The 72,089-nt window shown below is 45.1% G+C and overlaps 1 protein-coding gene across 1 annotated transcript; it reads left to right on the top strand.

Moving 5' to 3' along the window:
- Positions 1–44,875: 44,875 nt before the first annotated feature.
- Positions 44,876–50,632, top strand: LOC132827179 (cytochrome c oxidase subunit 6A, mitochondrial-like). Its single transcript, XM_060843741.1, has 3 exons — positions 44,876–44,990; positions 46,348–46,490; positions 50,398–50,632. Exons 1-3 carry the CDS (start codon positions 44,900–44,902, stop codon positions 50,488–50,490), a joined length of 327 nt encoding a protein of 108 aa, XP_060699724.1. The 5' UTR covers positions 44,876–44,899; the 3' UTR covers positions 50,491–50,632.
- Positions 50,633–72,089: the final 21,457 nt, after the last annotated feature.

Raw genomic sequence — 72,089 nt, 5'->3', positions numbered from 1 at the left:
CTTTTCTTACCAAAGAGGCCGCGTCTATAGCTGAGTCCCTGGCTGTACAGCCCACCAGCTCTATGAAGGAAGCTGCCATAATTAATGCTACTATGCAGTATGGCTAACACACACAGGACTCGGTCAGTGGATAAAGGATTTTAATATGAATCGTCGATGAATGAGAACTTATGCTCGAAACTTTGATTTTCCTGCCCCTCGGATGTTGCCTGACCAGCTGTGCTTTTCCAGCATCACACTCTTCGACTCTGATCTCCAATATCTGCAGTCCTCACTTTCTCCCACCAATTGTACATTGTTCATACAACTGAGGGGAATCTGAACAGAGACTACAGGAACCTTCACTCATTGAGATACAATTGCCCACTACCTTTGACTGGGACAATACGTTTGTTCAATATACCATCTTAGTTGCATATCACTGTAATCTTTTGCTATAAATTCTGCGTCTCATGATCCCGTTCCACAGCTACCTGATGGAGGAGCAGTGCTCTGAAAGTTAGTGCTTCCAAATAAACCTGTTGGATTATTAGCCGGTGTTGTGTGATGTTTAACTTACTCCACTCATGAACCACTCTCTGCGTAAAAACACTTGCCCCTGGTGTCCTTTCTCCATTCACCTTAAAGATATGCCCCCAGGCTTGAAATCTCCTATCCGAGGGAAGACACACACACACATACACACCCAGACTCACACACACACCCATACACATTCACACCCAGACTCATTCACACCCAGACTCATACACACCCAGACGTACACACACGCAGACACACACAGATACATACAAACACACATGCAGACACACACACACCCAGACTCATACACACCCAGACGTACACACATGCAGACACACACAGACACGTGCAAACACAGATGCAGACACACACACACCCAGACACACACACACGCCCAGACACACACATGCAGACACACACATACCCAGACACACACGCACACACACACACACCCAGATACACACACATACCCAGACACACACATAGCCAGATACACACACACACACGCAGACACACTCACTTCCAGACACACCCAGACACAAACCCAGATGCACACACAGACAGACACACACCCCTCATGATTTTATAAATCTTGAATAGGTCACCCCCTCAAACTCCTACCCCCCCAGTAGAAAAGGTCCCAGCCTATCGAGCCCCTCCTTATAACTCTATGACTCTATCTTCATGCCTGTATAAACATTAACTGTTGAGGAATAAAAGCTTTGGGAGAGATGTTAACAAAGGTAATGGTCCTGAAAGAGTTAATTTTGAGATTTAAATCTTTTCACCCAATATGACACAGTCTCTGGATGCAGAAGCAGCTAGTCATTCACAGCATCCCAATGGAGATGCTCACATGTGACATATCCAGGCCCCTGATGCTTGTAATTCTGCCTCATGAGTTTCTGTTAAGTGTCCCATATTGGTATCAAAGTGCAGCCAGAAAGGACAGGTCCACGTCCCACTGTCCTGGAACTGGGTATTAACATCTCTCCTCAACTAGGAAGAGGACTGGCATCAGCAAAGTGCCCCAACCAGAGACTGGGTAATCACAGCTCAATGCAACACAGACTGTTTATAACCGCGGTGTGAAAAATGAGCTGCTTACCACATTATCACTAACAGCAACTATTTCCACGACCATAACAATAACACACCCTCCCACGACAGTTCTGCTGCTGTTGCTGAAACTCTCACCTGTGCTGTTTGTTTTTAAATTCCTAATTTTGTCCCAAATTCCTCTCGTCTCGATACCCTCTGCAAATGAGGTCATCAGTTGCCCAGGTTTGAAATCCCTTTAATCCCACTTCACTTGTAGCCCTGCGCTCACTATTCTACACTGGCTCAGTTTTACAGCTCTCCTCCTTGTGTTCACACCTCACTATTTTAGTCTGTCATATCCTTTAACGTTGTAAAGCCCCACAGTACCCTGACGATTGGGAGCACCTCTGCTTTAAACTTCTCCACCATGGGAAGCCACAGCTTCCTGTTTCCAATGCTCCAAACTCCGGAATTCCCTGACTGAAGATCCCTTCCCTCATCACCTCCTTTCCAACAGCTCCTTAAGTCAACAATCTCTTTGACCAAACTTGTGACCGTCTGTCCCAATATAGCCTGCTGTGGCTCAGTGCCATGTTTGGTTTCAGAATGTGGCTGCAAAACGCCGTGGGGCATTTGGACGCTATATCAATACAAACTGTTGTTGTTTATGTTAGGGGAGGGTGGCAAGTCTGTGTTCACACATCACCCATCAAGAGGTGCAAAAAAAACAGGCTTGATGCACAGCAGCAAGGGGGAGAAGGTACCACACATACACACCCACAACACACACACACACCCAGACACACACACACACACACACACAGACATATATATACACACACACACACACACTCAAGACACTTACACATAGACACACACACACACCCAGACACACTCAGACACACACACACACCCAAACACACAGACACACTCAGACACATACACACAGACACACACACACAGACACCCAGACACACACACACAGACACACTCAGACACACACACAGACACAGACACACACACACCCAAACACACACACAGACACATACACACACACCCATACACACACAGACACCCAGACACACACACACACACTCAGACACACACACAGACACACTCAGACACACACACACCCAAACACATACACACAGACACATACACACACACACCCATACACACACACAGACACACACACAGACACCCATACACACACACATACTCAGACACATACACACCCAGACACACACACACCCAGACACACCCACACACACACCCAGACACACACACCCAGACAGACACACATTGATACACACACACACACACACACAGAGCCACCCTGCACACTCAGCTCAGTCAATGATTATAACATTTAGAATAGGAGCAAATTGCTGCAGATGCTGGAATCTGAACTGAAAACAACAAATGCTGAGATTACAGCAGGTCAGGCAGCATCCATGGAGAGAGAGCAAGTTAACATTTTGAGTCCAGATGACTCTTGAACATCATGCCCAGTGTGCTAGACTACCACATGGCCCAGATCTTCAGTCTCCACAGTGCACTGCCATGTGGTACTTTCAAAGGGAATAGCTCCACCATGTGGCCACACTGAGAACTGACAAAGCTCCAGTCTGGAACAGAAACTTTGCACCAGTCATGTTTCTTATTTTTCCGCTGATGACAGTGATCTCAGATTAATCGCTGTCAAAGGGAATGAGCTGGTACTAACTAACAGCAGCTGTTGCCAGAAACAAGAGTAGAGGCAGATTAAATAAACATTGGAGCTATTGCAGGAACCGGTGGAACAGGTTATCGGTGTTAATGCACCTTAGCTCACTCCAGCCACTGTATAACAAGAACCCCCAGATACCTTTACAGAGGCAGATTAGACATTCAACAAAGATCTGGGGCAGAGGTGCGCTTGGTATAAAGCAAAAATGAAGGCTTCCATTTATGTAGCACCTTTCACAACCTCAGGACATCTCTCGACACTGTAGAATATGGGAGCCATGACAGTCAGTTCCAACAGCAGTAATGACGAGGGAATCTGTATTTACAGCTGTGGCCAAGACACAAGCACAAACCGCAGCCCCCCCCCGATCCTCTCTGAATATTGGCATCGGGATATTGATGCCCCATGGGAGGATTCTCAGTTTAAGGTCCGGACTGAACCGGACACTGGCTCCCACCCCCCGATAGTGCAGCACACCCTCAGTACTGCACTCGATTTTCTACACATCTCTGTCAGGGATACAGGCGAGACTGCCACAATGTGCAATCCATAGACTCCTCTCCGATGGCTCCCAAACCTTGGAGGGTGCTTAGAGTCATAGAGATGTACAGCACGGAAACAGACTCTTTGGTCCAACCCATCCATGCCGCCCAGATATCCCAAACCAATCTAGTCCCACCTGCCAGCACCCGGCCCATATCCCTCCAAACCCTTCCTATTCATATACCCATCCAAACGCCTCTTCAATGTTGCAATCGTACCAGCCTCCACCACATCCTCTGGCAGCTCATTCCATACACGCACCACCTTCTGCGTGAAAAAGTTGCCCCTTAGGTCCCTTTTATATCTTTCCCCTCTCACCCTAAACCTATGCCCTCTAGTTCTGAATTCCCCCACCCCAGGGAAAAGACTGTGTCTATTTATCCTATCTATACCCCGCATAATTTTGTAAAACTCTATATGGTCACCCCTCAGCCTCCAATGCTCCAGGGACAACAGTCCCAGCCTGTTCAGCCTCTTTTCTGAACCCTTTCAAGTTTCACAACATCTTTCCGATAGGAAGGAGACCGGAATTGCACACAATATTCCAACAGTGGCCTAACCAATGTCCTGTACAGCCACAACATGACATCCCAACTCCTGTACTCAATACTCTGACCTATAAAGGAAAGCATACCAAATGCCTTCTTCACTATCCTATCTACCTGCGACTCCACTTTCAAGGAGCTATGAACCTGCACTCCAAGGTCTCTTTGTTCAGCAACACTCCATAGGACCTTACCATTAAGTGTATAAGTCCTGCTAAGATTTGCTTTCCCAAAATGCAGCACCTCGGATTTATCTGAATTAAACTCCATCTGACACTTCTCAGCCCATTGGCCCATCTGGTCAAGATCCTGTTGTAATCTGAGGTAACCCTCTTCGCTGTCCACTATACCTCCAATTTTGGTGTCATCTCCAACTTACTAACTGTACCTCTTATAATTTCATCCAAATTATTTATGTGAATGACAAAAAGTAGTGGACCCAGCACCAATCCTTGTGGCACTCCATTCGTCACAGGCCTCCAGTCTGAAAAACAACCCTCGACCGCTACCCTCTGTCTTCTACCTTTGAGCCAGTTCTGTATTCAAATGGCTAGTTCTCCCTGTATTCTGTGAGATCTAATCTTGCTAATCAGTCTCCCATGGGGAACCTTTTCGAATGCCTTACTGAAATCCATATAGATCACATCTACTGCTCCGCCCTCATCAATCCTCTTTGTTACTTCTTCAAAAATTCAATCAAGTTTGTGAGACATAATTTCCCACACACAAAGCCATGTTGATTATCCCTAATCAGAGCTGAAAATGTGTTGCTGGAAAAGCGCAGCAGGTCAGGCAGCATCCAAGGAACAGGAGATTCGATGTTTCGGGCATAAGCCCTTCTTCAGGAATGAGGAAAGTGTGTCCAGCAGGCTAAGATAAAAGGTAGGGAGGAGGGACTTGGGGGAGGGGCGATGGAGATGCGATTGTCCTTGCCTTTCCAAATACATGTACATCCTGTCCCTCAGAATTCCCTCCAACAACTTGCCCACCACCGACGTCAGGCTCACCGGACTATAGTTCCCAGGCTTGTCCTTACCACCTTTCTTAAACACCTATTCTTTTTCATCGCTATTTTAAATCTAATAGAATTATAGTCACTGGCCCCAAAGTGCTCCTCCACTGACACCTCAGTCCTGTCTTATGTCCCAAGAGTAGGTCACGTTTTGCACCTTCTCTAGTAGGTACATCCACATACTGAATCAGAAAGTTTTCTCGTACACACTTAATAAATTCCTCTCTATCTAAACCCTTAACACTATGACAGTCCCACTCTATGTTTGAAAAGTTAAAATCCCCTACCATAACCACCCTATTATTCTTACAGATAGCTGAGATCTCCTTACAAGTTTGTTTCTCAATTTCCCTCTGACTATTAGGGGGTCTATAATACAATCCCAATAAGGTGATCATCCCTTTCTTATTTCTCAGTTCCACCCAAATATCTTCCCAGGATGAATGTCCCGGAATATCCTCCCTCAGCACAGCTGTAATGTTATTCCTTATCAAAAATGCCACTCCCCCTCCTCTCTTGCCTCCCTTTCTATCCTTCCTGTAGCAATTGTATCCTGGAACATTAAGCTGCCAGTCCTGTGGTTCTTGCTATATCCCTGTGCTGAATCCAATAAAAACCATTCCTGTTCGAGACCATGAGATTCTGGGACAGTGCAGGCCATTTCTAACTCAGGGTCTGTACCAACGGGGTCCTACTCACTCTGAGAGAATCATAGAATCCCTCTAGAGTGGAAGCAGGCCTTCCAAAGAACAACCCAGCCAGACACACCCTGTGCCTGTAACCCTGCATTTCCTGATGAATAGCTTCTGCTTGAAGCATTGACTCTCCTGCTCCTTGGATGCTGCCTGACTGGCTGTGCTTTTCCAGCATCACATGTTTTGACTCTGCCTTTACGTGGCCAATCTACCCAGACTGTACGTCTTTGGACAATGGGAGGAAACCGGAGCACCAGGAGGAAACCCATGCAGACATGGGGAGGATGTGCAGACTCTACACAGAAAACCAGCTGAGGGTGAATCAAACCTGGGACTCTGGTGCTACGAGGCAGCTATGCTGACCACTGAGCCACTGTGCCACCCCAAGTTATGTCCCCTCATGCTAGCCATCATCATTAGATTACATTACTAGATTAGATTACTTACAGTGTGGAAACAGGCCCTTCGGCCCAACAAGTCCACACTGACCCGCCGAAGCGCAACCCACCCATACCCTACATTTACCCCTCATCCGAGGAAAAAGGCTCTCACTGCCCACCCTATCTAACCCTCTGATTATCCTATATGTCTCAATCAAGTCACCTCTCAACCTTCTTCTCTCTAACGAAAACAGCCTCAAGTCCCTCAGCCTTTCCTTATAAGACCTTCCCTCCATACTAGGCAGTATCCTAGTAAATCTCCTCTGCACCCTTTCCAAAGCTCCCACATCCTTCCTAGAATGCAGTGACCAGAACTGTACGCAATATTCCAAGTGTGGCCGCACCAGAGTTTTGTACAGCTGCAGCATGTGGCTCCGAAACTCAATCCCTCTACTAATAAAAGCCAACACACCATATGCCTTCTTAACAACCCTATCAACCTGGGTGGCAACTTTCAGGGATCTCTGTACATTGACACTAAGGTCTCTCTGCTCTTCTATACTACTAAGAATCTTACTATTAGCCCAGTTCTCTTTATTCTTGTTGCACCTTCCAAAGTGAATCACCTCACACTTTTCCGTATTAAACTCCATTTGCCACCTCTCATCCCAGCTCTGCATGTCCCTCTCTACCCTGCAACATCTTTCAGCACTACCCACAACTCCATCGACATTAGTGTCATCCGCAAATTTACCAACCCATCCTTCTACGCCCTCATCTAGACCATTTATAAAAATGGCGAACAGCAGTAGCCCCAAAACAGATCCTTACAGTGCACCGCTAGTGATTGAGCTCCAAGATGAACATTTCCCATCAACCACCAACCTCTGTCTTCTTTCAGCTAGCCAATTTTTGATCCAAACTGCTAAATCACTCTCAATACCATGCCACTGCATTTTCTACAATAGCCTACCGTGGGGAACCTTATTAAACGCCTTACAGAAATCCATATACACCATATTTACCCTTATTCACCTGTTTGGTCACCTTCTCAAAGAAATCAATAAGGTTTGTGAGGCACAACCTACTCTTCACAAAACCATGTTGATTATACTTATTTCTCTCTAGATGATTATAAATCCTATTTCTTATCATCTTTTCCTACACCTTACCCACAGCCGAAGTAACGCTCACTGGTCTATAATTACCAGGGTTGTCTCTACTCACCGTCTTGAACAAGGGGACAATATTTGCTATCCTCCAGTCTTCTGGCACTATTCCTTTAGACAATGATGACATAAAGATCAAAGCCAAAGATTCTACAATCTCCACTCTGGCTGCCCAGAGAATCTAAGAATAAATCTCATCTGGCCCAGGTACTTATCTATTTTCACACTTTCCTAAATCGCTAACACCTCCTCCTTGTGAACCTCAATCCCATCTAGTCCTAGTAGCCTGTATCTCAGTATTCTCCTCGACAACATTGTCTTTTTCCAGTGTGAATATTGACTAAAAATATTCACTTAGTGCTTCCCCTATCTCCTCTGACTCCACACACAACTGCCCATTACTATCCTTGATTGGCCTTAACCTTTCTCTCATCATTCTTTTATTCCTGATACATCTATGGAACGCTTTAGGGTTTTCTTTGATCCTATCCACCAATGACTTCTCATGTTCCTCTCCTGGCTCTTCTTAGCTCTCTCTTTAGGTCTCTCCTGGCAAACTTATAACTCTCAAGTGCCCTAACTGAGCCATCACAGCTCATCCTAACATAAACTTCTTCTTCCTCTTGACAAGAGATTCAACTTCTTTTGTAAATCAAATTTCTCCTCATCCTAAAAGGTTTACCCTTTATCCTTAATCTCTGAACCCGATTCTGAACTCCTCTACATTCAGGAACATCCTCCCTGTATCTAACTGATCAAATCCTGTTGGAAATGGATAGGTGTCGATGAGATCCCCTTTCCTTCCATAATAAGATCAAATAATAAAACTTCAGAATTAGGCCATGCAGTCCATTGGATCAGCTCTGTCATTCGATCATGGCTGATGTGTTTCTCAATCCTATTCTCCTGCCTTTTCCACATAACCCTTGATTCCCCTGACCAATTAAGAGCCTGTCTATCTCTGTCTTAAATACACTTAATGACTTGGTCTCCACATCTCTCTGCAGCGATGAGTTCCATAGATTCACCACCCTCTGGCTGAAAATATCCCTCCTCATCTCAGTTGTAAAGAGTCATCCCTTCACTCTGAGGCTGTGCCCTTGGGCCCTAGTCATTCCTACTAGGGAAGCAGCTTCTCCATGTCTACTCTATCCAGGCCACTCAGTATTCTGTATTCAGATTCCCCCTCATCCTTCTAAACTGCAGTGAGTACAAACCCAGAGTCCTCAACCGCTCCCCAAATGACAAACCCTTCATCCCCAGGATCATTCTCTGGACCCCCTCCAATACCAGCACATCCTTCCTTAGATATGGCACCCAGGATTGCTCACAATATTCCAACTGCGGTCTGACCAGAGTCTTATACACCTCAGCACTACATCTCTGCTCTTGGATTATAGCCCTCTTGAAATGAATGCTAACGTTACACTTGCCTTCCTAACTGCCAATTGAATCTGCATGATAACTTACAGAGAATTCTGAACTAGGACTCCCAAATCCCTTTGCACTTCACATTTCCAAAGCCTTTTCTTACTCAGAAAATAGTCTACACCTCTATTCTTTCTAGCAAAGCACCTAACCTCACACTTTCCCACATTGTATTCCATGTGTCCCTTCTTTGCCAACATTCCCACTCTGTCCAAATCCTACTGCAGCCTCTCTGGCTCCTCAAAACTACCTGTCCCTCCACCTATCTTTGCGTCATCTCCAAACTTAGCCACAATGCCCTCAGATCCTTCTTCCAGATTGTTAATGCATAGTGTGAATAGTTGTGGTCCTAATACAGTCCCCCGCAGAACTCCACTCGTCACTAGCTGTCATCCTGAAAACCCCCCTTTACCCCTACTCTCTGCTTTCTGCCAGTCAGCCAATCCCTTATCCATGTCAGTACCTTGCCCCTCACACCATGGGCTCTTTTCTTATTCTGCAGCCTCCTGTGCAGCACCTGGTCAAGGGCCTTCTGGAAATCCAAATAGATCACATCCACTGGCTCTCCTTTATCTAACTTACTCATTACCTCCTCAGAGAATTCTAACAGGTTTGTGAAGCCATCTTGACTCAGACCCATTTTACCGTGTACTTCCAAGTACTTCACAATCTCATCCTGCATAATAGACTGTAAAATCTTACCAACGATTGATGTCAGGCTAAACAGCCTGAAGTTTCCTGTCTTAAACAGGGTTGTTATACTGGCAATTTTTCAGACCTCTAGGACCCGCCCTGACTCCCATGATTCCTGAAATATCACCATCAATGCCTTTACAATCTCCTCAGCTTCAGAACTCTCGGGTGTAGTCCATCTGGTCTGGGTGATAGATCCACCTTCAGACCTCTCAGCTTCCCCAGCACCTTCTCCTTAGCGATGGCCACTACACTCCCCTCTGTCCTCTGACTCTCTTGAAGTTGTGGTATGCTTCTGGTGCCTTCCACTGAAAACTGATGCAAAGTACCTACTCAGTTCCTCCGCCACGTCTTTGTTCCCCATCACTGCTTCTCCAGCCTCATTTTCCAAAGAGCGAATGCCTACTTTTGCCTCTCCCTCTCTTACCTTTCATTTATCAAAAACAAACCTTGTTGTATTCTTTTATATTACAAACTAGCTAACCCTCAGGCTTCATCTTCTCCCCCCATATTGCTTTTTTACTTGTCCTCTGCTGGTGTTTAAACAATTCCCAATCCTCTAGCTTCCCACTAATCTTCACCACATTGTACGCTTTCTCTTTTGCATTTATCCTGCCCCTGACTTCCCTTGGCAGCCATGGTTGCCTCATCCTCTCCTTACTACGTTTCTCCTTCCTTTGGGTGAATCTCTGCTGTGCCTCCTGAATTATCCCTAGAAACCCCTGGCATTGCTGTTCCACCACCTTCCCTGCTCGGCCTTCGATCCAATCAACCCTGACCAGCTCGTCCCTCATGTCTGTGTAGTTAATTTTACTCAATTGCAATGCCATTACATCTGATTCCAGATTCTCCCTCTCAAACTGTAGAGTGAATCCAATCATATTATGGTCATTGCAACCTAGGACTACCTCCCGAATCAAGTCTGCACAACACCAAATCCACAATGGGCTGTTCCCTCGTGGGCTCTACCACAAGCTGCTCCAACACTTTAAGCGCTGTTTCTGGAGTGAGATTTTTCTATAACACAAATAACTTCCTTAAGTAATCTGCGTTGTAAATGATCAGACCCTAGGGAGTTATCAGCCTTTAATCCTATCAATTTCTCCATCACCATTTCTCTACTTATACAAATTTGTTTCAGCTCCTCCCTCTCATTAAACCCTGTGTTCCTCATACTATCTGGTATGTTATCTGGTAATATCTGGTATGTTATCCATTCATGAAGACAGAAGCAAAGTGTGAATTTAATTAATCAGCCACTTCTTTGTTCCCCAATTATAAATTCCCCCATTTCTGACTGTTAGAAACCTACATTCGTTTTCACCAATCTTTTTTGTGTTTACACACCTATGGAGACTTTAACAGCAGTTCTTACGTTCCTTACAAACTTACTCTCCCACTCTATTTTCTTCTTTTTAATAAATCCATTGGTCCTCCATTGCTGAATTCTAAACTGTTCCCAATCCTCACATCTATTCCATCTTCCTGCCCTTTTTCTGGCATCTAATACCATCCCGAACTTCCCCGACAGGCCATAGTTTGGTCACTGTTCTCTTTACATTCTTACACCAGATAGGAACAAACCATTTTTGTCGTTCACCAACTCCCTCTTTGAATGTTTGCCATTACCTATCGACTGTCATTGCTTTCAGTGTCACTTCCCAAACCATCACAGCCAACTCCCACCTTGTACCATCATGGTTTCTCTTATTAAGATTCAGAACCCTGGTGTCAGAATTAACTACCTCGCTGTCCATCTTGATAAAGAATTCTATCATATTGTGATCACTCATCCCCAAGGGATCTCTCACAATTACATGAGCAATTATTCCTTTCTCATTGCATAGTACCCAGTCTAAGATGGCCGGTTCTCCAGTGGGTTCCACAATGTATTCATCTAGTAACGCTCCTCCTCTACCATACTGTGACTAATTTGGTTCACCCAATCTATTTGCAGATTTAAGTCACCCATAATTACAAGTGTTCCTTCACCACTTCATCCCTGATTTCCCATTTAATGTCATTCCCAACGTCACCAGTACACTTTGGTTGTCTATATACCACTCCCACAATGTTTTTTGCCTGCTGATATTTCTCAATTCTACATTGTCTTTCCTCAATATTATGTTTATATCATCTTTAACCATACTGCAACTCCACTACCTTTTCCTTTGAGTCTGTCCCTTGTAAGTACTGAATACCCCTGGCTGTTCAGTTCCCATCCTTGGTCACCATGCAGCCAGGTCTCCGCAATCCCATTCATACCCATCCCCTTCAGGGGGATTTGGGGGTTTCACTGTAAAGGTGGTGGTTAGGGCTGTCTTCAACTGGAATGACAGAAGGGGAGGGACTAAGCGAGGTGGAAGTGGGTGACATGGCTGTACCTGGTGCTGGTGCAGGTGGGTGAAAGGTGGGGAGATATTTTGAGAGAGTGAGGAAGTGGTAAGAAGGGCACGTGGGATTGGTGGTGCGGATGGTTGTGGGAGGTGAGAGCAAGTGAGGAAAGATATATTAGCCAATAGTGACAATAAAAGAGCATGAGGCTTAGACCATAAGAAACAGGAGCAGAAATTAGGCCATTGAGTCTTTAAGGTCACCCCTCAGCCTCCAACACTCCAGGGAAAACAGCCCCAGTCTGTTCAGCCTCTCCCTGCAGCTCAAATCCTCCAACCCTGGCAACATCCTTGTAAATCTTTTCTGAACCCTTTCAATCTTCACAACATCTTTCCGATAGGAAGAAGACTCGATTGCACACAATATTCCAACAGTGGCCTAACCAATGTCCTGTACAGCTGCAACATGACCTCCAAACTCCTGTACTTAATACTCTGACCAATAAAGGAAAGCATACCAAACGCCTTCTTCACTATCCTATCTATCTTTCAAGGAGCTATGAACCTACACTCCAAGGCCTCTTTGTTCAGCAACACTCCCTAGGTCCTTACCATTAAGTGTATAAGTCCTGCTAAGATTTGCTTTCCCAAAATGCAGCACCTTGCATTTATGTAGAAGTTTACAAAATTATGAGGGGCATTGATAGGATAAATACACAAAGTCTTTTCCCTGGGGTGGGGGAGTCCAGAACTAGAGGGCATAGATTTAGGGTGAGAGGGGAAAGATATAAAAGAGGGGAAAGATATATAAGGGGCAACCTTTTCACACAGAGGGTAGTATGTGTATGGAATGAGCTGCCAAAGGATGTGGTGGAGGCTGGTACAATTGCAACATTTAAGAGGCATTTGGATGGGTATATGAATAGGAAGGGTTTGGAGTGATATGGGCCGGGTGCTGGCAGGTGGGACTAGATTGGTTTGGGATATCTGGTCAGCATGGATAGGTTGGACTGAAGGGTCTGTTTCCATGCTTACTCTATGAGCCTGCTCTGTCATTCAATTGTGGCTGCTCAGTGTCTCAAACCCATTCTCCTGCTTTCTCCCTGTAACCCTTGATTCTCTTCACAATCAAGAACCCATCTATCTCTGTCTTAGATATACTCAACGACCTGGCCTCCACAGCCTTCTGTGGCAGTGAATTCCATACATTCCCCACTCTCTGGCTGAAGAAGTTTCTCCTTATCTCTGTTCTAAAAGGTTTTCCTTTTACTCTAAGGCTGTGTCCTTGGGTCCTCATCTCTCCAACCAATGGAAACATCATCCCAACATCCATTCTGTCCTTACCATTCAGTATTCTGTATGTTTCTATTGGATTCTCCACCCCCGCCCCCCCAAAATCCTTCTAAACGCCATTCAGTCTCGTCCCAGAGTCCTCAAATGTTCCTCATATGTTAAGCTTTTCATTCCTGGGACCATTCTCGTCAACCTCCTCTGAACCTATTCCACGGCCAGTACATCCTTCCTGAGATATGGGGCCCAAACTGCACATAATACTTCAAAAGTGGTCTGACCAGAGCTTTATACAGCCTCAGAAGTCCATCCCTGCTTCTATATTCTAGTCTTCTCAAAAATAAATGTCATCATTGCATTTGTGTTCCTAACTACTGACTCAACCTGCCAGTTTACCTTGAGAGATTCCTGGACTAGAACTCCCAAGTCTCTTTGCACTTCAGACTTCTGAATTTTCTCCCCATTTAGAAAATAGCCCATGCCTCTATTCCTCCGACCAAAGTGCATGACCTCACACTTTCCCACGTTGTACTCCATCTGCCATTTCATTGCCCGCTCTCCTAACCTGTCCAAATCCTTCTGCAGCCTCCCCACCTCCCCAATTCTACCTGTCCCTCTACCTATCTCCATATCATCTGAAAACCTAGCGAGAATGCCCTCAGTTCCTTCATCTAGATTGTTACTGTATAAAGTGTAAAGTTGTGGTGCCAACACTGAGCCTTATGGAACACCACTTGTCACCGGCTGCCATCCTGAGAAGGACCCTTTTATCCCCACTGTCTGCTTTCTGCCAGACAGCCAGGCTTCTATCCATGCTGGCACCTTGCCTCCAACACCATGGGCCCTTATCTTACTCAGCGGCCTCCTGCGCTGCACTTTGTCAAAGGCCTTCTTGAAGGCTTTTGCCCGAAACGTCGATTTCGCTGTTTGTTGGATGCTGCCTGAACTGCTGTGCTCTTCCAGCACCACTGATCCAGAATCTGGTTTCCAGCATCAGCAGTCATTGTTTTTACCTCAATCTTTTGTTGGGTACCCACTGAGCAGAGGGTTGATCTGGGAGCAGCTGGGGGTAGATGGTGCTGGAATCATACGCGAAAGATGCCATAGAGGAAGGGTAGCTAATTCTGGTGACATTTGGTAAGATACAGATGGAGAGCTCCCTAGGCCTTGGGGCAAATAGCTCAACACACGATGCACTTCACCAAAAACCATAAGGTTCAGCCCAAGGTCTTTGCTGAGTGGAGTGAAGGCAGGAAAATGGAGGTGAGTTGCAAATGAACTTTATCATTAAATGGTAGAACAGGAATGAGAGGCTGAATGGTCTCTTCCTCATGTCATATTCCAAATCTTGCTCACCTGAGGATCAACAGTCACGCACGTCATTGTTGGTCAGTTGTTTTATTGTCTGGTTTGCTGCTATACTATCATCTTAGCTTCAACACAGACTGGTCAAGAAGAAAAGTTAGCTGCCTTTAAACTTAGTCTTCAAAGTTACCCAACTTATTATACATTTATACTAAATACTAATCATAGATAAACTACACTCTGACTTATAGTTACATCAGGGAAAGTTTAATCCATCTCCTTCATGTCAATGTGCTCTCTCAATCTTTGTGTTCTACTGTAGCCCAGCAGAGACTGAGCTAACTCTTCTCCCTACTGTGCTACTTATACTCAGTGATTTGCAGTTCCGTGATTTCATTGCAAGGTTGCTCCAGGGTGCTGAAGCCCTCGCACAGCAGTCAGTGCCAGCAGGGGGCAGTAATGGGTGAGTTCACGGAGATGGACAAGCAGAAGAAACATTTGGTCAAACTGATCCAAAATCCGGCCAAATTCCATTTACAAGTTCGCTGACAACGCCACCATTGTAGACCGGATCTCAAACAACGAGACCGCATAGAGGAAAGAGATACAGTATTTGGTGGCGTGGTGTAAGGATAATAATCTCTCCCTCAACATCAGCAAAATGAAAGAGCTGGTCATTGACCTCAGGAAGCAAGGTGCAGGGCATGCCCCTATCGACATCAGTGCAGCTGAGGTGGAGATAGTCGAAAGTGTCAAGTTCCTTGGAATGATGATTGCCAGCAATCTGTCCTGGTCCACTCATGTTGATGCAATAGTCAAGAAAGCACAGCAAGGCTCTACATCCTCTACTTACACTTCTTGGTGCCTCAGAAAGGTTGCACACACTCCTCCCACCCCGGTTATAAACTCTTTCAACTCTTCTGTCAGACAGAAGATACCAAAAGCTTAAACACATGGACAAACAGATTCAAGATCAACTTCCTACCTGCTGTTATGAGACTTCTGAATGGACCTCTCAACTTTTAAATTTAATGTTAGTCTCACTTTTTGTGCATTTTCTCTGCAACTGTAACATTGTATTCCTCGCTCTGTTCTAATACCCTAATGCACTCTGTATGTTATGATCTGCCTGTACTGCATGCAAACCAAAACTTTTCACTGTACCTCGGTACATGTGACAATAATAAATCAAATCAAAAAACTTGATCTTCAACCATTTAGCCTCCAAGACAATCTCGACATCTTGACAATGGGACCCTTTCCATCCACAAGTGTTTTGCATTTTCTGACTGCAAACCAAAAAACAAAGTGAACACATTAGACAGAGAAATCCCAATGTTCCACCTTGTTCTTCCTCAATTGTCAATGTATCTTCAGTGGCAGTGTTGCAGGAGGGAGTCAAAGGAGCTGGTTTGTGGTGGAGAGGTGTTGATTCTGGAACAGTCATAAAGGGTGACCCATGGGCCTGACAACACTGAGGTGGTGAATGAACTTTGTTGGAGAAACAGATGGTGGATTAACAATTGACTGTTCACTGATCATTGCTCAAAGACTGAAGGTCAGTTCAGGCTCAGTTCGAGTACTCTCCACAGTCAGATAACCAGCTCATACATAGAGAGCAAAACTCAACACGAGGGAAACATAACAGAGAGAGGCTCCACATTATACTCCTTGCCCAATATACCCACACCCACAGCCCGAGTAATCTGCTTCTGTTGATATTTTCTATATTTCATCCATCCTTAACTGTTTTGTTGTGGTCAGCTTCTTCTGTGAACATCTGCAGCCGATGTGCTGCAGGAACACCCACAGTGCAATCCAGAGGGAGTTCCAGGATTTTGACTCAGCAACACTGAAGGAAAGGCAATATATTTCCAAGACAGGATGGTGAGTGGCTTGGATGGGAATTTGTAGGTGGTGGTGTCTGTTGGCCCTGTGCTTCACTGTGGTAAAGATCATAGGCATGAAAGGTGCTCTTGAAGGACCAGTGGTGAATTGCTGCAGTGCATCTTGTGGATGGTACACACTGTTGTCCCTGTCCATCAATGATGATGGAGGTGAAGGGTGGAAGTGGTGGATGGGGTGCCAATCAAGCAGGCTGTTTTATCCTGGATGGGCATCGAGCTTCCTGAGTGTTATTAGAGCCAGGCAAGGAGGGAATCTTCCATCATAACACTGACCTGTGCCTCATAGATGATGACGGCTAAATGAGAAAAACGAAATTGTATCAGGAAGCTCCAGGTTTATGGTGTTGGGACAAGGGGTAGGTGACCAGTTGTTCCCAGGTAGTGGTTGGTGTTTTAATGATGTTACTGCAGTTGGAAGGATGGCATTAACCTGCTTCATGTGTTTAACAGTGACTGACAGGGTCAACAGCCACAGGCAAGAGCCAGACAATGTTGGTCAAGAGTGTCAGTAAAGTGTCAGTAGTGCCCTCCCGCTGGGCCAGGAGAGGATCAGGAGTGTTTCCCCAGACTCCGCCTGCTCCTGAACCATCAATACAACACTGTCCCACTCCCCTCACCCTCCCCCAGCACAGGTCAGGGGCCAGATCTACTGATCGTGGTAATGCTGGATTCCAAAGCCAATTAAGTCAGGCTGGCCCCTTCACGGGAAACCTTCACTAACAAATGGCACACACCATGGAGTTTAAACTCTGTATCTAGTCTTTTCCAAAACAGTGGTCTGTTTCTGACTCTGACACCTTTGCTGTCCATGACTGAACAGCCTCCTTCAGGGTTGAGTAAAGCTGGTTGAGTTGTAAATAAAGATTCCCGCTTGGTACACCATGCCTAAGAAGCACCAGCAGTTATAAACTTCGTTTTGTTCACCTGCCTTCCCCTTCCCTGATGGGATGCAATATCGGGATTCATTGGATAACCATATGGATGAAATGGAATAGTGCAGGTTAGATGGGCTTCAGATTGGTTGCACAGGTCGGCCCAACATCGAGGGCTGAAGGGCCTGTACTGCGCTGTAATGCTCTATGTTCTATTTGTAGTTCGGACTCCAGCTCCTCAACTCAGTTCTGAAGTTCCTCAAGCTGCAAACACATCCTACAGATTCCTGGATCACCTTGGTGTCACCCCCCCCCATTGCCCTTTGGAAAGTTTCTGGTTCGGAGGAAATTCCAAATGGTAGATGGTTAATGGAACACTGCCAGAATAGTGTAACATATATAGTCAGCAACCTTGACTATCCATCTGAGGAAATCAGCCAGTATTTGCATCCAGTTTTATATAGATTTGCCAAACTATAGTCAACAAACTAAATGGGGTGGATCTTCCACCTTCCTGCTTTGTTAAACACAGAGAGAGCCACACACAATCTTGACTTCTCTGGTTTGTTTGGGAAGAATTATTAGCCTTGATCACCATTGTGTCAATTAGATTAGATTACTTACAGTGTGGAAACAGGCCCTTTGGCCCAACAAGTCCACACTGACCCGCCAAAGCGCAACCCACCCATACCCCTACATTTTACCCCTTACCTAACACTACGGGCAATTTAGCATGGCCAATTCACCTGACCCGCACATCTTTGGACTGTGGGAGGAAACCGGAGCACCCGGAGGAAACCCACGCAGACACAGGGAGAACGTGCAAACTCCACACAGTCAGCCGCCTGAAGCAGAAAATGAACCTGGGTCTCTGGCGCTATGAGGCAGCAGTGCTAACCACTGTGCCACTGTGAATTGTTTCAGGAAGGGTTATGAATCAGGTTATCCAAGTGAGATTTTACATTATCTCCCCATCAAAGGATGGGACATTCCCAGACAATGCGGTCAGCACCTTCTGGTAGATTAATGAAAACTCCTGCTTCAATTTGCCTAAACCTTTGAATAGCCTTGGAAATCCTTGCCGCAATTCACTCTATTCTTCATTCTAATTGACAAATACATGCATTTCTGCTTGACAATTAGGCATTCAGATCCCTCAGATTATATAATGGTTCACTGAGTCAACCTCTGTGACTGAGCCTCATGGTAATTTGCACCAGAAAGTCTGTACCTCCTGGACATTGGAGTTTTATATTAGCTGGTCAGACCCTCTCAGAGGCAAGGAGGAGAAAGAGAGGACTGCAGATGCTGGAGATCAGTCGAGAGTGTGGTGCTAGTGCAGGTCAGACAACATCCGATGAACAGGAGAATCAACGTTTCAGGCATAAGCCCTTCATCAGGAATTTTTTGGACTGTTCCTTATGCCTGACAAAATGACAGGCATAGCTGGATCCCATATGGGTGTCCATGGCTACCCGTTTGGTTTGGAGGAAGTGGAAAGATTGGAATGAGAAGTTGTTATGGGTGAGGACCAGTTCAGCCAAGCTGATGAGGGTGTCATTGGAAGGGTACTGGTTGGGACAGTATGAGAGAAAGAAATGGAGGGCTTGGAGGCTTTTGTTGTGGCGGATGGATGCATACAGGGACTGGAGGTCCATGGTGAAGATGAGGCACCAGGGAAATGGAAGACTTGGAGGAGGTGAAGGGCGATGGTGGTGTCCTGAATGTAGGTGAGGAGTTCCTGGACTAAGGTTGGGCGGCACGGTGGCACAGTGGTTAGCACTGCTGCCTCACAGCACCAGAGACCCGGGTTCAATTCCAGACTCAGGCGACTGACTGTGTGGAGTTTGCACATTCTCCCCGTGTCTGCGTGGGTTTCCTCCGGGTGCTCCGGTTTCCTCCCACAGTCACAAAGATGTGTGGGTCAGATGAATTTGCTATGCTAAATTGCCCGTAGTGTTAGGTAAATGTAGGGGTATGGGTGGGTTGTGCTTCGGCAGGTCGGTGTGGACTTGTTGGGCCGAAGAGCCTGTTTCCACACTGTAAGTAATCTAAAAAAAAGGACGTTGTAAAGGTATGCAGAGATGAGTTCAGTGGGGCAGGCACAGGCTGAGACAATAGGTGAACCGGGAAAGTCAGGTTTGTGAATCTTCCGTAGGAGGTAGAGTCGGGCAGTGCAGGGTTCACGGACAATAGATTGGAGGCTGTGGATGGGAGATCCCCAGAAGTGATGAGGTTGTGGATAGTCTGGTCTGGGAGATGATGGTTTGGTGATAGGAGGTGAGGTTGTGGTTGAGGGAGCAGTAGGAGACAAGCCTTCTCAGAGGCAAGCTGTCTACCAGTATTCAAACAGCTCTTGTTGCAAATTTCAACTTTGTTTTAAAGCCTTGCACTTTCAAAGAGATGGTCAAGAATGTGTTTGACCTCCCCAAGAAACAATATATCTTGACCTTTTAACATTGCACTGCTATTTTGCAGGACATTTCCTTTGTTTTTGAGCTGATGAAGATGCTGTTAATTTACGATATTTTCGAAGCGTACCCAAGTGGCCACACTTGCAGCAAACAGCTCCTACTGCTGGCCATGCAATGAATTGCAAATCCATTTGAAGCCACACTTTGTAAAACCAACTATGGTCAATGACACTGACTCCTGATATTGTAGTGTTCTTTCGAGAGGGAGAATGTACCATCTTGAAATCAGAAAAATCCTCGACATTTCCTCACAATTCTGGCGGACTTTAGCCCTGATTTCTGGCCACACAGCAAACTGAATTGCCTGTTCCAAACATTAAACTTCCTGATGAAGGGCTTATGCCCGAAACGTCGAATTTCCTATTCCTTGGATGCTGCCTGACCTGCTGTGCTTTAACCAGCAACACATTTTCAACATTAAACTTCCTTCGACTGCTATACAATCTCTAATTGAATCATCACTCAAAGCTCCAAACCTGTAAGTCCCGGTAGACGATATAATCTACCAGATGTGCTTCTAAAGATTCTTCCAAAAGCTGCGATGGCTGATTAAATTTCCCCCATTCTATCATGAAATTTCTTTTAGAGTTGAAGTGCGAGTCAATTGATTTAATCTGTGTATCATATTCTATAATGCTTTCTTCTACATTTTGACTTAGAAGAACATGATCAGCTATTGGATCTACACAATATAGACTTATGAAGACTTGATCGTGCTGCTCCATCTAGTATAAGCCAGATGCTGTTCTTTTTGCTGAAACTCTTCCAGAGTTTTCACTTCTGAATTGATTTTGCTTTGATTTTACTGTCACGTGTACTCAAGTACAGCAGTACAGCGAAATGTGTAAAATATCGCCACACAGGGCACCATCTTAGGTACAAGTACCTGGTACAGAATCATTAGATCAAGGTAGAAAAAAATAACAAAGATAAAAATTAAACATTGCAGTAACTATATAGTAAAACAGACAGAATAAGATTAGATTACTTACAGTGTGGAAACAGGCCCTTCAGCCCAACAAGTCCACACCGACCCGCCACCCACCCATACATTTACCTCTTACCTAACACTACAGGCAATTTAGCAGGGCCAATTCATCTGACCCACACATCTTTAGACTGTGGGAGGAAACCCACGCAGACACGGGGAGAACGTGCAAATGCCACACAGACAGTCGCCTGAGTCGGGAATTGAACCCGGGTCTCAGGCGCTGTGAGGCAGCAGTGCTAACCACCGTGCCGCCCACATAAGGTTAAAAGTTACACATTGCTTCTTAGTTTTAAAGAGAATAAAGAAGTAAGGTTGAAATTTCAAAAATTACAGACTTCCTTAAGTGCTTAGATACAGTGGGACCATATTTCCAGGAATCAGAGTCCATGCTGAGGCCAAGCGAAGCTGAGGAACCACCACGTACCAGCGAGAGACCACCACATTGGGCCGAGAGACCACCATTCCTGGCTGAGAAACTGCCACACCTGGCCAAGAAACCATCATACCAGGCCCAAGACGACCACCACACCAGGCTGAGACACCACCATAGTGGGCCGGGAGACCAACATACCCAGCCGAGGGACCACTACACTGGGCCGAGAGATCGCCTCACTGGACTGAGAAACTGTCATTCTGGGCTGATAGACTGCCACACCAGACTGAGAGACAACCACAACGGGCCAAGAGACTGCCACACTGGGCCGAGAGACCACCACATGTGGTCGGGAGACTGCTATTCCGGGCTGAGAGACCACCACACCGGGTTGAGAGACCATCAGTCTGGGCGGAGAGACCACCACAACAGGGCAAGAGACTGCCACACTTGGCCGAAGAACAATCATTCCGGGCTGAAAGACCGCCATTCTAGGCTGAGAGACCACCACACAAGGCTGAGAGATGACCATACCGGGCCAAAAGACCACCACTCCAGGCCAAGACACTGCCATAGTGGACTGGGAGACCACCAAACCCAGCTGAGAGACCGCCACACCAGACTGAGACACTGCCATCCTGGGCTGAGAGACCAACCCTCCAGGCTGCCACATCAGGCCAAGAGACCGCCATGTCTGGCCAAGACACTGCCACTCCGGCTGCGAGATCACCACACTGGGCCGAGAGGCTGCCACACTGGGCTGATAGACCACCTCATTGGGCCAAGAGACCATCACACTAGGCCAATACGCCACCATAGTGAGCCAGGAGACCACCACACCCAGCCGAGGGACCACCACACCAAGCTGAGAGACTGTCACTTCAAGCTGAGAGACCACCACTCCAAGCTGAGAGATTGCCACTTCGGTCTAAGAGACCACCATACTGGACTGAGAGACAACCACACCGGGCTGACATACCACACACTGGGCCAAGAGACTGCCATTTTGGGCCAAGGCACTGCCACACCGGGCTAATATACTGCCACACCAGGCTGAGAGACCACCACGTCGGGCTGAGAGACCACTATTCTCGGCTGAGACCACCACACTAGGCCAAGAGATAGCCATGTATGGCTCCGGTATGAGAAACCGCCACACCATGCTGAGAGACCGCCTTCCCCTGCCACCATGGGAATTGCAAAACCTGCGACCACACCTTCCCCCTCATCTCCAAAACAGGCCCAAAGGAGCCTTCCACATGCATAAAGGTTTCACCTGCACATCCACACGTCATTTATTGTATCCGTTGCTCCTGATGCAGACTCCTCTACAGCCTTCTTGCAGAGCGCTTCAGAGAACATCTCCAGGATCCCCGCACCAATCAACTCCACCGCCCAGTGGCCCAACATTTCAACTCCCCCTCCCACTCTGCTGAGGGCATGCAGGTCCTGGGCCTCCTCCACCGCCGCTCCCTCACCACCTGACGCCTGCAGGAAGAACGCCTCATCTTCCGCCTCGGGACTCTTCATCCCCATGTCATCAATGTGGATTTCACTAATTTCCTCATTTCCCCTCCCCCACCTTACCCCAGTTCCAATCTTCCAGCTCAGCTCTGTCCTCATGACCTGTCCTACCTGCCAATCTCCATTCCCACTGATCCGTTCCATCCTCCTCTCTGACCTATCACCATTACCCCTACCTCCATTCACCTATTGAACTCTCAGCTATCTTCTCCCCAGCCCCACCCCACTCCCATTTATCTCTCCACACCCTGCGGCTTCCAGTCTCATTCATGATGAAGAGCTCTGGCCTGAAATATCGATTTTTCTGCTCCTTGGATGCTGCCTGACTTGCTGTGCTTTTCCACCACCACTCCAATCTTGACTCTAATCTCCAGCATCTGCAGTACCCACTTCTGCCAAGAGATCACCATTCCGGACTGAAAGACCACCCCATCCGGCCAAGGGACCACCACACTGGGCCGAGAGATCACCACACTGGGCCGAGGGACCACCACACTGGGCCGAGGGACCACCACACTGGGCTGAGAGACCTCCACAATGGGCTGAGAGACCACCACACTGGGCTGAGGGATCGCCACACTGGGCTGAGGGATCGCCACACCCAGCCAATAGACCACCACACTGGGCCGAGGGACCGCCACACTGGGCTGAGAGACCACCACACCCGGCCAATAGACCACCACACTAGGCTGAGAGACCGCCACACTGGGCTGAGAGACCACCACACTGGGCTGAGAGACCACCACACCCGGCCAATAGACCACCACACTGGGCTGAGAGACCACCACACCTGGCCAATAGACCACCACACTGGGCCAATAGACCACCACACTAGGCTGAGAGACCACCACACTGGGCTGACAGACCACCACACTGGGCTGAGAGACCACCACACCTGGCCAATAGACCACCACACTGGGCCAATAGACCACCACACTAGGCTGAGAGACCACCACACTGGGCTGACAGACCACCACACTGGGCTGAGAGACCACCACACTGGGCTGAGAGACCACCACACCTGGCCAATAGACCACCACACTGGGCCGAGGGACCACCACACTGGGCTGAGAGACCACCACACCCAGCCAATAGACCATCACACTGGGCCGAGGGACCACCACACTGAGCTGAGAGACCACCACCCTGGGCTGAGAGACCACCACACTGGGCTGAGAGACCACCATACCAGACCAAGAGACCGTCATTCCAGACTGAGACACCGCTACGTCATGCCAGGAGAAGAAAAAAGAGAGAAGGAAAAGAAAACACAAAAGTAAAGAATAAAAGAGAGAAGAAAAGAGGAAATGGATGGAGCGGATGATCTCCATCTGAAGTGTCCTGCTCCACCGCCATCTTGGCTGTCTCGTGAGCTTTCTACATTTTCAAATGATTGAGGCAAGGGAGATGTTTTAACCAGCGCTCCCACCCCTCAGCACTATTATCTCTGACTAGCCTGAGTGAGCACTCAGGACGTTTTCTCCCCTCTTGAAGTGTTCTAATTCTTTTTCTTTTCACTCTCCCGGAGTGCAGCTAGTTCCCAGCCAAGTTTTGACATCTCCTGAGGTTCTTTATCTGTGTCTGTCAGTGTTTTCCTGTTGGGCAGCTCTTTGAGCACAGAATCACCTACCTCCCCCCACTCCTCAACTGGTGGTAAAGATCAGATCTGCCAGAAAATGCAGCCAGAAATTGAGGACCAAGAGCTTTTAAGTCATGAAATTGGGGCCTTCTATCCCATATCTGTGTATATTTTCATCCAGGACACAAGAGTTGAGCCAGTGCCTTTAAGTATCACACAAGACTGTGCTCCTCATGGTACCTGACTGGCTGTAGAGTTTATTGGTAAGCCTGGTGGTCATGAAAGGTGCTATTGCAATGCAGGCCTGTCTTCTTTCAACTTACCTTTGCCACAATGGTGTCAAAGAGCGCCATCTACTGGAACTGTTCCAAACTGGAACTTGTTCTCCCCCCTCCTTCCCCCACTCCTCTGCTTCTAAGTGCAGGACCTAAGCCAGAAAAGCAGCATCAAGCTGAACAGGAAATGGATTATTAAAGATGCCTCCTGGGAATAGACGCCTGGGTTTTGGGAGTTTAAAAGGAAATACAAGAAGCTGCCCAATTTATATCCGCACTGTTTGAGAGCTATTTCAAACAATTGGCAATCAGCAGTTATTTTTTCAATCTGATGGCTGCCAAATCTAACACTTTTTCCCAATAGGTTTTAACTAAATTGTAATAAAACTTTAATAGCTGACTATTGCAGTGCTGCTAACAGCTCTGACACCTGATATTACAAACAATAAGATATCTGCTTTGGCTTATAGCTTTCGCTTTTATTGCTCTTAAACTACTTTTTTGTTTGCCTTGTGTGGGCAGTGTGTCACAGTAACACACGGGATGTTGCAGAACTAGAATGCACTGCGTTTTACATCTCCCAAACTCCCTCCCCAAAGGTGCTGAATCTGCATCCTGATTGCAATGACACCCCTCTCCTCATCCGCCCAGTGCTGAAGAAGGGTTACACCTGAAACGTCGACTTCTCCACCTCCTGATGCTGCCTGGCCTGCTGTGTTCTTCCAGCCTCATGTCTCTCTCTTCATCAGCAGCCTACGCAGTGTCTGTCCACATCCTGATTACCAAGGGGTGACCTGCAGGCTGCACATTTTGTCTTTAGTTGTGGAAATTAAAAAGCCAGCGTGGGTGGAAGTTGCAGTGAGGCTGTCAGACCATCATTTGCAGCAATTTGCAGATTGTCCGCCACCTTTCAGACAGTAGCACTCTCCCCTCTCTGACGCTGTGGTTTCAGGTCCCACTCCAGACCTTGTGCTGAGGGGAATCAGAGCTGACCCTTTGAGTACAGTCAGGCTGCACTTGCAGAGGGACCAGGTTTCAGGTACAATGTTAAATTGAGACCCCCCCTCCCGCCTACCCCCTCCCCGAACAAGTGAATGTGAAAGATTCCATGGTACTACTTAGAAGTATTGTAGAGAATTATCAGTGGTCCTGGTTAATATTTATGTGATTATTTACTTATTGTTATGTTTTCTTTATATATCGGAGGTTGGCTTTTGGCTCCAGTAAGTGAACATTAAAAGGTTTTATAATGTTAACTGTGTAATCTAGAGAGGGGAGGAGCAGACATTTCTAACACCCTACAGGACAATGTTGCTCTGACACCACTAGGGCTTTTCTGATGACCAGGCCCCTCATTACCATAGTGATCCATCCTATTACTCCCTTCCCCAAGTGTCGCACTGAACCCTTTTAACTGTTCATGGCTTCCTCTTTACCCCCACTGTCCTCCTAAAGTTTCCTGCAAAGTAGATATCAATCTCCCATCGGTATCCAGGGTGGGTTTTGAGGATGGCTGGACAGTCTGGTATGAATGTAAAGACCATCATTGACTGAGTTGGAATTTATTTTCCACAGCTGATTGTCCTGAAGAAGTTGGTGTTTGAGCTACTTACTTGAACTGCTGCGTTGGTCCATTTGGTCCAGGCCAACGCACAATGCTGCTAGGGACGAGTTCCAGGATTTTGACCCAGCAACAGTTCACGCAGTCTCTGAACAGAACAGTACATGTACAAGAAGTTGGCCTGTTCACAGTTTCACTTTCCCACATGTACACAGTTCTAGAATTTCACACATGAAGGTTTCTGGATTGTGTACGTGTAGGTCTGTCTGTGTGCTTGCCCATGTGTACCTTATTTTCCCAATCAACCTGTTCGGGGATATCATTACACACAGCTGAAGCAGGTGGGACATGAACCTGGGCCTAATAGTCCAGAGGCAGGGACATTACCACTATGCCATGAGAGTCTTGTCCACGTGCACATTTATCTGTGTCTATATGCAACTCCAACTGTGTCTGGGTATCAGCAGATACTGGCTTTTATACATTTTTTTGTCTCTTTACCCCCACACTACCACCTAACAGCAGTAGTGCTTTTATTTTCCCCAGCATTGATGTCATGTGTGTGCAGGTGTGAGATACAGTGAAGAACAACAGGAATTTAAATCTTTATTTGTATTCCACCACCACCACCACCGGAAGAAAGGAAACACTCGAGTGTACTGGCTTTTATATTGTGTTCAAAATAGATTTGCTGATTGTACATTCATTTATCATTCACCTGAATAAAGTGCCATTTATTTGATGCTACAATTTCCATTAATTTTACCATTACCACAACCTCTGTGTCAAACTCTGAATATTAGCAATAAGTATTTGTGGGCAGCACGGTGGCACAGTGGTTAGCACTGCTGCCTCACAGCGCCTGAGACCCGGGTTCAATTCCTGACTCAGGCGACTGTGTGGAGTTTGCACGTTCTCCCCGTGTCTGTGTGGGTTTCCTCCGGGTGCTCCGGTTTCCTCCCACAGTCACAAAGATGTGCGGGTCAGGTGAATTGGCCACGCTAAATTGCCCGTAGTGTTAGGTAAGGGGTAAATGTAGGGGTATGGGTGGGTTGCGCTTCAGCGGGTCGGTGTGGGCTTGTTGGGCCGAAGGGCCTGTTTCCACACTGTAAGTCTAATCTAATCTAATCTCTTGATAAGTTAAATGTGGAAAAGCCTAGAATGAACTTTGGCTCCTGGACCAGATGAAACCTCAATTTTAACATTCTTATTCTTCTGTTCAAATCCTCTGTGGTGTTATCCACCTTCAGGATCTCACGCTAACCACACAGTCCTCCAATTACGCTGAGTTCCTACAGTTTGATCCTGTTCAATATCCTGTTTCTCCATCAGTTGTCAAGTCTCTGGGATTCCTACCCTAAACCTCCCATCTTTTCAAAGCCAGTCCATAAAACTTCTCCATTTTACCAGGTCACCCACCCTATTAGCTTTATCTGCGGCTTGGTGCCAAGGTAACATTCCTATGAGGCAACCATTACACTCCACGCACAGTACACGTGGGAGTTGTTAATGTGCTGAAATACTCAGCAGGTGAGGAAGTATCCACGGAGACAGAAACAGAATTACCCATTGTCACATTGAAAGAATTTAAAGATGTAAGAGTTTTGAAGCAAGTACAGGAGAGGAGTTAGTGCTGGAGAGGGAAAGGGAGGGAAAACAAAATGGGAAACCTGCTGGAGGAGGGGAGTAATTGAAATCTGACCAAGGGTGGGATCACGGTAAATGGCAAGAGGGAATGAGAATCGAATAAGTAATAAAATAAGGTGAGCCAAAAATAGCTGTAAATATCAAGCATTATACTGACTGAAAGAAATGGGAGTAGTGGAAATAATTGGAGGACATGGTTTTCTGCCTGTGAGTTATTGAAGCTGAGGTGGTGTTGTTTGTGCTTCCTGTGAATGTAGGAGGCTGGAGTCAGAACGGTCACAGTTAGAGTGGGCTGAAAAATTAAAGTGACTGGAAACTCAGGGTCATGCTTGGAGACTGAATGGAGGTGGTCAAGTGGTGTATGAGGAACATGTCTTTAAGGATTCCAATGTCGTCACTCTACAGTTAGGCTGTTGTGGGTTTGCAAGCTGCACGAACAGAAATCAATTGCTTTTCTGTGGTGTCTGCACCATAACTAGTAATGTCTTCCACAGTTTTAAATAAATTAATCCCTGGAGTTATTCATTTCCTGATAAGTGACTGAATATTGGATCATTATCATTAACATGACATGGTAAACAACTGGGAGAAAGTGCAGACTGCAGATGCTGGAGATCAGAGTCAAAATGTGAGGTGCTGGAGAAGCACAGCAGGTCAGGCAGCATCCGAGGAGCAGGAGAGTTGACACTTAAAGCATAAGCTCTTCATCAGGAACGTGGGAGTGCCCAAGGGGGCTGAGAGATAAATGGGAGAGGGATGGGGCTGAGAGAAGGTGGCTGGGAAAGCAATAGGTAGGTGAAGGTGGTGGGGTAATTGTGATAGGTCAGAGTGATGGTAAACATTATGCTGATGGGACCTATCGTGTTTCAACAGTAAGTAAGCATGTTAATCTACAGGTAGAAGACATGGCTGACAGTCCCATATCGTGCTAATACATAGCCAAGCCTCAGTATCTTTGCTTGTCACAGCTTTGGAGAGTGTTGAATACACAGTTTGCTGGTAAACAGACAAATTCCTACGGAGAAGCTAGTTCACTTGCAAAAGGCACGTGGTCAGTGTGTGTGCTGGATCAAAGACAAAGAAGGGAAGGTTAGTGGCATTTTGTTAAAATGTCCATAAGACTCCCGAGTTTCAAATGGGACACAGCAGACCTCCTGAAAGAATTCAAAATGTTCAAGCAGCGTTTAGAACAATGAGGCAGAGCCTTCCCAGCTCCTGAATGATGTGGATGTTGATGAGTCAATTGGGACGATAACGTGAGATTAGCATGAAATAAGGCGTCAATGACTAGAAAATCTGATCCTTCAAACCAGGTTTGTACGACAAGATGAACTTTGCTAGTGAATGGCTGCAGGCTTTAAGTGCTCCATTATTACCCAGTATCACTTTGTTGATAAGCAGTTTCCTATTTTCCCACCAGCCAGATAGAAAGCAGATCCCTGGCGTGGTTACCTGGTAGTTACCTAGTGGTTACCTGGTAGTTACCTAGTGGTTACCTGGTGACTTCAGCTCGCTACTTGCTGCACCAATCCTCCATCTTAGACAACGGTCACTAAGGTCTCAGGATGTACTCCGTGAGCAGTGGCTGCCTGTACTCCCCATCCGTGGAAGTTGGCACAGGACATGTACCAAGCTCACAGCACCCCCTTGGTACATCTCAGATCCATTCATGGTACAGTCCTGCACTGTAGTGCACTGGCAGCGCTCACTGCAATGTTGTTGGAGGGACACACACACAGAGACAGGGGGTTAAAAGGGGTCACAACTATGGCAGGGATTGGAGGGAACATGCTGGGATACAGAGGGGCAATAATTGTGAAGGGCAGGGGGACCTCAAGCGCGAAGGTGGGGAAACAATAGCACATTGGAAGACATGGGATACTGTGGGGGAGCTGAGAGCGGGGGACAATGATGGTCACAGCCATTCTAATTAGAGGGAACAGTGCAGCTCAATGGTAGGCTCAACTAAGCCACAGTCCCAGGGCTCAGGGATAATGTTGGGAGATGACATGTTAATCTAAAGAGGTGTGTGGGAACATGGGGAAGCTCAGTGTTATCGTAACCAGGGGTCACTGGATCTGAAGCTTTAACTCTGTTTCTGCCTTCCTCTCACTCTCTCTCTCTGTACAGATGCTGTCAAACCCTGAAGGGTTTCTCCAGCAATATCTATTTCAATGTTAATGCACTCAACAGCAAGGGTATTACATGAGTGCACAGAAGTGGGAACATGGAGGTTTGCGGGGGGGGGGGGTGGGACCTCGATTACTTGGCTGTGGCTGTGACTCCCTGTGTCAAGTGGAACTCATTACTCTCCATCCTTGCTTGTATCAGAAACGCGGACTGGGAAGGGCAAATAGCTACAAAGACATAGTCTGGAAGGCTGTGCTAAACCGTTGTGTGGAAGTGATGTGATTGCTGACATTACTGAAGGGCCATTCTAGTTGGAATGTTCCCCATGCAGGGTCACTGAAACCGTCACCAAAGGCTCCACCACAGCTGGGGTTATCACCATCCCTGTGCTCGCAGCTCTACACAGACACAGAGAAATGGAAGAGGAACAGGAGTACTAGCAAATACCAGCAGCACCCTCTGGGCAGCTCTGAACAGCCTCAAAAGGTCAGGCCTGAAGCTCCTTACGGGACACCCAGACTCTATCACCTATTTCTTTCAAAAGAGCGAGACACAGGGTCTTCACCGACTGAGGGTGTCCCCAGACACTGTCACAGGCATGGTGCCAGATCTGCAGCTTGAAGGAGTGGGTGTCCGTCTGTCCATGTGGGCATCAAACTAATGGCTGTGTTGAACTTTTATGTGGGAACGTGGGGAAACTCAGTGTTGTCCTAACCAAGGGTCACTGGATCTGAAACTTTAACTCTGCTTCTCTCACTCTCTCTCTCTCTCTCTGTACAGATGCTGTCAAACCCTGAAGGGTTTCTCCAGCAATATCTGTTTGTGAAGCTCAATGCTAGTGCACTCAACAGCAAGGGTGTTACATGAGTGCACAGAAGTGGGAACATGGAGGTTTGGGGAACGGGGCCTCGATTACTTAGCTGGCTCTTTCCAGGGATCCACTGACGACCTGTGTGGGATCTCTCAATCTGCAGCCTGAGCTGTAAGCCTCACCAACATAGCTGACTTCCCTGAGGTTCAGGGTACTATAGCATTGAGAGGATCGTATCGTGACTTAATGACCTGGAAACAATTACATTTCATGAATGTGCCAGTTGAAATAACTCCACAAAGGCCAGCCTCGCATCACTAAGCCACCCTTTATTAACACATGCACAGTAATTGAGACTGTCCCAGCTCCCTCAGAGCCAGTTCTCAGAGTGAACAGAAACTCTGACACTCCTGTTTATATCTGTGAGCCAGGGCTCCCTGATTTGACCAGCCCCACTCAGGGACCTCATATTCTCTGAGGTCGACCTGGCTGACCCCATTCCAATCACTACACAAGTCATCTGTGATCAATGGTTCCACATCTTAGAGGTCTATACCAGACACCCTGGGAACTGCTGGGATGCCTGTATCCCAGAGCACTCTCAGGTTCCTGCTACGTTTGTAGGGTCGAATATCTTACAAGGCTGGTTGCTGGGAGACAAGGCTACCCTCTGGAATCAGGCCTGATGGTTACACATTCTCTCGGGTGATGGGTATATTGCAGCCTGTTCTTTCACCAGGAGCAGACGATAGTCCTCCTGAAGGTGAGGTTCTGAGGTTGGAATGAGTCTGGCGATGGAGCCTCGCAGTACATTGCAGTTGGAGTTTGCGCTGGTGAAAGAGTAACACCCCTTTAGACAGGACCCCAGGATAGGAAGGCACTAAGGACAGGTATAACAATACACTTACAAATGTGAAATTTGCAATAAAAAAGAAGTCACTCCATATTTGTGCCCTCAGAACTTTTTTTTTTCAGTTTCCTTCCCATATGTATCTGGTGAAGGGCTGCACCGAGCTGGCAATGTTTGATTGGCAATATGTTTGGGCTTTAAAACTGGCATGAGCACCAGGAATCCTGCAAAGTTCCGGGAGTGGTGAGTATGTCCAAATTCAACAAGTAGGGCGCCACAGAAGTAACAAAGTGAATTCTGGAGAACAGCAAGAAGACATGCTAGAGCTCACAGAGAGAAACCCACCATGAAACATACCAAGGTATACACTTAAGTCAAATTCTGGAAAGATTCAGCCCGTGTTTTCTAGATTTGGTCATGTCGATACAGGAAGACCAAGACATAAAGATTTGTTTAGCAACTGAAAAGTTTACATAGTTTTAATACATCAGGATTAATTGGCAAACAGCTGAGATATCTCCAAAAGGAGAAGACTGGGTCAGTCAGATTGAACATCCATAAGCACCAACTAGAATTCACTTAAACAGGAGCCTGCAGAGTCTATTGACCAACTTATGAGCAGATGCTGTGTAAAGGGCTCATTGTGTGATATTTTCACATGGGGAATTAACAAAGAAAACTGTCAAGCTTTGCAGAAAGACTTGCTAGAAAAATTCGTAAGGTCACTTTAACTCTAATTGTAAGATTGATGTCAATTCCAGTGATAGACTGAGCTTGAGAAAGCCTGTTTAAAGTTTACTCGACCTGATTAACTACAAAAATCATTCCAGGTACAAATATGTTTTTGCAAGGTTTACAAAATTTGTTATGTTTACCATAACAGGTCTAAGTAAATAATACTGAATAAAAACAGTGATATTCAGCCTATCCATGTTGGAATGCCAACTCATGAGCTGAAAATGTGTTGCTGGAAAAGAGCAGCAGGTCAGGCAGCATCCAAGGAACAGGAAATTCGACGTTTCGGGCATAAGCCCTTCATCAGGAATGAGGAAAGTGTGTCTAGCAGGCTAAGATAAAAGGTAAATCCGAGTTCACCCTGAAAACTGACTGAATTGGTCCTCACCCTGAAATGAACTCAGATTTCTCCAGTTTCCTCATTTCTCCTCCCCTCACCTTGTCTCAGTTGATTCCCTCAAACTCAGCACCGCCCTCCTAACCTGCAATCTCTTCCTGACCTCTCCGCCCCCACCCCACTCCAGCCTATCACCCTCACCTTAACCTCCTTCCACCTATCACATCTCCAACGCCCCTCCCCCAAGTCCCTCCTCCCTACCTTTTATCTTAGCCTGCTGGACACACTTTCCTCATTCCTGATGAAGGGCTTATGCCCGAAACGTCGACTCTCCTGCTCCTTGGATGCTGCCTGACCTGCTGCTCTTTTCCAGCAACACATTTTCAGCTCTGATCTCCAGCATCTGCAGTCCTCATTATTTTCCTCGAAGATGCCAACTCATGACTCAGGTTAACCTGTACTTGATACAGGTCTCTAATTCGTTTTTTTGACTGAAGTTCTTTTTCTGTCTTCAATCTTTTTTGTGCCTCAAACAACTAAAACTCCCATCCTTATTAACTCTTACTAGTCACTAATCCTGTGCATGATCAAAAGGTCCCTGAAACCTGGTTGATTAGAGCATGAATGGTTTATGATCAGTCTCAAATTGCAAAACAACATATGCCATATTCCTGATTAGTTTTGTTATCGTAATGTCTAATAATCCATCATTGAGTACAGATTTTATAATCAGTTTATTCAAGCAACCCAGGGAGGGATCCACTTCAGTTTTAAACCAAAGTAAACTCCAAAGTATACAGAAAGTTGAGTGTTGTCATCCAATTAGCATCGTGTTATCCAAATTCCAGTCTTCCTTCAGGCTGAGAGATGTGTCCATTTTATGTCATAAGTTAATGTTGCTAAAATCTACTTCACCAATACAGGGAATAATCAACCTTTCCCGAGATGTAATGTTACCAGTTTCCCCCTTCCACCCCAAAGCCTTCTTAGAAGCTCTTTTTAAATGAACCTTACTTCCTAATTACTGTAGAAAACCTGCAGCCTTTAAGATGCACAGGGTTTATTTGACACAAAGTTGAAATCTGTTTTTGCTTTTAATCTGGAAATAGCATTTAGTCTTTCCAGTCCAAAATCTAAATTGATTCCAACAGTTTCCCCCCTATGGCTCCATGGCCTAGGCCAGTGCAGTAGTGTTATCCTTTTCCTTTACTGTCTATCACCTGTCTATCCTGGTCAGGTTTCCAGGCAATGGGTCAAACTGTCTGCACTATTTAGTCCTTCAGTCCCTGATTTCATGCCCTGTTGTCTTAATTCTGCATCCCTATTACCATCTTCTGTACAATAATTTTGGCATGTTAGATATAAAATGAATATATGACAGCCAGAGCATTGAAGACAATTCTAATCCACAGGTGTATCTGTACATTCATTCCCCAATTCCATAGCTCCCCCTCCATCGGGGGTAACAATGTTACTGACTAAGCCCTGAGTCTGTTTTTGGAGTCTACAGCATGTCCTACACACTCACCATGCCTCACCCTGGATTATGGTGAGGCATTCAGGTAAATGTGGCAGAATACTTGTTTAGGTATTACATCAAGTTGTCTTTTGTACTTTCCTCAACTTGAGCACTAGCTGTTTCTCTTTACAAATTTCAACCAATCCTAACCTTGCCCCTGCAGGGGGAAGCACCAGAATGATTGTAAGTGGGGTACGTTTGGGTGTTCTTGTACCAAAACAAGAAAATGCCTTGTGGTAATACGATAACTCCCATCTCCCCGAGATGCAGCGTGCAGTGGCTGTTTTGTTGCCCACATTGCCCATTGTAGAATTAGTTGTAGTATTGGATCCACACCTTGCTTCTTCTGTATGTCAGGTGAAGACATATGACTGAAGTGGCTTCTATATCACCTCCCTCTCATGTGCTATTAACTATATTACACATTATTGCTGGGACCAGAGTTCCAGCAAATCACAGAACTAGGGAACGTAGACAGGGCTTTAAACTAAATAGGGAGGTGGGGGGGGGGGGTGGCGGGGGGAGTTCAGTTATCGGGCAAATTAGAAAGCCCGAGTTAAAGGAGGAGGTAAGAGTGGAGAACTCAGGGGAGGGTATTAAAATCTCCAGCACAGTCACAAATAGGACAGATGGTATGGAAAGGGTTAGCAATCAAACTTCCAGCACACTGGACAGATGAATGACAATGAGAAGAGGGATGGTTGACACAGCACTGAAGGCGTTATATCTGAATGCACGCAGTATGTGGACTAAGGTAAATGAGCTTGTGGTGCAGATCGAAATTGGGTCCCGGTGGGCATCATGGAGATGTGGCTGCAAGGGTGTCAGGACTGGGAGCTGAATATTCAAGGATATACATCCTATCGCAAAAAATAGGCAGGTGAGCCGAGGGGGTGGAGTTGCCTTATTAGTAAGAAATGAAATTAAATCAATGGTAAGAAACGGCGTAGAGTCAGATGGTGTAGAATCTGTGTGGGTAGAATTGAGGTAAAGAAACCATGTACAGGCCTTCAAACGATACTCAGGTGCTGGGGCACAAGCTACACCAAGACATAGAAAAGATGTGTAGGAAAGGCAAAGTTACAGTGATCATAGGGGATCTCAATATGCAGGGGGAGTGGGAAAGTCAGGTTGGTAGTGGTTTGCAAGGAAAGGAATTTGTGGAATGTCTACAGGATGGCTTTTTGGAGCAGCTTGTGCGTCCACCAGGGAACAGGCAATCCTGGACTTAATGTTGTGCAATGAGGCAGACTTGATAAGGGAGCTTAAGGTGAAGGAACCCTCAGGAGACAGTGAGCATGATATGATTGAATTTACTCTGCAATTTGAAAGGGACAAGATAGAGTTGGTATGACAGCTGAATAAAGGCAACTACAGAGGCATGAGGGAAGAGCTGATAGAATTGACTGGGAGAGGTGCCTAGCAGTGGAATGGCAAAGACAGGAGTTTTTGGGAGTAATTCAGGAGACACAGCAAAGATTCATCCCGAGGCAAAAGGAACATGGTACAGGGAGGATGAGGCAACCATGGCTGACTGGGGAAGTCAGGGATAGCATGAAAGCAAAAGAAAAAGCATATAATGTGGCGAAGGGCAGTGGGAAACCAGAGGATTGGGAAGTTTACAAAGACCAACAGAGGGCAACAAAAAAACAAATAAGGAGGGAGAAGATTAAATATGAGGGTAGCTGGCCAGTAATATAAAGGAAGACTGTAAGAGTTTCTTTAGATATATAAAGAGCAAAAGAGAGGCAAAAGTGAACATTGGATCACTGGAAAATGATGCTGGAGTGATAATAGTGGGGAATAATGAAATGGCTGAGGAACTGAATAATTACTTTGAATCAGTCTTCAAAGTGGAAGGCATGTGAAACATCCTACAAATTCAAAGAGTCAGGGGACAGAGCTGAGTATGGTGGCCATCACCAAGGGGAAGGTGCTAGAAAAGCTGAATGGCCTGAAGGTGGATAAATCACCTGGACAAGATGGACTACACTCCAGAATTCGAAGGGAGATAGCTGAAGAGATAATGGACGCGTTAGTGGTGATCTTTCAGGAATTGCTAGAATTCTTTGAGAAAGTAATGAGCAGGTTAGATCAAGGAGAGCCAATGGATGTTATCTACCTGGACTTCAAGAAGGCCTTCGACATGGTGCTGCACAGGAGGCTACTGAGTAAGATAAGGGCCCATGGTGTTGGGGGAAGGTGCTAGAAGCCTGGCTGTCTGGCAGAAAGTAGAGAGTGGGAATAAAAGGGTCCTTCTCAGCATGGCAGCCAGTGACAAGTGATGGGACTACAATTTTTCACTTTATATATTAACAATCAAGATGAAGGAACTTGAGGGCATTCTGGCTAAGTTTGCAGAATATACAAAGACAGGTAGAGGGACAGATAGCATTGAGGAGGTGGGGAGGCTACAGAAGGATTTGGACAGGTTAGGAGAATGGGCAATGAAATGGCAGATGGAGTACAACGTGGGAAAGTGTAAGGTCATGCACCTTGGTAGGAGGAGTAGAGGCATGGACTGTTTTCCAAATGGGAAGAAAATTCAGAGATCTGAAGTGCAAAGAATTCTAGTCCAGGAATCTCTCAAGGTAAACTTACAGGTTGAGTCAGTAGTTGGGAACACAAAGAAGGTTTTGCTGGAGTGTTGCGGGTTCAAAGCAGTGGACATGTACTGCCTGTGGGATTTCCCTGTGGCAGGCTATAAAGGGCAGCACGGTGGCACAGTGGTTAGCACTGTTGCCTCACAGCGCCAGAAACCCGGGTTCAATTCCCGCCTCAGGCGACTGACTGTGTGGAGTTTGCACATTCTCCCTGTGTCTGCATGGGTTTCCTCCGGGTGCTCCGGTTTCTTCCCACAGTCCAAAAATATGCAGGTTAGGTGAATTGGTCACGCTAAATTGCCCGTAGTGTAGGTGCAGGGGTAAATGTGGGGGTCTGGGTGGGTGCGCTTCGGCGGGTCGGTGTGGACTTGTTGGGCCGAAGGGCCTGTTTCCACACTGTAAGTAATCTAATCTAATCTAATCTAAAATGCAATGATGATATTTACTTTGAGAGAGCTTGAATACAAAAGCAGGGATGGGCTTCTAAGGCTCTATAAAGCTCTGGTCAGACCACATTTGGAGTATTGTGTGCAGTTTTGGTCCCCATATCTCAGTAAGGATGTACTGGCCGTGGAATAGATTCAGAGGAGGTTTACAAGAATGGTTCCAGGAATGAAAAACTTAACATTTGAAAATCATTTGAGGACTCTGGGCCTATACTCGATGGAGAATGAGGGGGGGGATCTAATTGAAACTTACAGAATACTGAATGGTGTAGACAGAGTAGATGTTAGGAAGACGTTTCCATTGATAGGAGAGACTAAGACTTTTTAGAACATAGATAAGGAGAAACCTCTTCAGCAAGTGGGTGATGAATCTATGAACTTCAATGTCACAGAAGGCTGTGGAGGCCAGGTCATTGTGCATATTTAAACTGAGATAGATAGGTTCTTGGGTATCAAGGGTTACAGGGAGAAAGTGGGAGAATGGGGTTGAGAAACTTATCGGCCATGATTGAATGGTGGAACACACTCAATGGGCTGAATGACCTAATGTCTGCTCCTATGTCTTATGGTTGTACGGTCTTATTGTGTATGGTGGTACATTAAGATATTTTTTAGATTAGATTAGATTACTTACAGTGTGGAAACAGGCCCTTCTGCCCAACAAGTCCACACCGACCCTCCAATCTTGCATAATGATTCCCCTAATGTCTCCTATGCTATCTACCCTTCTGGGCACTGCTTTAAGTAACAAAAAATATCAACATGACACCATTTATTAACATAATACTTCTCTACTTCACATTCAGCAACAGTTCTTTATACACATGTTAGACCAATGGTTGAGAAAATCATTCAAGTATCCCCTGGAGTTAGAAAATTGGATACCTCAGTGTACATGAGTTTAAAAATTGCAGACCAGAAGTGTTTGGTTATTTGAAGCTAAGAAGGTTTAAGCTTGATCAAAGCCAAAAGAACTGTGGGTGCAGTAAATCAGAAACCAAAACAGAAATTGTTGGAAAAGCTCAGCACCTCTGGCAGCATTTGTGGAGAGATCAGAGTTAATGATTTGGGTTGTGTGAGCCTTCCTCAGAACTCAGTCTACCCAAAATGCTAACTCTGATCTCTCTCCACAGATGCTGCCAGACTTGCTGAGCTTTTCCAGTAATTTCTGTTTTTGAAACATTAAGCTCAGTTGTGTGAATAATCAAAGAAAAGGCTATCAAGCTCTCAAGAGACAGTTCAGTCAAACCTGGAAATGTGATAGAGAAGGGTATCTCTGGTACTTGAGTCCTGTATATCTCTGGTATTTGAGTACTGCAGAGTGATGGCATTGGGAAACAATGGGATTTTCATTTGCTCGGTGTTCTGAAATCTTTCAGACTGTTATATGTAAACAGCTTGGTTTGTTCTATTTTATTCATTCCTTTTGCATAATAAATTTCTATATTATTGTTGCAACCACATGTGCAGTTTTATTGTCAAACCATGTCATTCAATAAAGAAAGATCTGTCAACACCAGACTTCAGTCTGGGATCAGACTTGTCCTGTAGTAACATCAGCTGTGATCATGCCACCTGCTGGACCAGTAATTGTGGGTGTATTAGTATGCTGCAACCTCACGTTAGTTACAATCCATAGAATCAGTCAGACATTAGAGACACAACAGAAATAGCTGATTATTCAATAACTATGAAAGAAGAACAGAATGCTTCACACTTTTTTTTAGAATCAGGTGTCAGATCTCTGCTAGGGAGCGAAGGAAAGAAAAGAAGTCTCAACCACGAGCTCAGGATACCATCAAACTTTGAGATGATTAAATCTTTAGGAGGTATCTCTGCCCAACTTTCAGGATGAATTACAAGCTCTCTACCATCAATTCAAAGAAAAGATTGCCCACTGTGAAGGAGGAACCTGCACACAAATAGCTCATGCTCAGCAGGAACAGCTACAGAAACATCAGCTTGAGCTCAAAGCAATGCTGGAAGAAATGACAGACCTGCAAAACAAGTAGAAATGCATAGCACACACACAAGCGGGAGCTGCAAATTACTCATCAGCCAATACATTCTGAAATAAACGAATGAGCAGAAGCTAATCAACTCAAGAAGGATATAGAGGAAAGCAAATAAGCACTGAGGCTTAAATTGATAAATTCTTCATGTCACAAGGAATTAAGGGCTATGGGGAGAATGCTGGTAAGTGGAGTTGAAATGCCCATCAGCCATGATTGAATGGCGGAGTGGACTCGATGGGCTGAATGGCCTTACTTAAACTCTTATGTCTTATGGTCTTATGAGGCAGAACTGGAAGATGTCCAGATTTTAAAAAAAGGCATAAATAGTTGGCGAGACTACAAAGTCATTAGAGTGGGTTATGAAGGAGAAAATATGTTGGACAAACAGAAGGTTAACATTTTAATAGAATTTAAAGAATCCAGAATGTAAAACCAGAACTTTTAAAATGAGCTGGAAGCGCTTTTGGAACAAAACAGTAAATGCCAAGATTTCAACCACTTGAAATGAGATCAATCTCATCTGGAACAAAACTTGACTGTAGAGTCCAGCAAAACTAAATTCTGGAACAGCAACTGCAGTCCATGAAAGGAAAACCTGACCAAACAAACAGCAACATGATTGTGGAAATCAATGGCACCTCCATACAGAGCTAACATCATAAGATCTGAACATACCAGTAATATTTATTATAAACTCGCATTTTATGGTGCCGTAAACATAGAACATAGAACATAGAAAAATACAGCGCAGTACAGGCCCTTTGGACCTCGATGTTGCGCCGACCCAAGCCCACCTAACCTACACTAGCCCACTATCCTCCATATGCCTATCTAATGCCCGTTTAAATGCCCATAAAGAGGGAGAGTCCACCACTGCTACTGGCAGGGCATTCCATGAACTCACGACTCGCTGAGTAAAGAATCTACCCCTAACATCAGTCCTATACCTACCTCCCCTTAATTTAAAGCTATGCCCCCTCGTAATAGCTGACTCCATACGTGGAGAAAGGTTGTCATGGTCAACCCTATCTAAACACCTAATCATCTTGTACACCTCTATCAGGTCACCCCTAAACCTCCTTTTCTCCAATGAAAACAGCCCCAAGTGCCTCAGCCTTTCCTCATACAATCTTCCTACCATACCAGGCAACATCCTGGTAAACCTCCTCTGCACCCGTTCCAGTGCCTCCACATCCTTCCTATATAATGGCGACCAAAACTGCACACAATACTCCAGATGCAGCCGCACCAGAGTCTTATACAACTGCAACATGACCTCAGGACTCCGGAACTCAATTCCTCTACCAATAAAAGCCAGTACACCATATGCCTTCTTCACAGCAATCTTTACCTGGGTGGCAACTTTCAGAGATCTGTGTACATGGACACCAAGATCCCTCTGCTCATCCAAACTACCAAGTATCCGACCACTAGCCCAGTACTCCATCTTCTTGTTACTCTTACCAAAGTGAATCACTTCACACTTATCTACATTGAACTCCATTTGCCACCTTTCTGCCTTATCTATATCCCACTGTAACCTGCAACATCCTTCCTCACTGTCAACAACTCCACCGACTTTCGCATCATCCGCAAACTTGCTCGCCCAATATTTTAGCACCTCCTCCTGGTCATTTATAAAAATGACAAACAGCAATGGTCCCAAAACAGATCCTTGCGGAACACCGCTGGTAACTGCACTCCAAGATGAACCTTTACCATCAACTAATACCCTCTGTCTTCTTCAGCCAGCCAATTCCTAATCCAAACCTCCAACTTACCCTCAATGCCATACCTCCGTATTTTTTGCAGTAGCCTACCATGGGAAACCTTATCAAACACCTTACTAAAATCCATATACACCACATCTACTGCTTCACCCTCGTCCACCTCCTTAGTCACCTTCTCAAAGAATTCAATAAGGTTTGTGAGGCACGACTTGCCCTTCACAAAACCATGCTGACTATCCTTGATCACGTTATTCCTATCCAGATGTTCATAAATCCTATCCCTTACAATTCTCTCTAAGACTTTGCCCACAACAGAAGTGAGACTCACCGGCCTATAGTAACTAGGGTTATCCCTACTCCCCTTCTTGAACAAGGGAACCTCATTTGCTATCCTCCAGTCTTCTGGCACTATTCCTGTAGTCAATGAGGACATCAAAATCAAGGCCAATGGCTCTGCAATTTCCTTTCTTGCTTCCCAGAGAATCCTAGGATAAATGCCACCAGGCCCAGGAAACTTATCTATTTTCACCCTTTCCAGAATTTCCAACACCTCTTCCCTACATACCTCAAAGCTATCCATTCTAATTAATTGTGACTCAATATTCACATCGACAACAATGTCCTGTTCCTGAGTGAATACTGACGAAAAGTATTCATTCAGTGTCTCTCCAATCTCTGCAGCCTCCACGCACAACTTCCCACTACTATCCTTGACTGGATCTATTCCTACCCTAGTCATTCTTTTATTCCTGACATACCTATAGAAAGCCTTTGGGTTTTCCCTAATCCCACCAACCAAGGACTTTTCATGTCCCCTCCTTGCTGCTCTTACCTCTCTCTTTAGGTCCTTCCTGGCTACCTTATAACTCTCAATTGCTCCAACTGAACCTTCACCCCTCATCTTTACATAGGCCGCCCTCTTCCCTTTTACAAGGGATTCCAATTCCTTATTAAACCACGGCTCCCTCACACGACCATTTCCTCCCTGCCTGACAGGTACATACTTATCAAGGACACCCAATAGCTGCTCCTTGAACAAGCTCCACATATCGATTGTGTTCTTCCCTTGAAGCCTACTTTTCCAATCCACGCATCCTAAGTCATGCCTCACCGCATCATAATTTCCCTGCCCCCAGCTGTAACTCTTGCCCTGCAGTGCACACTTATCCCTCTCCATCACTAGAGTAAAAGTCACTGAATTGTGGTCACAAAGTGCTCACCTACCTCCAATTCTAACACCTGGCCTGGTGCGTTACCCAGAACCAAATCCAGGATGGCCTCACCTCTTGTTGGCCTGTCTACATATTGTGTCAGGAAGCCCTCCTGCACAGATTGGACAAACACCGACCCATCTAACGTACTCGAGCTATAGCTTTCCCAGTCAATATCTGGAAAGTTAAAGTCCCCCATAACAACCATCCTATTATTTTCACTCTTCTCCTGAATCATCCTCGCAATCCTTTCTTTTACATCTCTAGGACTATTAGGAGGCCTGTAGAAAACTCCTAACAGGGTGACCTCACATTTCCTATTTCTAACCTCAGCCCAAACTACCTCAGATGGCGAGTCTTCATCCATCGTCCTTTCCACCACTGTAATACTATCCTTGACAAGCAATGCCACACCTCCCCCTCTTTTACCCCCACTTCTGACCCTACTAAAACATTTAAATCCTGGAACCTGCAACAGCCATAAAGTATCTCGTGATTGCAAAAAAAACTTGAGTTGGAGAAAATTCAAAGCAAAAGTGATTGGAATCTCAGGGTCATGCTTAAGGACTCAATGGAGGTGTCTACCAAGGCCAAAATATGGAGAGACCACATTATGAACAGCAAGGAGTAAATATACAGGGGTATAACTAAGTTACTGTTTCACCTGAAAGTTTTGGAGGCTTGAGAGGAAAGAGAGCAGGTAACAAAGCCCAAACCAGTCTCCTGCTGATGATGGAAACGTGCTGAGGGAAGGGAAGAGGGTATTGGATGTGATTGAGAAGTGGTCCAGGGGTCTCGGGTGAAACAGGGGAAAGGAAGATGAGTGGTGGTGACACCTAATGGGTTTGGAAGATGAACATTTGGGGTGATTAAGAGGGGCAGGAGGATGGGCGAGAGGTCCTAAGCACAAGAGATAGACATTTCTCATATTTCATGTTCTATTGCAGACAGTATGGCCCTGCCCTGACACTTTGACCCCGTCCATAAACCTAGATTACACCTCCTCCCACCCTGTCCCCTGTAAAAACGCCATCCCATATTCCCAATTCCTTCGCCACCGCCGCATCTGCTCCCAGGAGCACCAATTCCACTATCGAACAACCCAAATAGCCTCCTTCTTCAAAGACCGCAATTTCCCCTCCGATGTGGTCAACGATCCTCTCCACCGCATCTCCTCCACTTCCCGCTCCTCCACCCTTGAACCCCGCCCCTCTAATCGCCACCAGGACAGAACTCCACTGGTCCTCACCTTCCACCCCACGAACCTCCAGATACATCGGATCATCCTCCGTCATTTCCGCCACCTCCAAACGGGCCCCACCACCAGGGATATATTTCCCTCCCCACCTCGGCGTTCCTGAGAGACCATTCCCTCCGCGATTCCCTCGTCAGGTCCACACCTCCCCCCTCACCTCCCTCCAAGGACCCAAGGGATCCTTCCACATCTGCCACAAATTCACCTGCACCTCCACACACATCATTTATTGCTTCCGCTGCACCCGATGTGGCCTCCTCTATATTGGGGAGTCAGGCCGCCTACTTGCGGAACGTTTCAGAGAACACCTCTGGGACACCCGGACCAACCAACCCAACCACCCCGTGGCTCAGCACTTCAACTCCCCCTCCCACTCTGCCAAGGACATGCAGGTCCTTGGACTCCTCCATCGCCAGACCATAGCAACATGACGGCTGGAGGAGGAGCGCCTCATCTTCCGCCTGGGAACCCTCCAACCACAAGGGATGAACTCAGATTTCTCCAGCTTCCTCATTTCCCCTCCCCCCACCTTGTCTCAGTCGATTCCCTTGAACTCAGCACCGCCCTCCTAACCTGCAATCTTCTTCCTGACCTCTCCGCCCCCACCCCACTCCGGCCTATCACCCTCACCTTGACCTCCTTCCACCTATCGCATCTCCATCGCCCCTCCCCCAAGTCCCTCCTCCCTACCTTTTATCTTAGCCTGCTCCTTGGATGCTGCCTGACCTGCTGTGCTTTTCCAGCAACACATTTCCAGCTCTGATCTCCAGCATCTGCTGTCCCCACCTTGTCCCGCCCATAAACCGCATGGTTCCGCCCACTACAAACCGACTCCGCCCCTACATTTTGGCCCCGCCCTGAACATTTTGGGCCCCGCCCTGAGCATTTTGGCCCCGCCTCTACACTCAGATTTTCCCCCCTCAGTCTGACCACCCTCCAGTCTGACCACGCCCAATCATTCTGACCCCGCCCAATCATTCTGACCCCGCCCAATTAGTCTGACCCCGCCCAATCATTCTGACCCCGCCCAATCAGTCTGACCGCACCCAATCAGTCTGACCCCGCCCAATCAGTCTGACCCCGCCCTCTACCGGAATGACCACGCCCCTTCAGTCTGTCACCCCGCGCCCTCCTCATACCTGCCCCGCCCCTTCAGAGTAGCCCCGCCCCCCATAACCTGGTGCCGCCCCCTTACGTCTGGCCCCACCACACCCATATTTTAAAACAACACTACGGTGTTGAATGAAGTGATGAAAACACTCCAGCTGCCGTCGTGTTGAGAATAAAATATTTTAATTTTTTTTCGCTGTGACCTCTGCCCCGGTTCGGCGTGTTTCCGGCCAGTTCCGCGCCTGCGCATTGCAGTGTGAAGATGGCGGCGGTTTGGGGTCGGATGTTTCGCCGGAGCCTGAGCGGTGTCGGACAGCTGTCTGCAGCGGCCGCGTCCGAGGAGCACCAGGGGGGTGAGCACGGCCGGGGGTCACTACATGGGGAGGAGGTGGACACACGGCCTGCCCCGGGGGTAGGAGGGGAGGCGGACACTGGCTGTGACCTTGGCCCCGCGGCCCTGTCCAGGCTCTGGATCCGCCCCGGAGTCTCACTGACTGCAGTCCCGGGGGTGGGGGATGTGAATGGGGTGTGGAGAGGGGGGTGTTGTCTCCCGCCCCCTCCCCCGTCTTGGGGCCTGACTGCAGTCCGGGGTGGGGATTGATTTGCGGGCGGGGGGGGAATTCTTTCTCCCTCCCCACCCCCAACCCCTCACCCCCTCACCCCTCACCCCCACCCCCACCCCCACCCTCACCCTCCACCCCCACCCTCCACCTTCTTGCACGGTTAGTGAGATAAACGTCGCCGCCGTTAAATAAACGGCACCTGCACCAAACGGAAACAAAACCCCGATAATTCCCTCATTGAATGTATTTCCATATTTTCTTTGGTTTAAATTCCCAGTGTTTAGATGCAGTGGGAGACTGTGAGGTTACATGTGTCTGCTTATGGTTGTGGTTGCAATAATACAACTTCAAATCGCTATCGTAGTCATGTGCTGAAATATGCTAGTGCGCATTTGTTAACGGCAGCTGGGCCTCATTTGTCTTCACCTTGTGTTAGGTGTTAAAATCCTAATGCCTGCGAGTTCTTTTTGAGTTCGAGGTGAGGATGGCAGTAATGGGGAGGAATGACCTAGATGTGAACCCTTTACACCAAATTATAATCTGTTTTATTTGCTGATTTTCATCTCTTCTGAATGTTATTTGCTAATTACCAAAGCTGTTCCTTCTATGTGGTAGAAAATGTGAAATATATATCAAGTTGAAGATTACATTTGGATTATTTGGTACAGATCAACAAAATGAGTTAATCATTCAATAGGGTACTAGAATTTAACAGCAGCTGCTGTTAATTTCTAGTACCCTATTGAATGTTTAACTCATTTTGTTGATCTGTACCAAATAATCCAAATGTGATCTTCAACTTGATATATATTTCACATTTTCTAGTCAACCTGTTCAGAGATGTTATGATGTAGTCCTGGTTCAGGTGGGACTTGAATCCTGGTTTCCTGACTCAGAGGGGCTGGTGTCCCCACTCTAAACATTGAGAGTGCACCTAGAAACACTGGTACTATTTTGCCATTTTATTGCATTCATTGTCTAACAGTAGTGAGGCTAAAAGTGCCTGACTACTATTGGTCAACACAATTCACTTACAATGGGACTAAAAATGTAGTGGAATCACTTCCTTTTTGTGTAAAGGACTAAGTATATTGTCTCCAAATATATTTGATTGGAATGTACGTTTGTTTTCCTGTCCTCCCGGCAGCCCGTATGTGGAAGATTCTGACGTTTATTGTTGCGATTCCTGGTGTAACTGTCTGCATGTTGAACTGCTACCTGAAGGCACAGCAGCACAGCCATGAGAGACATGATTTTGTTCCTTATGAACACCTCCGCATCAGGACCAAAGTGAGTACTGTATCAAACTTCAAGGATTGTTATTAGCATGGAAATCTTGTGCTGTTGTAGAGTTAACAAATGATGCATGTGCACAAAGTTGTCAACTGTAAAGTATCAAAATTAGCATCCCTCACTTATTAAGTCAAATTCTTTAAAACATGAGTTCTCTGAAGAAAATCTGATGTGAAATACAAATACCTGGAAAATTAGAGTAAATCACCTTATGTCTAAAGTGTTTATTAGTTATTAAAGATAACATAATTTTGGATTTCTGTTATTCTGAACTTTGGCACAGAAATTTGAAAGCCCAAACATTGATCTAAACTCTTCCTTTGGACTAGTTGGTGTAACCTGACTTCTGTTTACCATATTAAGTGAAACTGGCAATTCATAGTTGTGAGCACCATAATTAATGGTAATAATGTTCTTGTTGTGGTTCTGTTCGCCGAGCTGGGGATTTGTGTTGCAGACGTTTTGTCCCCTGTCTCGGTGACATCCTCAGTGCTTGGGAGCCTCCTGTGAAGCGCTTCTGTGATCTTTCCTCCGGCATTTGTAGTGGTTTGAATCTGCCGCTTCTGGTTGTCAGTTCCAGCTGTCCATTGCAGTGGTCGGTATATTGGGTCCAGGTCGATGTGCTTATTGATTGAATCTGTGGATGAGTGCCATGCCTCTGGGAATTCCCTGGCTGTTCTCTGTTTGGCTTGTCCTATAATAGTGTTAATCAAGTGACAAATCTGTGTCAATTGAAATGTGATTCATTCTTTTTCATCCAGTAGTAAGGTTTCAGGGAATTGTACCATATACTATTTATTGAGAAATTAGTTGAAAAATGTGGCATTGAAAAAAAGCAGCATCTGAAGAGCAGGAGAGTTGACATCAACAATGGCTGATCAACAGCCTATGCCTGAAACGTTGACTCGCCTGCTCCTCGGATGCTGTGCTTTCTCCAGCGCCACACTTTTCAACTCTGACTCTCCCAGCATTTACACTCCTCACTTTATTGGGAAATTAGCTGACTCAAGCAGTTTTTTCAGTTGATTCCAGAGACAACTCATAGTCATACAGCATGGCAACAGACCCTTTGGTCTAACTCATCCAAGCTGACCAGATTTCCCAAACTGAACTAGTCCCACTTGCCTGCATTTGACCCATATCCCTCTAAACCTTTCCTATTCATGTACCTGTCCAAATGTATTAAAATGTTATAACTATACCTGCATCTACCACTTCCTCTGGCAGTTCACCCTCTTTGTGAAAAGGTTGCCCATCTGGTCCCTCTTTAAATCTTTCTTCTCTCTCTTTAGAATTATGCCCTCTAGTTTTGAACTCCGCTATCCTAGGGAACAGACCTTTTGCTTTTCACCTTATCTATATCCCTCTTGATTTTAAGTTGAATTTCTCTTCCTCTTCTGGCTTCATTAGGTGTCGAGTTGGATCTGGAGGAAGTGGGTTAATGGAGTGAAAGATGATTTGAGGCATTCACCCTAAGATCAAAGCATCAACATTTTTCCTGCCTGTGGCGCACCTTTGATTTAAATAGCTGTTGACCCATTACCCATAGAGAAACTGTTTCTTAATTTCAATATCTCATATAAAACTGGAGAATACTTGACTGACCCCAAGTGAAGAGCACACTGATGAAATGAGATTATGTCTTGCCCAGTGAATTTCCTCTGCTGTATCTGCAGAAGTAGGCATGTAGCATGTGATGATAGGATGATTCTGGGCTGCTCTTAGTGGCTGACTCACTATTGACTGGATCAGTTTGGGGGTGATAGTGTTTGAAAAGACCTGACTTTGCCAGTCCCTCACTTTGTATAATACTCTTGTCTAATGTCATGTTTGGTTGGAGATTTCAATAGATTCTCTTATTTTTAATTTGAAGCTGAGGGGGAGTAATGACAATGGATCACAGGCATTTACAATTTTGAAGTTAGTTTAATTTTAGTTCACATCTTTTTTTTAAAATTTTTTTAAAAGATATTTTTATTAGAAATTTAATATTTTGACAGATTTACAAAAATAAACAGAACTTTCAAGCACAAACATTAATATAAAAATAGATCTTAAATATATAATCATCAAAATTCAAAGGAATGATACTAAAGAAGAAAGAAAAACAATGAAACTCAGTTAACTACTAATCTAATCCACAATTATCCAGAGTGTATAGTTGAGTCACTTACATCCTTCAAACAAGAGAAAATGTTCTCTAATACACTCATAACAGTATAATAAAAAGGAAACTATTTCCAAACAATAAGAACAAAAAAAAAACATGTTTGAATGGAGATCCTCCCCCTTGTTCTCAGGGGGCCTTACTTCCTTTCTAAAGGTCCACCATATCCTCACCCAAACAGTGTCCCACCCTTGACCCGGGCGCTCCTTAATAGGATTTAGATATAATACCGAGCTAGAGTTAACAGTGAGCGCCCCACCCCTACCCCTCCCCACCCATACCTGAGTATATCTGATAGCATCAATGCCACGTACAAACACACATAACTATAAAATTACAACTCCAACAAATTACAGTTAAGTATAATAACATAAAATAGCAAGGGAAGACAACCCTGCTCCCAGAAGCAAAAGTAAAGTAGAGTAAAGTATCCACTTCTCCCCACGGAGTGTGGAAGAGGCAAGCCAACATAAATTGTCTCTTACAATTTATTTAAACGAGTCTAAAAGTTCCTTAGCCTCTTCTGGTGATCTAAAATTATACTCGGATCCTTCGTGGTTAAAGCATAACGTCGCTGGGTAGCGTAAGGTGTATTGAATATTTAAGTTCCTTAGACATTTCTTCACCTCATCAAACGCCTTCCTCCTTCGTGCCAAAGCCGGGGAGAAGTCCTGAAATAACATAATCTTGGATCCTTCATGGATCATAGCTTTAGGATCCTTTCCAAGATTTCTGGAGGCATCCAGGAGTATCTGCCTCTCCCTATAACTCTGCAGCCGGAACAGGACCGGGCGTGGGCGCTGGTTTGGGCCAGATCCGCGTACTGCGACCCGGTAGGCCCACTCCACCCTTACCCGGTCAGTTTCAGCCCCCAGGTTTAAAAGCTGGGGCAACCATCGCTCCAGAAATACTACTAACTGTCCCTTCTCTTCTTGTTCAGGGAGGCCCAGAAGACGGATATTCTTTCTCCGATTTCTATTATCCAGGTCATCCATGTAGATTTCAAAGGCCCGGACTCTCTGCTCCAGAGCTGGCACCTGTTCTGCAGCTGTTTGTGCTGCAGCCTCAGAGGTCGTGGCCTTTAGCTCTGCCCCCTCCACTCGGCCCTGTAATTCCTCGAGAGCCTGGCTGTACTTTTGTAGCTTTTCTTCGAATGCATTCCATCTCTGTCTGGATTCTGCGATGAAATTGACGAGTGTCGTTTCCAGCCTGGCAATCATCTCTTCAAGGCCTGTTTTTACATCAGCTGCAGCCGGAGGAGAGGAGGGTGGGGGAGGGGTCTTTGTTTTCTGAGAGCTGCGGGATCCCTTTGGTTTACTCATTATCCACTTAATATTAAACTGCTTAAATATAATAGTAAGCAGCTAATTAAGGTTAGAAATGTTTTTTGGGTGGTTTGGTAAGTGTGGTGGGGGTGAGTAACTCACTTTACCCAGGTTTTGGGAAGAGCTCTGTAAACTCAGACTTGCTGAGTCGCCGCCATCTTGGATCTCTAGTTCACATCTTCACTCGGGCACTGTCAAGGACTTTTCAGTTTTATAAGTGAGATACCAAAATTAATGGGTTTTAATGGGAAATTAATCTGTACAGATAGTGGGCTGACAGGTATTTTAACCAAAGGTGCTCCACAAGTTGGATAAACTTTGACACTTTGATCTTAAGCAAGGTGAATGACTTGGTCCACATTTTGCCTTCTAACAGTTTGACTAATGTACTGTTTTACTATTCCATCCACAGCCATTCCCTTGGGGTGATGGGACGCACTCCTTCTTCCACAACCCCCATACCAATCCTCTGCCCACTGGCTTTGAAGATGCAGAGGAACATTGAAAATTTGAAGCTGAGAAGACTGGCCTGGTGTTCACGTCTAAAAAGATCATGTGAATGTGTGCATTATTTTTAAAAAGCGGATATGTAATGTGTTCACCATTAATGAGGTAACACCATAATAAATATACTGTGAAAAATTCAATTGTTGTGGAGAAAATGAATGCTGTTGGATCTGATGGGTTGAGCTTTAGTTAATGACTAAAATACAGGAAATTTTAACCTGCTGTGAGGCTTTTGAGGGAATGTTCTATGTGGTGCTTGTGAATGTAACATTTTGTAACAAGTCCAGAATAAGGCCAGCTTCTTTCTGAGCTTGGACCCCACTCATTACCAATGTTGGAAACTATTCAGACCTGGGATTTGTTACCATCTGTTCTTCGCTCCAGTAAGAAATCGATATAAAGCAATGGATTATGTACGTACATCTAGTGCTCAATATCAGGTTATCAAAATTGACAGCATGAAAGCAAGTAAAAGGGCTTCATCATCTTGGAATCAGAAATGTGCACCATGGAAGCAGACTCCTTTTAGTCCAACTCATCCAGGCCAGCCATGTATCTTAATCTAGTTGCATTTTGCTGATATCCCTCCAAACCGTTCCTATTCATATACCTATCCAGATGCCTTTTAAATGTAATTGTACTAGCTTCTACCACCCTCTGCATGAAAAGGTTGCCTCTTATGTTGTCTGGTTCACACCTCAGTCAAAGCAAAACGCTCAGGCACTGTATAGTTTTTCCTCCTTCATTTTTATTCCAGGTCCTTGGGGGGGGGGGGGGGGGGGGGGGGGGGCGGGGAGGGGAGATAGAACGATTGCCCATGTGCACAGAGACATGAGTTCTTGGTCAGCAGACTCTTGTTGAATTATATAGTCACTTACAAGGAGCAGCATCCAGATAAGGCATGCTGATTGGAGCAGTCACCCAATCGATGAGTCTCAATAATAGAGATTAAGCCATCTGGTGTTTATACAATAAATGTTCTTAACTGGCTTCACATGAAGAATGCTTTTCACCTTGATTTAACTGTCTTTGCATAATGAATACTTCATTTTGTTAACTGGCTTTGCATAATAAATTGCCTCCAGCACCTCATTGTTTACTGCAAATTCTTCTCTGATCCAAGTCATGTTAGCTGAGCCTTTTGTCGAGCAACCCTAAACTTATCTCTGTCAACCTGCTTGTACCTTATACACTTTCTCATTCCCTTGTTATTATTTCATTGTAACCACCTAGATAGTACTACCAGCTTTCATAAGACTGTCAGCCAGTATTTAAGCAAGTTATTGACACACAGCATACAATGATTATAACAACAAAAAAATTACTAGTCTGTGCAGTAAGTAGAATTTGAAGAATCCTCCCATGTGGAAAAAATTAACCACTAAAGTTATTAAATCCACAGTCCTTGGTGACTACTCCAACCCCTTTAAGTTGAGTGGAAACAGTTCTCCAAAATCTCCTTCAGTAAAGTCCAATCTGAAAACAAAATTCAGTCTGTCCTTGCACACCACTCCACTAATAAGTCTCGATTCTTGGATAAGGGCAGTTAAATACTTTAACTGACGAGACTTCCATCTGTGTGGAGACGCTTCAGATAGAGGATACCAGCTCATCTGAGCGTGCAGTGCAGCTGCAGGTTAGGTGAATGCAGCAATCTTAGCTGCTTCTGCTGTCAAATGTAACAAAGCCAACTGGCTGTTTTGATGTTTGCTTGATATGAATTTTCATATCCCTTAAACGATCAAAAGACAAGGTAAAGCTCACATGGTTTAATGTCCATAGGGAGGGCACTGACAGAAAGCTATGGACCTCTTCATTGTTGTTAGCTTCTCCACTTTTCATGCTCGTGACTGGGGAGCTGATTGAATCCATTGGATCAGGTTGTGGAGGGTCCAAAGGCATGCTTTACCTGTGAGTGAAGAAACTCTAGAGACAAAGTTAGCTGTTGAAAGTACCTTTGTATTTCCCCTCATTCCTTGCCTGCCAAGACAGTCACACATTTAATTACACTAAATTGTGTCTGACTATTTCAATATCTTTTGAATTCTTGAAGTCTATTACTCTGTTCACTATTACTGACATTATCAAGCTTTATACAATCCATAAGCTTCTAAATTCTAAACAATTTGTCAATTATAAACAACAATCAACGGTCCTAAAATCAAACCTTTGGGGGACCACATTCAGATTATTCAAAAATTATTTTTCTTTAACAAATTGATACTTGGCTAATGTGAAAGCTGTCAGGAAAAGTATTTCAAAAGTCTGGAACAGCAAGAAAACAAAATATTCAAGAGTCAGTTTCTGTTCAGATTTCAATCTCAAGTATTCATGGGAAGCATATGCAGAATATTCTAAAATATGTTTTCCAAATGAAACTTACCAAATAAAACCGTCAGAATTAGTGTCAACTTTGGTAGAGAACAACATTCTTTGAATTTGCAATATGAAGGGGGCCAGTGAAGTCTTAATAATGAACAGAATTGAAATAGTTCAGCCTTAAGTTCTAATATTCTCTAAAATCTTTAACAAAACATCAAACTCAAAATGCACTCTTTTTATGAACACTCTGCATGAAAAATACAACTACAAAGGTATTTTAATACAATACTCTCATCTGGCTAAAGTATGACCACTGACCCAACTGTTTGTTTCAAACAAGCACTGTAGAATTTCAAACAAATCAGGGGTTTAAGGCGCTCAATTAATTGGTTTTGAGGCGTCCAGTTTGATAATTTTAAAAAGGACATAATGGTGTACAATTTCAATATAAAATCAAAATCTGCCCCTTTACAGAAAAACGAATTGAGATCCTGATTCAAACAAGGCAAAACAGTTCTTTAAAAGGATTTTCTGAACCAGTTTCAACAAACCAAAATTTTGAAACATCGAGCCCTCTCAGTGTGGCACATTTTACATTGAATTTGTCCTTTTTCAACACAACTATTAGTACAACCTTAATTTCAGCGTTTCTATTTTTTTTGCATCCTTTCATTGAATTTACTCCTATAAAAAGAGAAAGCCCTCACAGCAGAACACATGGTGCCACAGTCCAAGCCGCTCCCTTTCCCAGAACAAAGACTCAAAAGAGTGCATTTTGAGTTTGATGTTTTGTTAAAGATTTTAGAGAATATTAGAACTTGAGGCTGAACTATTTCAATTCTGTTCATTATTAAGACTTCACTGGCCCCCTTCATATTGCAAATTCAAAGAATGTTGTTCTCTACCAAAGTTGACACTAATTCTGACGGTTTTATTTGGTAAGTTTCATTTGGAAAACATATTTTAGAATATTCTGCATATGCTTCCCATGAATATTTGAGATTGAAATCTGAACAGAAACTGACTCTTGAATATTTTGTTTTCTTGCTGTTCCAGACTTTTGAAATACTTTTCCTGACAGCTTTCACATTAGCCAAGTATCAATTTGTTAAAGAAAAATAATTTTTGAATAATCTGAATGTGGTCCCCCAAAGGTTTGATTTTGTCACTAGGGGACTTTAACCTCTTTTGCACTTTACTCCTCAAGGAGATCAACCCCCAATTAAACACAGAGTACTCAAATCTCAATTTAACATAGCAAACCCGAATCCCACTTAAACACAGAGAACTCAAACCCCAATACAGTGCAGAGGATATGAACCTCAACAAAACACAGGGGACTTGAACCTCAATTCAACTAAGAGGACTCGAACTCCAATACATATGGAGGACTTGAACCTTAATTAATCCCCCCGCCACCAATACAGCGCAGAGGAAATATAAACACTACTGCAGTTAGGCGGTAGTGTGGGGGTAAAAGTAAAAAATATATAACCAGGAGAAAAAAAACTACAGTGCAGAGGACTTGAACTTAATTAATCCCCCCAAATACAGTGCAAAGGACTTGAACCTCGATTCAGCCCAGAGGACTCAAGCATCTGTTTGTCAGCATGCTTGTAAAACTGTCTCTCAACCGAACAAATTACTGCTCAAGGAGTCCGTAGAATAGAGAATGATTGAAAAGAGGGACCGTTTCCAACTCACAAGTATATCAAGAGGGACCAAGGTTTAAAATCTTACCTTGTCGGCCCGTCCTTCTCAATGACACCAATGTTCTGGGTGATCGCTGACACCGTCCAATCGTAACTATTCATTTGGATCCTACCGACTATGCCTATATTATTGTCTCATTCCCGCTTCAGTCAAAGCAAAACACTAAGAGACACAGTATAGTTTTATCTCCTTCATCTTTATTCTGGGCCCTGACGGGAGAGAGAATGATTGCCCGTGTGCACAGAGACATGAGTTATCGGTCTTCTCTCAGACAGCAGATTCTTGATGAATTATATAGTCACTTATAGGGAGTTGCATCTGGATAAGGCAACATTTATTTTGATTGGGTGACAATTACAATTAGCGAGTTTCCATAGTACAGATGAAGCTTTTCACCTTGTATAACTGTCTTTGCATAATGAATACTTCTTCATGTTGTTAGCTGGCCTTGCATATAATGAATGCTTTTTCACTTTGTTAACCTACTACCTTGCCTCCAACACCGCATTGTTTACTTACATTGTCTGATCCAGGTGAGACCAGTGAGCCTGACCTCAGTGCTGGGCAAGTTGTTGGAGGGAATGGATGTACATGTATTTGAAAAGGCATGGACTGATTAAGGATAGTTAGCATGGTTTTGTGCTGGGAAATCATGTTTCAGAAACTTGATTGAGTTTTTTAAAGAAATAACAAAGAGGATTGATGAGGGCAGAGTGGTGGACATGATCTATATGGACTTCAGTAAGGCATTCAACAAGGTTCCCCAAGGGAGATGGTTAGCAAGGATAGATTAGGTTACTTACAGTGTGGAAACAGGCCCTTCGGCCCAACAAGTCCATACCGACCCGCCGAAGCGCAACCCACCCATTTCCCTACATTTATCCCTTTACCTAACACTACGGGCAATTTAGCATGGCCAATTCACCCGACCTGCACATCTTTGGACTGTGGGAGGAAACCCACGCAGACACAGGGAGAATGTGCAAACTCCACACAGTCAGTCACCTGAGTCGGGAATTGAACCCAGGTCTCTGGCGCTGTGAGGTAGCAGTGCTAACCACTGTGCCACCGTGCCGCCCTAATCTCATGGAATACAGGGAGAACTAGCATTTGGATACAGAACTGGCTCAAAGGTAGAAGTCAGAGAGTGGTGGTGGAGGGTTGTTTTTTAGACTGGAGGCCTGTGACCAGTGGAGTGCCACAAGGATCAGTGCTGGGTCCACTACTTTTCATCATTTATAAAAGTTTTTTTGGCCATGAGCATAAGAGGTACAGTTAGTAAGTTTGCAGATGACACCAAAGTTGAAGGTGTAGTGGACAGCGAAGGGGGTTACCTCAGATTACAATGCGATCTTGATCAGATGGACCAATGGGCTGAGAAGTGGCAGATGGAGTTTAATTTAGATAAATGCAAGGTGCTACATTTTGGGAAAGCAAATCTTAGCAGGACTTATTCACTTAATGTTAAGGTCTTAGGGAGTGTTGCTGAACAGAGAGACCTTGGAGTGCAGGTTCATAGCTCCTTGAAAGTGGAATCACAGGTAGATAGGATAGTGAAGAAGGCGTTTGGTATGCTTTCCTTTATTAGTCAGAGTACTGAGTACAGGAGTTGGAAGGTTATGTTGCAGCTGTTCAGGACATTGGTCAGGCCACTGTTGGAATATTGTGTGCAATTTTGGTCTCCCTCCTATCGGAAAGATGTTGTGAAACTTGAAAGGGTTCAGAAAAAATTTACAAAGATGTTGCCAGGGTTGTAGAATTTGAGCTATAGGGAGAGGCTGAACAGGCTCGGGCTGTTTTCCCTGGAGCGTTGGAGGCTGATGGGTGACCTTATAGAGCTTTATAAAATCATGAGGGGCATGGATAGGAGAAAAAGACAAAGTCTTTTCCCTGGGGTTGGGGAGTCCAGAACTAGAGAGCATAGGTTTAGGGTGAGAGGGGAAAGGTATAAAAGAGGGAGAAGTTTTTACACAGAGGGTGGTATGTGTATGGATTGAGCTGCCAGAGGAAGTGGTGGAAGTTGGTACAATTGCAACATTTAAAAGGCACCTGGATGGGTATATGAATAGGAAGGGTTTGGAGGGATATGGGCCGGGTGCTGGCAGGTGGGACTAGATTGGGTTGGGATATCTGGTCGGTATGGACAAGTTGGACCGAAGGGTCTGTTTCTATGCTGTACATCTCTATGACTGTCTGAATCTATGCTAGCTGAGCTTTTTGTCAAGCAAGCCTAAACTTAACTCTTTCCCGACCTATTCATACCTTATACACCTTCTCACTTAGATTCCTTTTAGATCTTTCCCCTCACCCTAAACCTATGCTCTCTTGTTCTGGACTCCCCCACCCTGGGGAAAAGGCCTTGTCTATTTACCCTATCCGTGCCCTTCATAATTTTATAAACCTCTATAAGGTCTTCAGTGGCTCAGTGGTTGGCACAATGGCTTCTCAGCGTCGGGACGCAGGTTTGATTCCAGCATCAGTCAACTGACTGTATGGAGTGTGCACATTCTTTCTGTATCTGTGTGGGTTTCCTCGAGGTGCTCGAGTTTCCTTCCACAATCCAAAGATTGTGGCAGGTTAGGTGAATTGGCTGTGCTAAATTGCCCATAGTATTCAGGGATGTGTAGATTAGGTGCATTAGTCAGAGGTGAATGTAGAGTATTAGAGTAGGGGAATGGGTCTGGATGGCTTACTCTTTGGAGTGTTGGGCCAAATGGCCTGTTTCCACACTGTAGGGATTTTGAGTTTAATGCTCCAGAGAAAATAGCCCCATTCGTTTCAGCCTCTCCCTATAGCTCAAACCTTCCAATCCTGGGAACTTCCTTGTAAATCTTTTCTGCACCATTTCAAGTTCACAACATCCTCCTTATAGCAAGGAGACTTGAATTGCACGCAGTATTCCAAAAGTGGCCTAACCAATTAACTGCAGAACAATTAGACTGTTATTGCTTTTGATGTGGCAAGAAGCATGTCTGTGTTAGCTGATGGGTCAGTCCTAAATAATAAATTGGAGTTAACACACTCTGTCTGCAGAATAACATTCTTTCATAGTGAGTGCTGAAAAAGCCAGAGTTCTCTGGACTCTATGGCGGAAGCAAGTTCAGACAAGGTATCCGAAAGACAATAAATTTGCTTTCTGAAAGGAAGAATGGGCAAGGTTATGAACAGAAAGGTATTACATTAACTGGTGATTCTAAGAGCTGATGCAAACACAGTGGGCTGAATGGCCTCCTGTGCTGGAACAATGGATTCTTGGGTTAGATGTAAAGATCTAAATAGTTCTCCGATGACTGTCTGTATATGGTGAACAGATTTGCTACATCTACAGAAACACACCATTACCACATCTGTGTAGTTAGCTTTGTGCATGCACCAAGCTTAGACTCAGTCTACCCATTCAGACTGAATGATCAACAATACTGGTTATGTAGGTGCAACGTTGGGTGAATTAAAAACAGGGAGAAGTTAATCCAGGTTATCTAGTTTTGAGTTGGTGAGTTAATATACCTTGATCTGCTAGTCTGTTTCTATTCCAGACTTAAAATATTATTTTTGCTTTTATGTAAATTGCATAGCTTATGGTATTACTTATGGATATAGACAGCACATCTGTTCATAATGTTTCTAAATGGATAGGTGTCACTATGAGTCCTGCTATGAACAGATTCCAACTCAGCTCTATTATGGGAGACCAGGCCAGTTGAGGATCATGGAAATAGACCCTTTGACCCAACTTGTCCATATCGATCAATTTCCTCTCATACTTTTGTGTATTTCCATCAGACTTCCCCCTAAGCCACCTTTGTTCCAGGCAAAACAAACTCAGTCTATCCCGTCTCTTCCCATACCTGAGACTTCCCATCGTAGGCAACATCCTGGTGAATCTCCTCTGCACCCTATTCAGTGCAATCATGTCCTTCCAAAAGTGTTTTGATGAGAATTGCACAGTGTTCTATCTGTGACCTTGCAAATATTTTATAAAGTTGTAACAAAGCTTCCTTGCTCCTATATTCTATACCCTGACTCATGAAAACAAGCATCCTGCCTGCCTCCTTAGCCACTCTGTCTACCTTTGCTGATACCTTCAGGAATCTATGGATTTGTACATTAGGGTCCTTTTGTTTTTCAATACTCCTTAGGGACCTACCATTCATTTTGTATATCCTTCTCTCACTAAACCTCTCAAAATGCATCAACTCACCCTCATCAGGACTAAACTCTATCTGCTGTTGTCAAACTGTACGCTGAAACCATCCTCCTCACTGTCATCAGCACCACCAATTTGTGTGTCATCTGCAAATGTACTATTTATACCTTCTACATTCACATCCAAGTCATTAATTTACATAAAATAACAAACAGCGAATGTCCCAGCACCGATCCCTGTGGTACCCTATTGGTCACAGGCTTCCAATCACAAAAACATCTCTCCACCATTACTCCTTGCTTTCTGCTTACAAGACAATTTTGGATCCTGTTTTCCAACTTCTGGTGGATCCTATGGGCTCATAACGTTTGGACCAGCTTTCCATCTGGGACCTTGTCAAAGACCTTATTGAAGTTTGTGTAAATAATATCACTGCACCAGCCTCATCAATATATTAGTCAAAAAATATTAGTCAATATATTTTCAAAAAAACTCAAATTAGTCAGGTACGATCTTTCTCCAACAAATCCGTGCTGATTGGCCCTGCCTTTCCAAGTGTTGATTAATCCTGTACCTCAGGTTTATTTCCAATAATTTCTCTACCACTGACGTCAAACTAACTGGTCTGTAATTATCTAGCCTATCCCTATTGCCTGTCTTGAAAAAAGAACCACATTAGCTATTCTCTAGACATCTGACATTTCACTTGTGGCCAGTGAAGTATTAAGTATCCCTACTGGAGCCCCAGAAATCTCTTCCCCTGCCTCCCATATCAGCCTGGGCTACATCTCATCAGGCGGTGGGGATTTACACACCTTTATGCCTACTAAAACATCTACTGCCACCTCCTTATTAATCTCAACATGTTTCAAGGCCTCAGATTCCTAAATGAAATCTCCAGCTACAATGTCTTTCTCCTCTGAATACAGATGTGAAGTATTCATTTCAGACCTCACCCAAGTCCATGGATCCATGCACCTTATCCAACGTGTTGAACTCTTCACAAGGACTGTGCTGTTGTTTTTTGACGATAGCTCATTCTTAAACTCTTCCACCAAAGAACCTGCTCTACCCTCAATGCAAACTTTAGTCACTGCCCCAGGCTCTGCTGACAAAGTGGTGCTGTTCCTACCTCTGGGCCAGTCGGTATGGGTTCAAGACACACCTGCCCTCGACATATGTTGTAACGTGAACAGATTAATTAAAAATATATATGTCACTGTCCTTCATACCTCTGCATACTACTGTTAAACAACTGATATGTAAAGGTACTATCTGGAATTGACTGGATATGCCAGGTGATATATCATGTGCCCTTGCTGATTTAGGAAGATATTCTTGGAATAAAAATATCTCATGGGTTAAATTTTCCAAATCAAAATTTAAACTTTCTGTCAGACGTTTTAATGTATTATCTACTTAAGAGCTATTCTTGTTAATCTCACTCATTCAACTCTTAGGAATTAGCTTTGAGTACAGGAGTTGGGAGCTGAAAATGTGTTGCTGGAAAAGCGCAGCAGGTCAGACAGCATCCAAGGAGCGGGAGAATCGACGTTTCAGACATGAGCCCTTCTTCAGGAACCTTCTTCGGGCTCATGCCTGAAACGTCGATTCTCCTGCTCCTTGGATGCTGCCTGACCTGCTGCGATTTTCCAGCAACACATTTTCAGCTCTGATCTCCAGCATCTGCAGTCCTCACTTTCTCCTACAGGAGTTAGGAGGTCATGTTGAGGCTGTACAAAACATTGATTAAGCCACTTTTGGAATATTACGTGCAATTCTGTCTCCCTCCTATAGGAAAAATGTTGTGAAATTCGAAAGGGTTCAGAAAAGATTTACAAGGATGTTGCCAGGGTTGGAGGGTTTGAACTGCAGGTAGAGGCTGAATACGCTCGTGCTGTTTTCTCTGGAGCATCGCAGGCTGAGGGGTGACCTTATAGAGGTTTATAAAATCATGAGGGGCATGCATAAGGTAAATAGACAAGGTCTTTTCCCTGGGGTGAGGGAGTCCAGAATTAGAGGGCATAGGTTTAAGGTGAAAGGGGAAAGATATAAGGGGTAACTTTCTTGCAGAGGGTGGAGTGTGTATGGAATGAGCTGCCAGAGGAAGTGGTGGAGGATGGTACAATTACAACATTTGAAAGGCATCTGGACAGGTATATGAATAGGAAGGGTTTGGAGGGATATGGACCAAGTGCTGGCAAATGGGACGAGATTAAGTTAGGATATCTGGTCAGCATGGAGTTGGACCAATGGCTTTGTTTCCATGCTGTACATCTTTATGACTCTATAACTGCAGATAGAGTCAAAGATGTACAGTATAGAAATAGATGTTTCTGTTCAACTTGTCCATGCCAACGATCCAAAGTAAATTGAGTCCCATTTGGCCCATATTCCTCTCACCCTTCCTATTCATATACCCATCCAGATGCCTTTTAAGTGTTGCAATTGTACCAGCCTCCACCACTTCCTCTGGCAGCTCATTCCATACACACACTACCCTCTGCGTGAAAGTTGTCTCTTAGGTCCCTGTTAAGTCGTTCCCCTCTCACCTTAAACCTATGCCCTCTAGTTTTGGGCTGCTAGCCTGGGGAAAACCTTGCTATTCCATCTATCCATGCCCCTCATGATTTTATAAACCTCTATAAGGTCACCCCTCAGCCTCCGATGCTCCAGGGAAAATAGCCTCGACCTATTCAGCCTCTACCTGCAGCTCAAACCCTCCAACCCTGGCAACACCCTTGTAAATCTTTTTTGAACACTACGTGCTGTAAGTCCGAAATAAAATGAAATTGCTGAAGGAACAACAGGTCTGGCAGTATCTGTGGAAAGAAAGCAGTCAGCGTTCCAAGTCCAATGTCCCTTCTTCAGAACTGCAAGTAACTAAGTAAAAGTGGTATAAATGCTGATGACAGGGGGTGACGGTGAAGAACTGTGCTGATAAATGGAGATGGAGCCCTGTGGAGAGAAGTAAAGTGAGCAGACAAAGGGGTGGTTGATAATAAGCTAGAAAAGGAGAAAAGCTGATAATGGGAAGCACAAGCAAGTGAAAATGGGTTGGCCTAAATTAATGCAGGACTTGGGAGTGTTGGGGTGCATAAACGACATGGAAGAGGTTTGAAGGCTCTAAAGTTATCGATCTCCCTATTGAGTCTTGAAGGTTGCAGGATCATCAAGCGGAAAATGAGAAGTTGTTCTTCCAGCTTGCTCTGAGCCTCACTGGAGCTGTGCAGCAAGCCTGAGACAGAGGTGTTGGCCAGGGAGTGCGGTGGTGTGTTGAAATGGCAGGCAACTGGAAGCTCAGGGTCTTTTGCATGGACAGAATGTAGGTGTTCCACAAGGCAGTCGCCCAGTCTGCATTTCATCTCCCTGATGTACAGGAGACCATATTGTGAACATATAGAAATCTAGGTGGCCTGAAACAATCATCAATTGAGCGACTGAAGTGAGGTTCTGAGTTTCTGATTACTACACTTACTGGGAATTATTGCAGCAATTTTCTGGATAGCTGGCCTCTTCAGATTGATGAAGTCTCTACCTGTAGGCAATACTATCAGCTTTTTTGATGTTTATGCTATTTTCTAGCCACAGCATGACTCAGCTGCCATAATGGGCATCATTAATGTGTAGATTATTCTCAATTACGTTTGGACATTTCTATCTGTCTATAACACCACTCGTGTGAGTGAATTTCAGCTTCCAACAACTCTGAGAATGTACTGTTCCACCTGGAGAACTACTGGTAGATAATGTTTCAATAATATACCCATAAATCTAAACGATCCCCATCTAGTAATTGGTACTGGGTTTATGCGCAAATGGTCCTGCCTTCAAAAGGGTGAACACGTTTACGTAGGCCTATTTAAAGTTTGCAATGTCAAGAAAATCAATTTGTACAGAAGTCGAATAAATATGTATGTTCGATATTTACAGTAGATATTCCTTCATGTAACTTGAGTGGGCAAAAGATCTAAAAATTAAGCTACCACTTTCTCAGGAAAGGAAATTGTAAATAATATTGCTTTCAGTTTCTTCCTGTTGCTTAAGAACATAAAATATAAGAGAAGTAGTAACCAATCCTCCTTCAAGTCTGTTCTGCCATTCAGCAAGATCACGGGTGATCTACCCTGATCTCAACTCCTCTCTTGTGTTAGCTCCTTATTGCCCTCAACTTTCTAAATGGCTCAGTGGTTAGTGCTGCTGCCTCATAGTGCTAGGACCTGGGTTCAATTCCAGCCCTGGGTGACTGTCTATGTGGATTTTGCACATTCTCCCTGTGTCTGTGCAGGTTTCCTCCCACGTTCCAAAGCTGTACAAGCCGGGTGAATTGGCCTTGCTAAATTGCCCATAGTGTTTGGTGCCTTAGTCAGGGGTAAATATAGGGTAGGAGAATGGGTCTGGGTGGGTTACTCTTTGGAGGGTCAGTGTGGTGGGCCAAAGGGCCTGTTTCCTTACTGTAGAGTATCTATCTACCTCCTCTTTCACTGATCTAGCCTCTCTGGGTAGATAATTCTAAACATTCACAACCCAATGGGAGAAGAGGTTCCATTGCATTTCAGTTTTAAATGTGCGTCCCCTCATTCTGCAATTATATTCCCTAGTTCAAGATTCTCCCATAAATGAAAACATCTCCCTATCAGACACCCTCAGAATTTTGTGTCTCTCAATGAGATACTGATTTTTAGTGTTCAAAATGAATCCTCAAAGCAACCTTTATGGGCAACCTAATGGCACAGTGGTGAGCACTGCTATCTCACAGTACCAGGGTCCTTGGTTCAAGTCCATCCTTGGGTGACTGTCTGTGTGGAGTTTACACGTTTTCCCCAGGTTTCTCCCACAGCCCAAAGGTGTGCAGGTTAGGTGTATAGTCCATGTTAAATTGCCCGTAAGTGTGCAGTCTAGATGGACTAGCCATGGGGAAATGCAGGGTTAGGGTAGGAGGCTGGGTTTGGGTGCGATGCCCTTCAGAGGGTTAGGATGGGTTGAATGGCCTGCTTCAATGGTGTAGGAATTCTATCACTTTAGATTTGAATAAAGCAGCTTGTTTTTATATTCCACTGAGATACAACATGGGTCCATGAAATCCAAACTGGACTAATCATGTGGTGAGCTGAAAATGTGTTGCTGGAAAAGCGCAGCAGGTCAGGCAGCATCCAAGGAGCAGGAGAATCGACGTTTCGGGCTTGAGCCCTTCATGCTTTGGATCTGTCCAGAATTACGAAGGTCTCCTGAAGAAGGGCTCAAGTCGATCCTCCTGCTCCTTGGATGCTGCCTGACCTGCTGCGCTTTTCCAGCAACACATTTTCAGCTCTGATCTCCAGCATCTGCAGTCCTCACTTTCTCCTAATCATGTGGTGAATCAATAACGTGGCTTTCTTCAGTTTAAACTATACTTTTATCCAATTGGTTAAACTTAAAACATTGTATCATTATTGACTTTATGGAGGAATGTGAACTGTGATTTTCTTTTTTAAAAATTGATTATTGTTATTGACAAGGCCAAACCCCCTCAAAATATATTAAAGATATAGGACCTTAACTTTTTCTTAATTTAGAGGCAAGTGCCAGGGGTTGTATTTTGGATGCAATTTGATTAGTCAAACTACTTGTCTTGAAGCAAAACGCACTTTATTCATACACTATATTTATATATATGTCTCTCAACCATTATTTATTTAAAAAGAAGGACCAAATACACCTCTTAAAGCCATAGTATCATTACATAATGCACTGATTCCTCTTCCCACCGTCCCATCCTCTCCCTCAGCAGTTTGCTTCAGTTTCCAATTTATTCCAGTTGGATTCCAGCTAAAATTCCACCTTTCATGCTTTGGATCTGTCCAGAATTACGAAGGTCTCCTTGATAATCAAGACTTCCCAAGCCACTATTCTCACCACATCCTAAGATCCATTCTCAATGTGTCACCAACCTCTCTTTCACCTGCACAAAGATAATACTATGGGATGTCAAAGGGAGACGGTCAGATCTTTCCTTGTAGGAGATGGCCATTGCCTGGCACTTCTGTGGCACAAATTTTACTTTCACTTAGCAACTGAAGCTTGGATGTCTTCCAGGTCTTGCCACCCACAAGATGAACCACACCAATACCTGAGGAGTCGCAAGTCATTTATGCAGTCATTGACGAACATCCCCACTTCTAACTTTTATGATGGAGGGAAGGTCATTGCTGAAGCAGCAGATGATGCTTGGGCCTAGGGCATTATTAAATGTGGCATGCCGACCTCTGGAACAGGCAAACTGAGTTCTAGTCCCACCTGTTCCAGAAGCATGTTATAAGATTTCTGTCCAGGTTGATTGAGAAAATATCCATTTTGAAATGAGAGGTTTTGTAAGATGGTTTAAACCAGGCTTATCCAACTGGTAGCCCACCAACTGGCCCATTGACCAACAACGGATGTTTCAAAAATTGGCAAGAAAATGTGAAAGAAAGTATGAAAAAATACAGCCAGAGGTGCTTTCTCTTCTGTTTGCTGGTGATAAAACTCACCAGTAACCACCACCCCTGCAATGTAAATAGTTCGGACAACCCTGTTTTAAATTGTCTCCTCTCAAGGATGTGTGTGTGTGTGTGTGTGTGTGTGTGTGTGTGTGTGTGTGTGTGTGTGTGTGTGTGTGTGTGTGTATACAAAAGAATAGGAATCTGTACTGAAAACAACAAAGGCTGGAGATCACAGTGGGTCAGGCAGCATCCATAGACAGACAGCAAGCTAACATTTCAAGTATTGATGACTCTTCACCAGAGCTGATATGAAGTGTGGAGGGGGCAGTGTTTATGCTTTAGTGAGAGGGAAAGGGTGTTGATAATTCAGATTGAGTGCTTGGAATGTGAGAATGGCAAAGCAATGGTGTATCTAACTGCCAGACTGGAAAGAACAGACAGTCCCACTGAAGTGGGGGAGGAGAGAGAGGATATTGTGATAGAGAATGTAACAAGTAAAGTTAAAAGAAAGGGAAGGAATGGGAGTGGGTTCACAATCTGAAGGTGTTGAACTCAATATTAAGTCCACAAGGTTGTAAAGTCTGAAGATGAGATGTTGTTCCTGCAGTGTGTGCTAGGATTGACTGGAACACTGCAGCATGCCGAGGACAGACATGTGGGCATGTGAGCAGGACGCTGTGTTATAATGACCAGCTATGGGAATGTCAGGGTCATGCTTGCGCAAGAAATAGTTGGTTTTGCTATAGGCAGAGTCGAAAAGTGTGGTGCTGGAAAAGCACAGCAGGTCAGGCAGCATCCAAGGAGCAAGAGAGTTGACTTTTCAGGCATAAGCCCTTCAACAGGAATGTGGAGGGGGAAGGGAGCTGAGAAAAAAAGTACAGATTCTCAGACAGTTGTATTCAGAGAGCCAGGACAGGCAGAAAATGAGGGGGTGGGGGGAGCAATAATTGTTATGAACAGTAACAGAAAAATCTGTTCTCTTTTAGCCTCCAGGCCAGGTGCTATTGGGTGTGTGTTTGTGTGTGTTCTCTCGTCAAAGAGATAGGGGCTACACAAATGTAAGATTACTGGAAGATTGGTTGTGTATGCCCTTGCGGAGGAGTTGCAGAAAGTGGATCTTCCAACTGGATGTCTGATCAGGGATTCTCAGGAGACCAAAGGAAGACATTTCAACAGAAGCTAGGTGTTCTGACAGTGAAATGGTGACAAGTGAGTTTGTTGGAAAGTGGGAATAACTTTAGACTGGTTCCCGTACAGGCTACAAGTGTAAACAATAAATGCAGTTTTGTTTTATTCTTGTGTGGGATATGGGTGTCACTAGCTGGGCCAGTGTTTATTGCCAGTCCCGAGTTGCCCATGAGAGGGTGGTGGTGGTGAAGGTCAGGGAAGGGGGAAATCATCAGAAAAGTTGACGTATTTCGGTCAATCGGAGGTCTCTTTGCTTCCTCCTTGAACAGGAGTTGAACATTTGCCTGTCTAAGCTCACTCACAATCTCACTGAACAACTCCTCCTTTAATTTGCCTTTGATACCGATATGGGCCCTGGTTATTGGCCAGTCTCCCGGGAGGGGATGTGGAATATTCCTTGTTCCAATCCTACTCAGGCCCCCTCCCACATCTCATTCCCCAGAATCCCGATAATTGTATTGGTGCTGCTTTCTGTTCTCGACTGGAACTGGAAAACACGATTCAATTTCACTTCCAACTTCCACCCTCCCCTCAACTTCATATGGTCTCTCTCTCTCTAAGTTCACTGCACTCATTGATTGAACACTGTGCTTCCTCAAGTCTGTAGGCTGTGTAGTTGCTGGGAAACTCTGTACATGTCAATCTCCATGCTAGTGAATGGTATCCATTTCCAGAAGGTGTGGCCACAAAATGACATCAGGGCAAAACAAGAAGTGACATTGCTTCCTAACAGGTCTTCAAATTTTGTAGTCCAACACATGTCAGATTTATCCATATTTCTACATCAATTTCCTGTCTACAAATTCTACTTCCTGTTTTGTCCTCTTTTTGTGGTCATTTTTATCATCATTTAAATATCCACAGTTTGGGCAGAACAGTGGCTCAGTGGTTAGCACTACTGCCTCACAGCACCAGGGACCCGGGTTCGATCGCACCCTCGAGCAACTGTCTGTGTGGAGGACGCATATTCTCCCTGTGTCTGCGTCAGTTTCCTCTACTTGTTCCTCCCACAGTCCAAAGCGGTGCAGGTTGCGTGGACACCAGGAGTGTACATGTTAGATATGGGCAATGTAGGGTTACAGGGATGGGGTAGAGGGGTTGGTCTTGATGGGGACTCTTCAAAGGATCAGTGTGGACTTGATGGGCCGATTCACCTGCTCCGGCACTGTAGGGATTCTTGATTCTAGAATGGACATCATTAGGAGAGAAGGGGAATTATGTCCCTATTTTCCCAGTCAGTAATCATCTGTCATCAACAGCACATCATCTGGTCATTGCTGCAGAGTTCTTTGTACAAGCTGACTTTGTACAAATCAGCATCGCATTTCCTGATTGACCACAGGCTCTGCGTTTCACAAATACTTCATTGGTTAGTCAACAGTTTGAGGACTCCAGTAACAATGAAAAGCACTTGAATGCATCTTTTGGACAGTGTCTGCTCTCACTCAGAACTCTGAACAACAACACATAGTCCTCATCCACAAAGGCTGCAATGCATAGAGCTGGAACACATCACTGAAGCAACTGTGGTGGTGGTGGTGGTGGTGGTGGGGGGGGGGGGGGGGGGGCGGGGGGGTGCGTGGGGATGGAGAGGGAGGACAGGGAGGATATGGGGGTTGGAAAGGAGGCTGAGGAGGAGGGATAGGAGTGAGGATGTGGATAGTGAGGATAGATGAGGAGTAAGAGTGAATGGGGAGAAGTGAGAGGGTGGATAGTGAGGATGGGGAGGAATGAGAATGGGGACGAGTGAGGGTGGAGGAGGAGTGGGGGGTAGATAGTGAGGATAGGGAGGAGAGAGGGAGTAGATAGTGAGGAGTGAGGTGGAGGAGGAATGGGGAGTTAGATAGTGAAGATTGGGAGGAGGGAGGGAGTAGATAGTGAGGAGTGAGGATGGGGAGGAGCGAGGGTGGAGGAGGAGTGAGGGGGTAGATAGTGAGGATAGGGAAGAGGTAGGGTGGAGGGAGAGGAGTAAGGAGATAAATATGGAGGATAGGAAGGAGTAAGGGGTTGGATAGTGAGCACTGAGGGTGAGGAGTGTGGTTGGAGGTTGAGGAGTTGACGGTGCTGGAAGAAGAGTGAGGGTGTGGATAGTGAGGGTGAGACAGGATGGAGGGGCGGGTGTCCACTGGTCAGTGGGGAGATACAATGAGAGAAGACATGGCCGATCATGAAGAGAACCGCTGAGACTGTGACAGAGAGTCAGCCAAATGGGGCTGGAGCTGAACAAGAAGATGGTGTAATTGACCTGTCCAATGTCAACAACTCAGTCACACACTGACAGCAAAAGGGCTTCACTCAAATCCTAATAAGGTGTGAGATGCAACAGAGATTCGGTGAATCAATTTGTTGGGTTTTGTAAACTATTGTACAAAATCCTTGCCTGATTTATCATCAGAGTGAGAACCCCTACTCAGGCCCACGGTGAAGAAACTGCAAGGACATTGGTGCACAGAACAAGAAGCAGCTTTCACAAGAGTCAAACAACACGTCATGACAATACAGGAGTTCTTCATTTAAAGTTGTAGCTGCAATCCCAAAAATCACAACTTGAAGTGAAACAACTTTAAATGAATCTTGTATTCTCAGCTGACCAGTCCATTGAAGATCTTCTGTGTGGGATTAATTCCATGACGATGGAAACATAGAAAATCTATACCCCTCTATCAGATTCCCTCCCAAACTTCACTGCTCCAAGGAAAACAACTCCAGCCTCTCCAGTCCTTCCTCATACCTCAGTCTTCCAGCCCAGGCAACATCCTGGTGAATCTTCTCTGCTGTCTCTCTAGTGTCATCACATCCTTCCTATAATATGGTGACCAGATCTGCACCCATTTGTGGTCTGGCAAGTATTTTATACTGTTCCATCGTGACCACCGTGTTCTTGTATTCTCTGCCTCGGCTAATAAAGGCAAGTATCCCATATGTGCTCTTAATCAACTTACCTACCTGTCCTGATACCTTCAGAGTTATGCACATCAAGGTCTCTCTGATTTTCAATAAGTACGAGGGTTCTGCCATTTATAGTGTAACCTCTTGACTTGTTAGCACTCCCTGAGTGCATTACCTCACACTTTTCCAAGCTGAATTCCATTTGCCACTCCTCTGCCCAGCTAACCAATCCATTGAAAATCCCTCTGCAGTTATAGCTATCCTCCTTGCTATTTACCACCCGCTCCATTTCTGTGACATCTTCGAATTGTTGACCAAATCCTCTCCAGTCAGCATCACTGAGACGAGAGGGTGAGCTGAAGGCCCTCACACTGAAGCAAACAGATCAGTGATGGGCCTGAGTGGGGCATGAGACATAAATAAAAAGTAAGATATGTTTCCTTGTCCAAATTTAAGTGAAGGATTCATTAAAAGTAAAGGTGTATATTCTATCTCAGAACATATCTAAATCATTAATTACACCACAAACAGAAGGCCCCCAGCTTCTATCTCGATTGAACCCATTTGAAACAGACTTTTAGTCAAATAAACTTCCAATACCTTCCACCATTTGGAATCACTCTCTGCTTCCTGCCTCTCAGCCCCACTTTGGATCTATTGTGCCATTTTGCCTTGGATCCAATGGGCTTTGCCTTGATTGATCATTCTGCCATGAGCGACCCCATCGAATGCCTTGCTCAAGTCAGTTTTCAAGGGGCATACTCAGACCATTCCCTCACTAACCTCCCCGTCCCGCTTTCCTCCCTGGCAGTCTCCCATTCCCTCTCTGTATGCGCTTCCCTAAGCTGTGGAGTGACCACCTCCTGAAGCCTGCTCTCCACAAAGCTCTCAAAAACACACCATGGTGTTTCCATCTGTTGTTCAAAACTCGAGTTTGTCCACCCACAGGCACTTCCTGCATTCAGCCTCATGCAGACCACACCTTAGATCACACAGGACATGCACATTGTGGGCCTGAGCTCATTGAAATCATCAAATTCGTTGGAATATTGTGTGCAATTCTGACCTCCTTCCTATCAGAAAGATGTTGTGAAACTTGAAAGGGTTTAGAAAAGATTTACAATGAGCTGCCAAAGGAAGTGGTGGAGGCTGGTACAATTGCAACATTTAAAAAGCATTTGGATGGGTATATGAATAGGAAGGGTTTGGAGGGATGTGGGTCAAGTGCTAGCAAGTGGGAATAGGTTGGGTTGGGATATCTGGTCAGCATGGACGAGTTGGACCAAAGGGTCTGTTTCCGTGCTGTACATCTCCATGGCTCTATAAATCGTAGCCTTTTCCCATTGCACACTTGCATGGCTACCTCAAAAGTTGGTGCAGGTCTCAGCACATGGTCCTGAACTTTGGCATATGCCAATCAGTAGCACTGTCGTCAATTGTTCCTTGTATTGGAAGGTTTCAGCTAAACCAAAGAGGTAAATTTCAGGGAGTGAATGGCCCTTCAGCAGTAGCCGGAGATGTTTGTCATGATGTGCGTCGTTGGGAGCAGCCAGTGGAAGACAGAGTCCTGTGTTACAGAGCTGATTAGTAATGAAACGCAACATAAACAATTGCATCTCCTGTTGGACCTGTTGCAAAGGTACATTCCAGAAGGCAGGGGGTCAACGGTCTCCTTCCTGTCCAAACAGCAGCGTGTGAAAGCAGCGAGACTCCAGACATACGTGCAGCATCTGACAGGACGGCTTCTTCCTGACACCACAAAAGCCATGTCCTGTGCGAAACATTCTGGCAGTGAGGTGTTCTCCCTGACCACTGATAAACCTTCGAACAAAATAAAGTCAGAACTTTGGGTGGAGTTACTGAAACTTTCACTCACCATTGCAATTATAACCCTTTCTACTCCACTTCATGCCAAAAATAAAATTGTATTTTTCCTCATATTTGCTCCTTTTCCTTTTTGTACTCTTTCCTCCTCGAATTCCAATCCTCACATATCATGTTCATGTTAGCACTGGCTTCCTTTATCTTTCTTTTCTCCATTGTCTTATTTCTTTATCGGTGATGCTTTCTTCAGCAGTTTATCTAATTCAAACTTTAAGGAGCTGCTTTCGTAGTTAGACTGGCACCTTTCCCCACCCTTTCCATCACTCTTTCGGCCCCACCTCGTGCTCCCATGAGGAGGTTGAACAATCCATCAACTTCATGAACTCCTTCCACTCTGACCTTCAGTTCACCTGGACCATCTCGGACATGTCCCTCCCCTTCCTAGACCTCTCCATCTCCAATTCTGGCAACTGACTCAATACTGACATCTGCTTCAAACTCACTGACTCCCATAGCTACCTGGACGACACCTCCTCCTATCCCAGCTCCTATTCCTTACTCCCAATCCCTCCACCTCCGTTGCATTTGTTTCCAGGAGGACCAATTGCACTCCAAAACATCCCAAATTGCCTCCTACTTCAAGGACCGCAATTTCCACTCCCACGTGGTCAACAATGCTATCCAGTGCATCTCCTCCACTTCTAGCATCCCACCCTTGAACCCCTCCAATCTCAACAAGGATAGAAACCCCTGGTCCTCACCTTCCACCCCACCAACCTCCATATACATCATATCGTCCTCTGCCATTTCTGCCACCTACAGTCAGACCCCACCACCAGAGATATATTTCCCTCCCCACCCCTTTCAGCATTCTGCAGAGACTATTCCATCTGCAACTCCCTTGTTAGGTTCATGCCACCCACCAACCCACCTACCACTCCTAGCACCTTCCCTTGTCACCGCATGAGGTGTAAAACCTGCACCCACCTTTCACATCGGACAGAGATTTTCCTGCACTTCCAAACACCTCATTTACTGTGTCTCTTCCTCTCG

This window comes from Hemiscyllium ocellatum, chromosome 24 (assembly GCF_020745735.1).
Source record: "Hemiscyllium ocellatum isolate sHemOce1 chromosome 24, sHemOce1.pat.X.cur, whole genome shotgun sequence".
Lineage (NCBI taxonomy): Eukaryota > Metazoa > Chordata > Chondrichthyes > Orectolobiformes > Hemiscylliidae > Hemiscyllium > Hemiscyllium ocellatum.
Note: the sequence above shows the minus strand (reverse complement) of the source record. Positions and strands in the feature narration are given on the sequence as shown.

Coding starts and splice junctions, on each gene's coding strand:
- LOC132827179 (XM_060843741.1), top strand. CDS start 44,900: ATGGCGGCGGTTTGGGGTCGGATGTTTCGCCGGAGCCTGAGCGGTGTC. Junction 44,991..46,347: donor GTCCGAGGAGCACCAGGGGG/GTGAGCACGGCC, acceptor TCCTCCCGGCAG/CCCGTATGTGGAAGATTCTG. Junction 46,491..50,397: donor ACCTCCGCATCAGGACCAAA/GTGAGTACTGTA, acceptor TTCCATCCACAG/CCATTCCCTTGGGGTGATGG.